At 34.1% G+C, this 72,089-nt stretch overlaps 6 protein-coding genes across 6 annotated transcripts; all 6 read left to right on the top strand.

Moving 5' to 3' along the window:
• The first annotated feature begins 13,904 nt into the window (after positions 1-13,904).
• On the top strand, positions 13,905-16,698 carry LOC132548999 (uncharacterized). Its single transcript, XM_060212911.1, has 4 exons — positions 13,905-14,055; positions 14,308-14,465; positions 15,029-15,137; positions 15,411-16,698. Exons 1-4 carry the CDS (start codon positions 13,905-13,907, stop codon positions 15,731-15,733), a joined length of 741 nt encoding a protein of 246 aa, XP_060068894.1. The 3' UTR covers positions 15,734-16,698.
• A 10,336-nt stretch (positions 16,699-27,034) lies between these two features.
• Positions 27,035-30,388, top strand: LOC132549266 (uncharacterized). Its single transcript, XM_060213187.1, has 4 exons — positions 27,035-27,242; positions 27,690-28,578; positions 28,951-29,053; positions 29,405-30,388. The coding sequence occupies exons 2-4, from the start codon at positions 27,706-27,708 to the stop codon at positions 29,809-29,811; spliced, it is 1,383 nt and encodes a 460-aa protein (XP_060069170.1). The 5' UTR covers positions 27,035-27,242; positions 27,690-27,705; the 3' UTR covers positions 29,812-30,388.
• Positions 30,389-38,486: 8,098 nt separating this feature from the next.
• Positions 38,487-40,023, top strand: LOC132549341 (uncharacterized). The gene is made up of 3 exons (XM_060213274.1): positions 38,487-38,820; positions 39,211-39,291; positions 39,496-40,023. The coding sequence occupies exons 1-3, from the start codon at positions 38,496-38,498 to the stop codon at positions 39,930-39,932; spliced, it is 843 nt and encodes a 280-aa protein (XP_060069257.1). The 5' UTR covers positions 38,487-38,495; the 3' UTR covers positions 39,933-40,023.
• Positions 40,024-45,500: 5,477 nt separating this feature from the next.
• On the top strand, positions 45,501-56,420 carry LOC132549333 (uncharacterized). Its single transcript, XM_060213263.1, has 6 exons — positions 45,501-45,564; positions 45,961-46,247; positions 54,584-54,974; positions 55,099-55,144; positions 55,431-55,511; positions 55,862-56,420. Exons 2-6 carry the CDS (start codon positions 46,135-46,137, stop codon positions 56,293-56,295), a joined length of 1,065 nt encoding a protein of 354 aa, XP_060069246.1. The 5' UTR covers positions 45,501-45,564; positions 45,961-46,134; the 3' UTR covers positions 56,296-56,420.
• Positions 56,421-60,110: 3,690 nt separating this feature from the next.
• Positions 60,111-62,140, top strand: LOC132548992 (uncharacterized). The gene is made up of 4 exons (XM_060212898.1): positions 60,111-60,491; positions 60,991-61,030; positions 61,247-61,327; positions 61,695-62,140. Exons 1-4 carry the CDS (start codon positions 60,111-60,113, stop codon positions 62,126-62,128), a joined length of 936 nt encoding a protein of 311 aa, XP_060068881.1. The 3' UTR covers positions 62,129-62,140.
• Positions 62,141-62,936: 796 nt separating this feature from the next.
• Positions 62,937-66,596, top strand: LOC132548805 (uncharacterized). Its single transcript, XM_060212700.1, has 3 exons — positions 62,937-63,450; positions 65,947-66,001; positions 66,505-66,596. Exons 1-3 carry the CDS (start codon positions 63,130-63,132, stop codon positions 66,594-66,596), a joined length of 468 nt encoding a protein of 155 aa, XP_060068683.1. The 5' UTR covers positions 62,937-63,129.
• Positions 66,597-72,089: the final 5,493 nt, after the last annotated feature.

Here is a 72,089-nt window from a genome sequence, read left to right as displayed (position 1 = left end):
ATTATCTGTTACTAGTGTAATATATTATCCGTTACCTTGTAATATATTATCCGTTACTATGTAATATATTATCCGTTACTGTGTAATATATTATCTGTTACTTGTGTAATATATTATCCGTTACCTTGTAATATATCATCCGTTACCTTGTAATATATTATCCGTTACCTTGTAATATATTATCCGTTACTATGTAATATATTATCCGTTACCTTGTAATATATTATCCGTTACCTTGTAATATATTATCTGTTACTAGTGTAATATATTATCCGTTACTGTGTAATATATTATCCGTTACTGTGTAATATATTATCCGTTACTGTGTAATATATTATCTGTTACTAGTGTAATATATTATCTGTTACTAGTGTAATATATTATCTGTTACTGTGTAATATATTATCCGTTACTGTGTAATATATTATCTGTTACATGTTTTTTTTAAGGTATGTATATGCTTTTTCTGCTACTACTACTACTACTAAACATTTGACGTCCAAATCCTCAATTATTCGACAGTTGGATTTGTCTGGCCACCTAAGCTGTCACTCATTATAACATTTGTCAGTGACAGCTTCTGTTGTCGCATGTAAATTAAACTGCTCGTGCTCAGGTGATTTACTAATCAGGATAAAAAAAATGGGTAGTTCTGCTCTTCTGATGCTTCTTATTCCTCTAATACAATGTAAACAATGTTGTATGGGACATCATTCAATAGTTCTGTCGTATTTTTCAGTAAATAAGTTATATCTATAAGGGAAAGAGTTGAAAACTCCTCGGTTGTTGGACATATTTAGTACACAAAGCTCGTGTACCGTAAACCAAATATCTCTAAGTTTGAATTTTATCATGTAAGAAAACTTGTAGCAGGTTAACTAATTCAGGATGTTATACAATACACTTACAAATGTACCCCATGGTTTAACCCGAGTTATTCATGATGTTTTACGAACATCGTCGGTGTACTGATACATTAGTGGGAATTTATCATGGCGTCCAAGTATTTCATTGTATTTAATTTGTGCATTTTTACACCAAGAAGATTTTACAAGATCCCAACAAAAACCTAGAACATCAGTCATCTTTTTCATTTCAGTTCTGATATCGTTTGCTCACTTCCTCAAAGTGAAAGTGAGTTTATACCGTGGCGTGGCGCTCATCTTTAGCTTTATCCCTGCAGCTACTTCCTCTCAATAACAAAGACTTTGGATACTGAAATTTGATCTGGAGCATGTTGGGTCGATTTTATACAGATTGTTCAAATAACTGACCTTGACCTGTTATGAAAGTCATAGGAGTCAAATATATTTCTTTTTTTCAAGCAACTGCTTCTCAATGACTTAAAGATTCAGGATACTGAAAATGAGCCTGTGAGATCCTTGGCCCACTTTCACGACCACAGGGGATTCCAATCATAAAACGACATCTTCTTAATAACCATCAGGCAAATGGTACCGATATTTGTCTTGAAACATGCTGGGGTACAGGACTATGAGGTTTGGCACAAGATAACAGGGGTCAGTTAAGTGGAAATCTTCAGAGCCAAAAGTCTCTTTGTACATAATTTTGGAGTGTAGCAAGCTGAGATGAAGAGTGACCAAATTATTTAGAAAAGTTATCTTTTCAATGTCACATAAATCAGATTATTCAGAACTATACATTTCTTTTTCTCAGTGTCCAATAGTTAGCCCCTGGTCATGGTATATACAGAATTTGACTTAATGATCTGACAGTGTCTTCCTTGTAAGCTGAAAAAACTAACGCGGATATACTGCTTCCAAAAGAGAGTTGCATGATCACTGACTTATTTTGTAAAAAGAGTGGGCTATTCCGGATGTATAATATCTAACTATTAGCTATTCTGTTATCTTGATGTAAACGAAAAAAAAAAAAACTTTTCTGTTAATAAGAATAGCGAAACACGTTTTTTCCAACTTATATTAATCATGTTTGTTGGCCCGAATGCGAGCGCGCGAGTAGCCTTTCTGTAGGAGGAAACCGGAGTACCCAGGGAAAACCCACGTGATCGGGATGACCCCAGACCTATTTAACTTCAAGTTCAGGGAATCGAAACCCGGATGTCTATGTGAAAAAACAAGTGTTTAACCACTGTGATTAAAACTAAGTAAAACCAGATAGATATAGAATAAACAGACCAAGGGGGAAGGAGACAATGCCAAACCTACGTGTATAAAACTTGTTACATAACGATATCCGATGTTTAAATATATACCTTCTCAATGTCTTGTCGTGTCTTCTGGGTAGTAGAACTACACTTACTAAGATAATATTGAGATATTTATGAATATGAAACATTCCCACAAAATATACCTCGGCTAGATACGTTACATATCAATCAACATTAGGTTTGTATCGTATTGGTCTCCTGCAGTTAACTTGTATTTTTAACTAAATCCTGTTTGTTAAACTGTAGCTGTGCTCTTTTTATAATATAAATTTGAAAACTCGTTTTTAAAAATGAAAGTAAATTGTATGATTAATAAGATAAAATTCTATGAATATTTAAGTATGGGTCATATCTTACCGTTCACACGAAAGTTTTGTTTTCGGGGAATCATTATAACTCATGACAAGTTAATTTTTTTTTTTTAGGTTTATATCGCACAGTACGCCTACAGGTCTTGACTTGGAACAGAAAATATACAGGGCATCGTTACATAACTAGAAATGATTGACGTGGCACTAATTTATTGACATTCTAGACATGATTACAAATAATGAAGGGCACTTGTACTACAGTGATACTTTGAACAGTCGAAACCTGACTCTCAACTTCAGATATTACCACTTAGAATGACACAATTATATGCAAATGTATAAAATTTACGTCGTTAAGGACAGGTCCTTGGGTGCATACTTTTCTATTAATACATCAAAGCCTTTTTCGGTCATCAATTAATGTGTCATATGTAGTGTTATATCCTTTTTCTTTATAAAATACTGAAACAGAAAGTTTGGGTTTCTGTTTAAGTAATTATTTATGCATCTGCTCGTCACCAAGAAATGAGACTAATACTAGAAATTGTTGTTAACAATTTGGCGGGCTTTTCACTTCTTTGGCGAGAAGTTGACCGGAAGTTGACATTTATCCTGATAACGATATATGAGAAAGATTCCTTGTTTGTTAGTCTCTTCAAAATATCCAAAGATGAACTTTGAATCTTGGAACGTTAAGGAGATATAACTACATAATAACGAAAAAATACACTTTTTAAAGGTTCAAACATATTTGATCCCTGTGACCTTGAATGTCGGTCAAAGTTATTCATATTTGCAAGCCATGTAATGTAACATCTGATGATCAATATATCCCCAATATAAGTTCTCTAGACCTTGTGAAACTTGACAAGAAGATTGTTGAACACTGGTACCCTATTTTGTATATTTGAACTTTGACCCCTTTAAGAAACCGGAAGTTGACATTTTGAGGGAAGTTTTCCTTATGACAATCACTAGGAAGTCCGCACAGAAGGTTTATAATCAATTTTCATCATTGTATGCCTTCTAGAAATTGAGAAACTTTCATTTAACGAATTTTAGTTAATTGACATCTGTGACCTTGAAAGTGGGTCAAGGTCATTTATATTATCAAACTTTGTTGTCGGTTACATATTATTCCTGTATATGAAATATCAAGCATCTAGGCCTTCCAGAACTTGAGAAGAAGTTTTTCAAAGATTGGTACCCTAAATAGCTCTTTCCAAGTTTGTGCCCTACCGAAAACCGGAAGTTGTACTTTTAAGAAAGGTTTTTCTTATGACAATCAATAGGAAGTGTCTACAGAAGGTTTATAATCAATTTTCATCATTGTGTGCCTTCTAGAAAGTGAGAAACTGTCATTTAACGATTTTTAGTTAATTGACCCCTTCGACCTTGACAGTTGACCAAGGTCATTCATATAACGACCCTTTATAGCCTGTTGTCTGGACATATTAAATATGAAATATCAAGTCTCTAGACCTGATAGAATTTGAGGAGAAGTTCGTCAAAGTTAGTAACCCGAAATAACAGTTTTCAACTTTGACCCCTACCGGAAACCGGAAGTTGACCTTTTTTGCAATATTGTCTAATGTCTATTGTTAGGAATTGATTACATAATAATGTAGACCAAACATTAAGTTTCAATACTAAGTGGTTAGAGAAAAAATGTCATTTTAAGCTTTTAAGACATTTGACCCCTGTGACCTTGACAGTTGACCAAGGTCATTCATATAACGACCCTTTATAGCCTGTTGTCTGGACATATTAAATATGAAATATCAAGTCTCTAGACCTTATAGAATTTGAGGAGAAGTTCGTCAAATTTAGTAACCCGAAATTGCAGTTTTCAATTTTGACCCCTACCAGAAACCGGAAGTTCACCATTTATCTAATTTTTTTTCTGACGAAATATGTTTGCAGGGTTATGTTTATAAACTGCTTTAAGCTTAAGTCAATAGCTTGAGCCGTTATTGAGTTACAGCCATTTAGGTAAAATCGGATATGAGGTCATGGCGGCCATTTTGTTTTTCTGATAATTTTGTAAATGACACTAAATTGTAGAGGACATCTGGGGAAACCTTCCTGATATAAATTATTCCAAAAAAAGCCCGTTGGTAAAGATCTAGATCGAGTTTTTCCAAATTGTCGGCATTTTTAAAAGATCAAAGTAAATTTTCAAAATGGCATACAACGGAAGTGGTAAACGTTACAGAAAAACTAAAATCACTAAATTCATCGGAAGGACATTCTGCATCGATGTGTTAAAAAATTTTCTAGAAAAATCAAAATTGAAAAAAAAATTTTTCAAATATTGACCCCACAGCGAGCTTTTTTATTAGACATATTTTGTATTATAATGGCTTAGGAAAAGTTAGATAAGGAAATTGTCTACAAATAACATAATTGGACAAACTCTGTACACTCAATGGTTTTCGAGTTACGGCCGTTTTAAAGTTTTTAACTTATGACGTCATAGCGGCCATATTGGATTTTTGACCTACTTAAAAAATCTGCATCGTCACCTTCCAGTATGTATCTATTACATAGTCAATACATATTAGGTGTGGTCTTTACCGTTTAAAAGATTACGAACCCACAAAGTTCGGAAGAAAAATAATAATAATAATAATAAGAATAAGAATAATAAGAAACATAACAAAAACAATAGGGCTTTTCACCAAATGGTGAAAAGCCCTAATTAATAGTGAAAAAAGCAAAATCATCACAGAGAATAACATCATATTCATTAATCGAGAGGTCAAACAAATAGATTTATTTACACCCAAAATACATGTCAAACAATTCTTTATTCTCTCTAAACAGTCTAGACACACGACAACCGTAACGAAATTAAAAGAACAAATCACTAAAGTAATCAGAACAAGGGATGCACTGTATGATAGTAACGTTAAATTCTTAAATGTTGCAACACGAATTAATCTACAGTGTTTAGTCTATACCGGATATACAACAATGTGACTATCACAGTCAGTACCGGATATACAACAATGTGACTATCACAGTCAGTACCGGATATACAACAATGTGACTATCACAGTCAATACCGGATATAAAACAATGTGACTATCACAGTCAGTAGCGGATATACAACAATGTGACTATCACAGTCAGTACCGGATATACAACAATGTGACTATCACAGTCAGTACCGGATATACAACAATGTGACTATCACAGTCTATACCGGATATAAAACAATGTGACTATCACAGTCAGTACCGGATATACAACAATGTGACTATCACAGTCAGTACCGGATATACAACAATGTGACTATCACAGTCTATACCGGATATACAACAATGTGACTATCACAGTCTATACCGGATATAAAACAATGTGACTATCACAGTAAGTACCGGATATACAACAATGTGACTATCACAGTCAGTACCGGATATACAACAATGTGACTATCACAGTCTATACCGGATATAAAACAATGTGACTATCACAGTCAGTACCGGATATACAACAATGTGACTATCACAGTCAGTACCGGATATACAACAATGTGACTATCACAGTCAGTACCGGATATACAACAATGTGACTATCACAGTCTATACCGGATATACAACAATGTGACTATCACAGTCAGTACCGGATATACAACAATATGACTATCACAGTCAGTACCGGATATACAACAATGTGACTATCACAGTCTATACCGGATATACAACAATGTGACTATCACAGTCAGTACTGGATATACAACAATGTGACTATCACAGTCAGTACCGGATATACAATAATGTGACTGTCACAGTCAGTACCGGATATACAACAATGTGACTATCATAGTCACTACCGGATATACAACAATGTGACTATCACAGTCAGTACTGGATATACAATAATGTGACCGTCACAGTCTATACCGGATATACAACAATGTGACTATCACAGTCAGTACCGGATATACAACAATGTGACTGTCACAGTTTATACCGGATATACAACAATGTGACTGTCACAGTCTATACCGGATATACAACAATGTGACTATCACAGTCAGTACCGGATATACAATAATGTGACTGTCAAAGTCTATGCCGGATATACAACAATGTGACTATCACAGTCAGTACCGGATATACAACAATGTGACTATCACAGTCTTTACCGGATATACAACAATGTGACTATCACAGTCTATACCGGATATGAAACAATGCGACTGTCACAGTCTATACCGGATATAAAACAATGTGACTATCACAGTCAGTACCGGATATACAACAATGTGACTGTCACAGTCTATACCGGATATACAACAATGTGACTATCACAGTCAGTACCGGATATACAACAATGTGACTATCACAGTCAGTACCGGATATACAACAATGTGACTATCACAGTCAGTACCGGATATACAACAATGTGACTATCACAGTCTATACCGGATATACAACAATGTGAACACAGTGTACCGGATATACAACAATGTGACTATCACAGTCAGTACCGGATATAAAACAATGTGACTATCACAGTCAGTACCGGATATACAACAATGTGACTATCACAGTCAGTACCGGATATACAACAATGTGACTATCACAGTCAGTATCCGATATACAACAATGTGACTGTCACAGTCAGTACCGGATATAAAACAATGTGACTGTCACAGTCAGTACCGGATATACAACAATGTGACTATCACAGTCAGTACCGGATATACAACAATGTGACTATCACAGTCAGTACCGGATATACAACAATGTGACTATCACAGTCAGTACCGGATATACAACAATGTGACTATCACAGTCAGTACCGGATATACAACAATGTGACTATCACAGTCAGTACCGAATATGAAACAATGTGACTATCACAGTCTATACCGGATATAAAACAATGTGACTGTCACAGTCAGTACCGGATATACAACAATGTGACTATCACAGTCAGTACCGGATATACAACAATGTGACTATCACAGTCAGTATCCGATATACAACAATGTGACTGTCACAGTCAGTACCGGATATAAAACAATGTGACTGTCACAGTCAGTACCGGATATACAACAATGTGACTGTCACAGTCAGTACCGGATATACAATAATGTGACTGTCACAGTCAGTACCGGATATACAACAATGTGACTATCACAGTCAGTACCGGATATACAACAATGTGACTGTCACAGTCTATACGGGATATACAACAATGTGACTATCATAGTCTGTACCGGATATACAACAATGTGAGTATCATTCTATTCGCTGCACCACGATTAATAAAATTACGGTGTAATTTTTAAAACAAATGCTTTGCTATTTTTCTTTTTTTAGATTTTCTTGTAAATTCAGAAAGATTACGTTGAATTAGTTCAGCATAGGTGTTTTAAATCCCAGGAGATTAAGTTCAGCTGCAGTGTTAACTGTGCACGCGTCACCTGTAAGATAAAAATGACTGAAGTGATAAGCACGTTTCAATACAAGTTCAGAACAAAATAGGTAAAGGTAATATAAGATATTTGATATCTGTTTATTGATAAATAAAAATTATGCGTATGACTATAAGTGAAGATAGTAATGTTCCAACCTACACTTTCAGAAGATTTTAATTAAACGTTTGTAAAACGACAAGTGAAAAATAGCTTTCGGTACAGAATTACACATGTTGTATCAAAATAATGTAGACAGAGCTGTTTCGTTTATCTTTGTCTCGTCAATGATTGATATTGTTCTATAAAATCTAAATTTGTCGAAATGGCCTAAAATTAAACAATGGATGATTTCAAAATAAGGTAATTTCCTATAATTGATTAGACCTTGGCTTTCAGACTGCAGCCAATAACGGGTGCAAAAATTCTTAAGCATTATTTACTACATGTAATCACAAACAATACCTATGATTCGCTTTTGTTTGTGTTGAAGAAGTTAAAGTACCGTATTCAATGTGGACCAAATGGCTGGTGATTTTTACTTAAAAATCTTAGAGAAAGTGTTATTTTGGTGTAATCCACAATATTAAAGGAACATGATAACGAACTTCCGTGAACTCAAACAACTCGACCCAAAGACAGACGCTATGGGTTGATAATCTGGTACATATCTTCAGATAACCCACAAACGAGATCAAGCGGAGATCTCTGTAAATTACTAACCAAGACAAATGCCATTTGAATTCCCTGGGTGCTGTGTCTCTGTGATTTCACCAAACTAAAGGGAGAGAGTTTGGTATATGTTGTAAACTTAAGGAGGACAATGCAACGACTGTTACCTGTATCAGTGACCGAGCCTACCTGATTCTTTCTAAGATATAATTGTAATAAGTCCTGGTTTTGGTGTCACCCGCACATTATACAATCTATTTGTCTAGCTTTTTTAAACTGAATTGTTTATAAATGTAAGGTTACATAATACCCAAGACACATAGCCGCTGTACCAAATACCCTTCAGAGATCATGCAAAGGTCAACGGAAGCCTATAAATTGACTATGAATAGTAATAGTTAATCAAAACAACACATTTCCTCTATCATCATGACCAGGCAGATTTTATATAGAATTTTACGTTATATCACACATTTGAATTAGATGATTGGTTTAAAACAATTAAAGTTTAATAAGCACATGCCAGGTCTAATACAAGGTTTAATTAGATTTACATATGGTTTTGTTATGTTTCTTATATCAGTTACAATGCCGTGTCATAAATAACATATTATTGAGATCAAGTTTCAGAATTCCTACCAGACATGATTTCGACAACGACATGTAACATATATAGTGAATTAAAATCAATTCGAGACTGTTCAAACAACTTTGGCCATTACGTCATGTTACCAAGATATTTTTCTTTATTTGTGACATGAAATACTTGGCGAATATTAAGTGTACTTAAAAAAATACCACCAACTAAAGTTTACGGTAATTTTTGTTACTTGAGAACTTTTACTTTAAAAATGTGACAAAAGAACTCTCCTAAATAACCAGATTTGCAGATATTGCGATAGTATAACAGTAGTACAATACCATGTTATTGGGAATCATACTCTATACCGGAATATTTTCGTCCCAGGTTATTTTCACCCTTGTTCCATTATACGGGAATTCGCCCCATGTTCATTTCGCCCTCTCAGGTTTATATAATAGGGTTATATAAGGGTAACAAATTTTCGCTTCCATCTTAAATTCAAGGGCGAACAATTAAACAGAGACCACGATTTCCTGATATATGGTATATGTAATATCAAGGTAATACTAATAATCTTTATTTTCAGAGGATAAATACAGGTTAAGGCTTATCTAACACATGGTCCTCTTTGTAGTGTTAGTTATAATCTACGGACTAGTGCAAGTCTATTTATGAAACGGGCTATAGCGCTGATGTGAAACAGATTATTAGTTTGTGTATTACGTAACATGTTTATGTGAACGCGGAGGAATACACATGGTTCTTTTTCAATGCCTTTATTGTGTTGTGTCTGTATCCAGAACCCGGCCGTAATACAATATGTAACACTCTTGTTAGTAAAAGTACATATCAATGGGTTAGTAAAAACAACATGTATGAGTAAACAATAAACTTCATCTGTTGGATACCTGATAAAAATTACATGATTACATACATTATTGAAAAGTATACAGTGTACAAATAAAAGACTTGGTTGCTCTAAAAAGTAAAAAGCAGCAGTATCTTGCAAAATTGTCTACAAATCAAGTAAAAGTTTGACTAGTAGTCTTTTAAAAGTAGTAAAACGATTGATCCCCTTAAGTTCCAGAGGTAAAAGATTCCAATCTTTGATACTCGATATTAAAAAATGGTTTGAGTAAAAAAAAGTTCTGTGTTTTGGAACTAAAAAGTTGTTATCACAGGCATATCTTGTAGTTCTATTGTGACTATTTCTAACTAATGAGACATTGATAGATAAGTTGTCTGGGACATCTTCATGTAAACATTTAAAAATCATACACAATCTTCTAAACTTAAAGTATCTATCAATAGGTATCCACTGTAGAACTTTAAACATGTCTTTGGAAGGGGTATTTATTGGTACATCGATAATCATTCTGGCAGCTTGTTTCTGAGTTTTCAAAAGCTTGCCCATTAAATTTCCTGAACAACCTGACCACACCGTGCTGCAATACACAAAATGTGAGAAAATACATGAAAAAATTCAGTTTTCCTTCCATGGGTAAATATGGACTGACGCAGCAAGCCTAGCTTTTGCCTTACTTTACCCAATATTGACGAAATGTGATCTGACAATTCCCAAATGGCCTTAACGGACCTGACTTTTGTAACTCAAATATCAATATGATATACATACGCCACAATATCACATTATAATCATAGAAATGGTGATAAGTCTTGCATTTATCAACGTAATGAACATTGAACACAATATCTAAAACAAACTAGGTATATTGAAGTCACTTGTCCGCTGGTATCAGAGACTGACTCACCTGGTGAATCACATTCATCAGTATGACCTGAGATTAACAATTATAGATAAATCTACTGTAAATGACGTTGTTTGACAACAAGTTGAGATTTTCTAGTAAAGTACTTGACATTCATTGTAATCGCTATCAAAATCCCCTCTAGAAGCAGTTTTTAGCCACGTTTTCGTGACTGGTAAGTGTACTTCAATACTCTATCCTGAATCATCAATGATACAAACGTCTTTAAACATCACCAATGCCAAATCTAGAGCAGCAGACTCATTCCTTAACTATGTAAAAGAAGGTCATTTCTTAATTCTCCTCCTTGTTACCCTAATATTCTTATATTTCTATACATATCATTCTATTCATCTTATCGCGTTGTTAAAGAGGAATGAATGGTTATTTAAACATAACAAAAAAAAAAATAGTTATTTTGAGGAATGATGATAAAATGTTTACTGGTGTGTTGTGACATAAATGACACAAAAAAAGAAAGTTTCCTAGGCTATCGACAAGTCATTCTCAGAAAAGGAAGAGGTTACTCCAAAACAGTTGCGAAGGATGACTAATACATAAACACAATAGTGCTTTGTACCTAACTGATACCTTGATGTCACTCTAATCTTTAACACGTCACATCATGTTATCATTACGATTCTAATTTGTTTTTGTCTCTCTGAAACATTCAATACATTATCAACTTCAATACCCGGATGAAAGCTACCTGGCAAAAACTATCGCTGGATGGAGAGTGAAAAACAAGTAAGACCACAAACAATAATTTGCTTTCACTTTTTGAAAAAAAATATGTTAATGTTTTGGTTATAATTGGGTAGTCAGATTAAAGCACAACTCCAAAGTTAACGAATCGATACCTATATATACTTCACTATAAAACAATATATTTTGTGTATGCAATACTTTGAACGCAGATATCTCATTACTATGATCACCGTTAAAGTAAGAACTTTAATGACGATGCTGACCGAATCTGATATGCTTTGACTGTGCCTTACCTCCTCCGGTTGTGCTATGTGTACCAAATCCAATTCAGAACCCAAAAAAGGACGTAAGTGTAAAACACCAATACCTCACGACAGATTAAATACCTCAGAGTGCATTTTCTTAATTAGGTCGCAATGGACTACAATAAGATTTTTATCCAGTATAAGGAGGGTGTTCGACCATTTAGGATATGGTCATGTTGTTGATGTTATTCAAGTGATTTTATGATGCATTATCCAAAATGATTTTGGAAATTGAAAAAAAAAGTGGAAACGAAATGTACCTTTACAATTAAGAATGTGCAGTTCATAAGAAGTGGATACAGAAATAGATTTATCATAACATAATTCAACAATTCACAAAGTTTGTACATTAGAGAAGAGTTTAGGTTAAAAGGACAAATGCACTAATACAAAGAAAGTGGTTATAACTTGAGTCAACCCGTTATTTTTATCTTGTCATTATACACGGTTGTTCTTGGCTTACACACAACTAAAACCTACCTGTGAGTATTTTATTAATACTAAAAAGAACTTTGAACATAATCATTAGCAAAAGTACATGTATATAACGGGTTTTATGTCCACAATGACATCCTTAGTATTTATAGTATTGTGTCTCATTATTACAGAACCGGTAAAGCATATGTCATACATTTAATATGTTCTTGTTCAATATAATTGTAAGCTCATGTTGTAAAGCAGGAAGTCAAACGAATATAGCGTCGGATTTGTTTTTTTAACCTATGTACTACAATTAAAATGTCCTCAAACTTGGTGAAACAGGTCTATATATCACTGTCAGTGAACACTACGTAAACTATCGATAGGATTACGATGTTTCAGTTATAGTACAAAATATCCCGGTATGAGTGGACAAAATTCATTATACTCACCACACGTTCCTAAAACTGTGTTACAATGAGTAAAAAGGCAAAAAAGTACACAAAAGTTACATATATAGAAGGTTTAGAAAACACCAAGAAATAACAACAGGGTAACATAATCATAATTCCAACTCCAATTTCATTAAACTGGGGCAAAACATGAACACGGGGAATCCTGAAAAAGTACAAGTACAATAACGTACACTTAATGTATATTGACATGTAAACGTTTAGAAAATCTACTATCCACTCGTATCTCTTTCATTTTCCTCTTGAAATAATAACGTATTCCCTGGCAATATACAGAGAAATAGAATTGTGAAAGCGTTTTTTATCAAAACCGTTACGTTTACAATGCACTCCGACTACGAGAGAATAGCGTTCACTGAAGTAAGCTATATAAAGTAATAAAATATATGCAGCCATATCAATAGAAAGTTTTAATTTCATTTTGAGGATTGCTAATGCACAGCTGTTAATTATTGTGCTAAAATGAAAGAAGGAATTCCAGGTTTCTTTAAGTCACATGACTACTTATCAATCTCAGACTAAGGTAGAATGTCCGTCAACCCCGGTAAGTTGCTCTTTTAATTTGCATTCATACGATTTTCTTGTATTTTTAGACATGGAAGAGGTTTTAGCATGTAAAAACAATAATTTTTTATATTATATTATTTGAGTATTTAAATGTTTACAAGGTGATGTGTTTGTATAAAGATGTAATACAGGTAGTTTGTCACGTATGTGTGTGTGTGTTAACCTACCACCACGCATTAAAGTTAGATTGCGGTGTTTACACATTGGCTATCTACCTGTGTATAATCCGTAAGTCTCCGGTGTATAAAGTACATTGTATTATCCCATCTATATGTAATTACGCAGTATTTTGTATATCTAGCTCCGACTTTTTGAAATATTTCTATAATGAATTAAGGCGATAGTCAACAGTGTACCTTCAGACAAACCTGGTCATGTTATCCTTGTAGTTCTTTAGGTGTTACCATAACAATTTACCTTTGTTTCCAGATTAACAAGGATATACGATCCTAAAAATGGATGGTATTCTACATGATGGACCAATGGTTTGACTACCGTGGGCAGATAGAGTCTGGCGGAAGGCCATCCAGGGTTCACAAGGATTCTGCCAGTTTTTATATAACACCAGTTGACGTGGACCCAATATATGAGGAAGTGTCCCAAACATCCCCGAAACGTCCTGTAAGTGTGCCCAACTCAAAGAACAGGTTGCTACCGCCAAACCCACATCCTACTGGATATATCACTCCAGTTCACAGCAGCCATATTAGAAAGTGCCACTGTGATACAACTTGTCTTCTACTACGTAACATTGTGATATCAACACTGCTCAATATTTGTTTACTCGTGATATTGGTAATCTTAATAAACTTATTTTTTTTCACGAACAATCGTCCTGAACCTACAGAGCCTTCTCCTGGAAACACTCTATTTATAGATCGGAAACAAACTGGCCTGTGTTTTATCTCTAATGCCTCACGCTGCTATGCTGGAATATTAATAAAACCAAGCGATGTTAGTCTAGGTCAGCCATTTGATGGTCGATCACTATGTTGCTACGATGTCTCTCAGTCCGTCGACAAATTAATAAACCTCGTAAGTATTAATATATATATATATATATGTGTGTGTGTGTGTGTGTGTGTGTGTGTGTGTGTGTGTGTGATTATTTCACCAACACTGGTTGGAATTTCTTCCGTCGCCTTCTAGTTTTAATATCTAGGCTAATCACTGACGAGTCCTACTAAGGACAAAACAGCTGTAAGATGCAGTTTCATTCATTGTTAGGTTATACTGTATTTTATCAAATTTGTGTTTTTGTACAAATTCAAACATGAAAAAAAACTATTGTCCAAATATATACATCCTTTATTGTCAGTTACGTTTATTTAGATATTACATTAAATGTTTAACTGAAAACATGTTATCTTAAAATGGTCTCCAAACAGACACTCGGGAATAAGATTTCTTTCTCTCGATAATAGTAATCCTGGAACTCTTGTCACTATCAGCGTAGAGTTTCGTATATTTTCATGCATATAGGTAATAACGACTCACTTAATTAGTACCGTTTTATGAATAGGGACAAATTATGAAATCAAGAGGGCATTATGGAATTTTGAAAATAATTTTCAATATCTTTTCCTTTTTTTGTTCAGTTGATGTTGGTGAAAATCCATAACGACGTGAAGGAAGTATGCCGTAATTGCAATGACAGATTTTTATTGACCACTGATATCTCAATGACATGCAAAATGGAAGTCTCAGGTGATGAAAAAAACACTATTCTTATATAGATAAATAAAGGCGACCTATATACCAATGTAATCATTATCAATACATTAACCATGCACTGGTATGTTTTAGGTCGTTACTTTACTTAAAACGTATTCACTCATTAGTCTATTGTTTCAGCACGATTTTATGTAATATCATTAATGGCAATGTGGTTCAATTTTTTCCAATGTTTTTTCTTGTCCTTATTTTCCTTTCACAATGGTTGATTCGCATATATGTACATGTAATTTATATTTTTTTCAGATGAAAAACTGCAACTTAAAGGCAAGAATTGCAATGTCGGTTTGAAAATGAAAAGGACTCGCATACACTTACTTTATTTTTATGTGTCCGTAAATTGCAGTGTTTGCGGAAATAATGTCATAACAGCCGGAATCAATTTTACTACGGACGGCAAAATTATTCGAAAAGACTTGCATTGTGATAAACTGTACGGTGAGGTAACTATTTCAGTGTTTTCATTTGTGAGTCTGACCAAAGACTCCAGGCTAGATGCTTTTATATCGGATACAAGATGTGTCGTAAATGACAGTGCAAGCAACAGATTTGGAATTCTTATCTTGTAAATGTTAATCAGATGTAATCACCTAAAATCGCCATGTTCTATTGTAACTTGACATAATTGTTCTGCTACTCACAGTTTACAATAAAAAACAACATTACAAATACAGACATCTCGACAGAACCCGATTTCAAACAAATTCAATCCAGCTAGGGCAAAAAAAAATCATCAAAAATGCAAAAGTTTCAACAAAGGCTTAAATACACTCAGTATGAAAAAAAAATATAGAAAATAAAAATTGAAAATAAAATACTAGGGCACAATGAAAAATGAAAAAACAATTCAAGCTAGGGCAATAAACAACATAGAAAATACATAAGTTTCAACAAAGGCTTAACTCAAATTCAATATAACTAAGGAAAAACAACATAGAAAATAAAAATTAGAAAAAAGAACAACTTAGATTTAAAAAAAAACATTGTTAAGGAGCATTTATCCTCTAATTGAGTTCTTAAGAGTAAACCTCTGCGGTCCAACATCGATAAGTTTGACCATATTCATTATCACTGAAGTTATGAAAGCTTACAGGTTACATGTCGGCTTTCCACGAAGTGAATGTTTTCTCTATATAGGCAGAAATTGAGATGCAAATTTCCCAGGCTTGGTGGCATGAAAACAGACGTTTCACTTCAGCTAATGGAGCCAAAACAGACATGCATCCTTGCCCAATTCATATGAATCTGGTCGCATTCAAGACGATATCGTTAAATCATTACCGTATGAGTTACTCCATGAGCTATATCACATCACAAATTAAAAGGTTTGGTTTTTGCATAGAAGCAGCTTTACAGCATATACGATATGCCAACCACGTATTATTTTTGTCAAAGTGTAAATGCAATGATACCCACAACCATATATATATGAGGTAATATATCATCATTTGCTATGATATCCATATTTCGAAAATAAAACATTATTGTTAAAAGAAAAGTTTTGCAATAACACTTCATAATAACTTTATTTTCGTATCACACATAATACACATTTTTTGTAACCCATATTTCATATCACACATTTTCATATTGTACATGTGTTTCATATTATACACATTTTCCTATTGTACATATGTTTCATATTATACACATTTTCCTATTAAAAACACATTTCGTATTATAAACATTTCTTATTAAACTCCTTTCGTGTTACATAGAATGTCTTTATTTAGTGTCTATTTTTAAGTTATCGCAGCAGCAAAATAACATGCAATGTATAAAAAAAACTATTTGATAGTGGTATTACATGTTATATCTTAAAATGGAAACGACGCCCCAATTGATCACATTTTACGGTCAAGAAGTTCGGCCATCCTTGTTTAATTCGAAATTAAAACCATTGAGGTATTCCCATTAGCATCCAGTTAGACCTGAAGAGTTGTAAAATATTTGTATGTAATAGATTCGTGCCAAAAATGTCGTTTTGTTTTGAGCTTTATGTGATTAAACATTGTACATATCATATCTTAACGTTCGCTTACTTTTGTGCAGATAGAAAAGTAACTGATTAAAAAAGCTTTATGACTAACATAATGGAACATATCTATGATCGTACATCAGTCTTTTTATACATGAATTATACATTGTTGTGATCATGTTTGACTTTTGGTACTTTCTTCCGGTTTCGAACAAATTCTGGGAATTAGAAATAGAAGTGTATTTTTTTCAATGCAAACGCATGCGACTCTGTCAGGTGTATATTGAAAATGGGAACGAGCACGTACAGACGTGTATATAACAGAAGTATGACAAATGGACTTTCTTAGAAGTTGTGACAGAAATAGAAACGTTGTTCCTACTTTCTACTACCTGATTACAGTAATGTTTTGTTTGATTTTTTAAACATTAATAAAAGTATGAGTCATTTTAGAACAATTTTTTTTAGTTTTTACACTATGAGATATAATCTAGAAGTTTAAGCCGAGACACCCGTCAGTTGATGACCGAGAAATGGATACTTTATCGTTTCATTATGCCTACCTTATACGTATGCATGTGCAGGTATAATGTGATCGCTTGATAAAGATTTGGTGAAACCGAGTCACTTTTTACGTGACTTCATCAGGTATATTACGAGTGTTTTATATAAGAACATAATTCAATTTTGTGCTGCAGGTATGAAGGTCAAACTCAAAATTTAAACAGAAAATATGTGAACCAATGTTTAATGTTGAGGCAGTGTTCATTTTAGACATTTAAACATTAATTAGTTGAAGATCTGTACAATCAGCAACATTTGACATTGTGTTGACTTATGTAATGTGAAAGATACTCCCTGATCAATCAAGTCTTCATTTTCATTTTCTATATATTTCATGAAAATTCGATATTATTTTTTTTGGCACAGAACTTTTATAATCTTTGTTCTGTTACCTATCTTCGTCTTCCGGAAGGACGTCCATTCGTGTATAAAGATTCTCAAGGTGTATTCTACAATTCCCTTAGAGTGATTATATGAAACCACAGGGTCAATTGATTATTTGGGACACCACATAAATCATTTAGATTTAATTCATAGCGAAAATAAGAATTGCTGTTATAGAGGTGATTCTTCGGAATCTTACAACAAGCACATGCATCTAATCAATATAAATGAACGCAAGCGAGATTCCGACATCGATAAATATTTTTTCAGCTAACAATGTATAAATGCAAATTAAAACTAGTTTTAATGTTATTTGTACAGGCTGATTGTGATTATATACAAGGATTAAATTATTAGCGGAAGGAGGTAATTTGGGGGTGGAGCAAGGTGGTCCAACTGTCGCCCGTGCGCACTAATTCGTTGGCTATTTTTAGACCGCTATAAATATAAATGACATATTCTATTCAGAAGCTGACAGCAGAATATGGCGGAACAAGGTTCATATGAGCCCCATCTAAGACTTGTTAATTAAATTTAAATGATAAACTTTGAACCAAATAACAAATGTCGTTTACCAAAATAAACGGCCAGATTCAATTCACATCTTGTGTTCTAGTTGTTATTTCTATGACTGTCTTACTAGCTTGCCATGGTGGAGGTCCGGTATAATTATTGGTATCTACATACCCACTAACAGTACGCATTAATAAAATATTTGCGAAAAATGTTATTTAAACTTGAATTGATTACTCTATTTGGTCCGGATGAGATAAGCCTCACTATGAGCAGCTATTCGAGAGGTTATCTGTTTATTTCTCATATGTAGCTACCTTTCTTCCTAGAAACTTGTAATTTTTGATAGTTTTCTTTCATTTATCTATGTCATTACATTTGTTTTTAAAATTTCCGCGAATACCTTCCGTGACTACTTATAAACTAATCCAGCAAATGCGACATCCGTAATAGTATCCGATCACAAATTTTCACGGCTCTCTGGGTTGTTGTGATGTCCCATTCTTACTGTCATTGTATCCCACACAAGATGAAATATTTCGTAAGATTTTAAACACGATGTTTTCAAATGGAAAGTTCCCATATTTTGTTTCACTATGATGACGTATATATTCTATCTATGCATACTCTACACAGAGAAAGCAAACTGGGTATTATGAAATGAAAATTGGCACGACAAGGTAACAAGCTCATCATAACATACAGAGAGTGTGTACTTGTGACAAAATAGATAAATTGAGGTCATTTTGTCGTTAAAGGGATCTAATTGATTGACAGAAGGAAACATTTCTAGAACTCTGTTATAACTAGTGAGAAGGAAAGACGTCAATGACTATTCAATAACTGGAGGTTGTTATCAGGTGCAAAATAATTATGAATTGTAGTTGGGTTAGGATCTGTGTTTGGTGCCAGAGTGTTGACCCGGTCAGTCTGCTAAAGGGAAACAGGATCAGCGTAGCTATCTAAATGCCAAATTGATTTACAGGCATTTTAAAACTAAAAAGATCTGGCCTTCCCCAGAGTTTTACTTTCCTTAGAAGATGGTTTATTAGGTGCTGATCTGACCACAGGTGACCCTAAGTATACAAGACAAGCAATATACGATAAACATTGCAGTATGGAAGTTCTTACAAGGCTCTGAAACAATATCATTTGACCATTAATGTACGAGGCATTGTTTTTTAAAAGCAATGTGTATTTGCACAAGTATGTCTCTTAGATGAATTCGATGAAAAATGTACGGCTTTTGCAATATTCATGAAAGTGTAACCAAACTCTCAGATTAGCTTTTTCTTCTAATATTAATGTTTGTTCTTGGTCAGAGCCTGCAACTTGTTAGCTGTTGCTGCCCTTCATTAAATATTCATTACACATATAGATGAATAAATAAAGAAATTACATATCATAGCGTAGGCTTGTCGAAATGGTCATATTTTCTTTTGTTGACACAAAATGTATCAATTATTTTTCAACGACATACATCTTTGATATTGCATAGCAGCAAAGATGGGTACAGCTATCGTCTATGAGTATATCCAGGGTTAACCTCATGAAGACCTGGTTAAGCGCTATGGAAAATCGGGTGATATTGATTTAATCAGAATTTTTAAAAATGAGAGCGGTTTTATAGCAAAAGCAGGACAAAGCCTTACAAGTTAAGCTTTTACATATTAATTTGCCTGAAAACCGTTATATCTGATCTGGACATCAGATTTTAAGAACAGATATCATGGATTTATACATGGGCGAGATACATGTCCATTGCCCCGTTTTTAGCTAAACTAATCAAAACAAACCAAACAAAATTGGGATTGAGACACACGGATTTGTATTTTAAGCGAACAGGTTGCTGTTTCAATTAAGGATGATCTGGGCGAATGCATTTAATTAAACCAAATATAGAAAATAAGGATAGAAAATATAACAAAACGATGTTTCGATTTTGAATATTGTTGATGAAAACAGCAAAAATTTGGTAGCAGAAGGATAGCTGTATATGAAAAATCTCCAAATAGATACTTTCCGGACAGCCTTCATACATGTATCCTTATATATATATATATATATATAATCTCCACTCCCCAAAGACACTTTCCGGACAGCCTTCATACATGTATCCTTATACATATAAATGTGATAATCTCCCCTCCCCAAAGACACTTTCCGAACAGCCTTCATACATGTATCCTTATACATATATATGTGATAATCTCCCCTCCCCAAAGACACTTTCCGAACGGCCAACATATATGCATCCCTCTGAATTTATGGTAAATCTCCTCCTAGATGATCATTATATACATATCCACATATATGTATATATGAAATATCTCACCCTGGAAACTTTTCAGTTGATCATCATATACGCATCCCCTATATATAGTGATTACACAACGAGTGATTGTTGGATACGGCGTTTTTTCACTCGAGTTAGTTATTTTTTGATAGTTACAAAAGACACGAGCTTTAGCGAATAACTAACGAGAGTGAAATTAACGCCGTATCCAACAACAACTCGTTGTGTAATCTGTTTCTACCAACACATGCATACGTGTGTAAACAATTTGCTGACATGTGCAAATGTGGCGTAGAGATATCAATCGGATTGAAAAGGCTCCAAATAATATTCAAAAACATATATTATGATAAATAATTTATTTCTTTATGATTTTCACAATTTTAAAGTTTACACATAATAACACAATGACGATTAGTTGTCTGATAAACTTGAACTGTCTATATAATCGTAGAAAATCGCGGACTATATTAGGCGCGCTTTTATACACACACATAAAGTGGTGTCATCTGGTTCCCGTCAATCTCGTCATCAGATATAGCATCAGCCCTGTTTTTACGATTCCCTTTGCCCTCATGTTTCAGTTTTTTTGTTTAGACCGGATAGCATCCATAGCTTTAGAAAACTCGGGGCTTATTGAAATTTGTTTCCCGTAATCTTTCAAATTCAGTTATCGATCTAAACTACAGGCTATACTTCTGATAGAGGCAGGTTCATATTCCTGGCCATCTAGATCCCGCACAATCATGAAAAATATACACAGCAATTTGTTTAAATGCGCAGGGGGTATAATTTCAATTGGCCGCACTTCCTTAAGGACGTTTTTAAGGTATTCATTGACTTTCTTGACGTCAGCGTCAGTTTTTTTCTTTGTGTTCTTGTTTACCTCCGATGCTATAAATCCATCTATATCAAAATCGTCAAGGGAATCATCAGACAAACCGGTCTGAGTATCGATATTTGGGGAAATAGTAACGGTTTCAGACAAAGTATGGAACAAAATCATGTCGCGGCCCGGACAAGCCGGTATCACGTCGAAACGATACCTGGCTTCTGTAACAGTCTTTCCGGAATTAAGCTCTATTTGGAAACGATCAAACCCAACATTATTATCTGCTTTTGAAATGGCCCGGATTATACCCTTTCCCCATCACATAGCCTTACTTTGTCACCTACATTCACCTCAAGCCTATCCAGTTCAGCCATGTTGAAGGCACTATGATGTCTTAATCATGTGAAGGATATACCACTAGTGGAATATATGATGCCTTAATGGTGAAGGCAAGAAATATGAATATCTTAATAGTGAAGTAGTCATGATGGTAAGGCATATGATGTCTTAATAGTGAAGGCATATGATGCCTTAATGGTGAAGGCGTATGATGTCTTAATAGTGAAGACATATGATGTCTTAATGGTGAAGGCATATGATGTCTTAATGGTGAAGGCATATGATGCCTTAATAGTGAAGGCATATGATGTCTTAATGGTGAAGGCGTATGATGCCTTAATAGTGAAGGCGTATGATGTCTTAATAGTGAAGACATATGATGTCTTAATAGTGAAGGCATATGATGCATTAATGGTGAAGGCATATGATGTCTTAATAGTGAAGACATATGATGTCTTAATGGTGAAGGCATATGATGCATTAATGGTGAAGGCATATGATGTCTTAATAGTGAAGGCATATGATGCCTTAATGGTGAAGGCGTATGATGTCTTAATAGTGAAGACATATGATGTCTTAATGGTGAAGGCATATGATGTCTTAATGGTGAAGGCATATGATGTCTTAATAGTGAAGGCATATGATGTCTTAATAGTGAAGGCATATGATGCCTTAATAGTGAAGGCGTATGATGTCTTAATAGTGAAGGCATATGATGCCTTAATGGTGAAGGCGTATGATGCCTTAATAGTGAAGACATATGATGTCTTAATAGTGAAGGCATATGATGCATTAATGGTGAAGGCATATGATGTCTTAATAGTGAAGGCATATGATGTCTTAATAGTGAAGGCATATGATGCCTTAATAGTGAAGGCGTATGATGTCTTAATAGTGAAGGCATATGATGCCTTAATGGTGAAGGCTTATGATGCCTTAATAGTGAAGGGATATGATGTCTTAATAGTGAAGGCATATGATGTCTTAATAGTGAAGGCATATGATGTCTTAATAGTGAAGGCATATGATGTCTTAATAGTGAAGGCATATGATGCCTTAATGGTGAAGACATATGATGTCTTAATAGTGAAGACATATGATGTCTTAATAGTGAAGACATATGATGTCTTAATGGTGAAGGCATATGATGCATTAATGGTGAAGGCATATGATGTCTTAATAGTGAAGGCATATGATGTCTTAATAGTGAAGGCATATGATGTCTTAATAGTGAAGGCATATAATGGTGAAGGCATATGATGCCTTAGTGAAGGCATATGATATGATGTCTTAATAGTGAAGACATATGATGCCTTAATAGTGAAGGGATATGATGTCTTAATAGTGAAGGCATATGATGCCTTAATGGTGAAGGCGTATGATGCCTTAATAGTGAAGACATATGATGTCTTAATAGTGAAGGCATATGATGCCTTAATGGTGAAGGCATATGATGTCTTAATAGTGAAGGCATATGATGTCTTAATGGTGAAGGCATATGATGCCTTAATAGTGAAGGCATATGATGTCTTAATGGTGAAGACATATGATGCCTTAATAGTGAAGGCGTATGATGTCTTAATAGTGAAGACATATGATGTCTTAATGTGAAGGCATATGATGCATTAATGGTGAAGGCATATGATGTCTTAATAGTGAAGACATATGATGCCTTAATAGTGAAGGCGTATGATGTCTTAATAGTGAAGACATATGATGTCTTAATGGTGAAGGTATATGATGTCTTAATAGTGAAGGCATATGATGTCTTAATAGTGAAGGCATATGATGCCTTAATGGTGAAGGCATATGATGCCTTAATAGTGAAGGCATATGATGTCTTAATAGTGAAGGCATATGATGCCTTAATAGTGAAGGCGTATGATGTCTTAATAGTGAAGACATATGATGTCTTAATAGTGAAGGCATATGATGTCTTAATAGTGAAGACATATGATGTCTTAATGGTGAAGGTATATGATGTCTTAATAGTGAAGGCATATGATGTCTTAATAGTGAAGGCATATGATGCCTTAATGGTGAAGACATATGATGTCTTAATAGTGAAGACATATGATGTCTTAATGGTGAAGGCATATGATGTCTTAATGGTGAAGGCATATGATGTCTTAATGGTGAAGGCATATGATGCCTTAATAGTGAAGGCGTATGATGTCTTAATGGTGAAGGCATATGATGCATTAATGGTGAAGGCATATGATGTCTTAATAGTGAAGACATATGATGCCTTAATAGTGAAGGCGTATGATGTCTTAATAGTGAAGGCATATGATGCCTTAATGGTGAAGGCGTATGATGCCTTAATAGTGAAGGCATATGATGCCTTAATGGTGAAGGCTTATGATGCCTTAATAGTGAAGGGATATGATGTCTTAATAGTGAAGGCATATGATGCCTTAATGGTGAAGGCGTATGATGTGAAGGCATATGATGTCTTAATAGTGATGGCATATGATGTCTTAATGGTGAAGGCATATGATGCATTAATGGTGAAGGCGTATGATGTCTTAATGGTGAAGGCATATGATGCCTTAATAGTGAAGGCGTATGATGTCTTAATAGTGAAGACATATGATGCATTAATGGTGAAGGCGTATGATGTCTTAATGGTGAAGGCATATGATGCATTAATGGTGAAGGCGTATGATGTCTTAATGGTGAAGGCATATGATGCATTAATGGTGAAGGCATATGATGTCTTAATAGTGAAGGCATATGATGTCTTAATAGTGAAGGCATATGATGTCTTAATAGTGAAGGCATGTGATGCATTAATGGTGAAGGCATATGATGTCTTAATAGTCAAGGCATATGATGTCTTAATAGTGAAGGCATATGATGCCTTAATAGTGAAGGCGTATGATGTCTTAATGGTGAAGACATATGATGCATTAATGGTGAAGGCATATGATGTCTTAATAGTGAAGACATATGATGCCTTAATAGTGAAGGCATATGATGCCTTAATGGTGAAGGCGTATGATGCCTTAATAGTGAAGACATATGATGTCTTAATAGTGAAGGCATATGATGTCTTAATAGTGAAGGCATATGATGCCTTAATAGTGAAGGCATATGATGCATTAATGGTGAAGGCATATGATGCATTAATGGTGAAGGCATATGATGTCTTAATAGTGAAGGCATATGATGCCTTAATGGTGAAGGCGTATGATGCCTTAATAGTGAAGACATATGATGTCTTAATAGTGAAGGCATATGATGCCTTAATAGTGAAGGCGTATGATGTCTTAATGGTGAAGGCATATGATGCCTTAATAGTGAAGGCATATGATGTCTTAATAGTGAAGGCATATGATGCCTTAATGGTGAAGGCGTATGATGCCTTAATAGTGAAGACATATGATGTCTTAATAGTGAAGGCATATGATGCCTTAATAGTGAAGGCGTATGATGTCTTAATGGTGAAGGCATATGATGCATTAATGGTGAAGGCGTATGATGTCTTAATAGTGAAGACATATGATGTCTTAATGGTGAAGGTATATGATGTCTTAATAGTGAAGGCATATGATGTCTTAATAGTGAAGGCATATGATGCCTTAATAGTGAAGGCATATGATGCCTTAATGGTGAAGGGGTATGATGCCTTAATGGTAAAGGCATATGATGCCTTAATAGTGAAGGCATATGATGCCTTAATAGTGAAGGCATATGATGCCTTAATGGTGAAGGCGTATGATGCCTTAATAGTTAAGGAAAATGATATGATGTCTTAATAGTGAAGGCATATGATGCCTTAATAGTGAAGGCGTATGATGCCTTAATAGTGAAGGCATATGATGCCTTAATAGTAAAGGCATATGATGCCTTAATAGTGAGGACATATGATGTCTTAATAGTGAAGGCATATGATGCCTTAATAGTGAAGGCATATGATGCATTAATGGTGAAGGCATATGATGTCTTAATAGTGAAGACATATGATGCCTTAATAGTGAAGGCGTAAGATGTCTTAATAGTGAAGACATATGATGTCTTAATGGTGAAGGCGTATGATGTCTTAATAGTGAAGACATATGATGCCTTAATGGTGAAGGCGTATGATGCCTTAATAGTGAAGGCATATGATGTCTTAATGGTGAAGGCGTATGATGCCTTATCAAGTAGCTAGTGCACCAACTCTTAGTAACGATAACATTCTAAGCTGTCAGTTTATCATTCACTTGTCCCTATAGTCAATGCTTAAAAACTGTTTTGTTTGATATTTATTGCATGACAAATGGGCAAGCATGTGTATGAATATTCATTAACACTCAATTCAGTTATCAAATCTCGTATATTTTTTAGCGGAAAAAGAAAGATAGAATCAAAATATTTTCATTTTAATTTCCATGATATTATTTAAGAAAATATGAGTAAAATGCATAATGATGGTTATAAGCAATAGCGGTTCATTATGTTCGTATTATCATATATTTTTCAAAACTGTTAACATGCTTCATAAATCACAGTAGAAAGCACCTGTTATTGGTTTTTTACTTAACGTACCTCGGTTTTCTTTTGTACTGATATTTAATCTTTTACACTGCTTTACACTTATAAATAGCAAGCTTGAAGTTCACTAAGGTCGCTATACAAACATACAGTCCTCCATATAAGGAAACCCTAATTTACATATGTATAGATATATTATTTAAACTGGACTGTTATGAAGTACGCCATATAACATAGATATTGCAAAATGTTTGCAAAATCATCGTTAACAATTTTATTTCTATGTCTTATATTTGAATGTGAATCGACAAAGAATAAAAATGATTCAATTAAATTGTGGTATCCCTGTCGTAAAATATTTGTTTAGTAAACGACCTTGAGACAACTCATACTACACCGTGTGTTATTTGTATACACACGTAGGAAAGAGATCTGGGTCACCGAGGCGATGGACTGTTGTCAACTATGAAACATCTTCAACTATAACTTATGAATTTATGAACTCTTGAAGATGATGTATGCTTATATGAGTTGGTAATTTCCATGGGGTATTTTAAAATCGTCATTGTACAATCTCACCTCGCTACTATTAAAGAAGGGAATATCTAAGGTTAAGGATTTCCATAATTTTGTTTGTGACGTCAGTATCCTGGCCGGTGCACTCATCAGTCAATCTGGAACATACATATGCTGGTGAGTACTTAATAATGGATTATATTCATCGATACACTTTTTTCTGATTTAATCAGAATGAAAAAGTATACCATCTAACGACTTGAAATTATAAGTATCTGAAAGACAAATTGTTTTACAATGATTACAGAAACCGAAAGTAGATTAAGATTAAGGTGTCATGTTATTGTAAATGTTGCGGCCAATGATGTTCTAGTTTCTTGATATATTTTTCAGTTCAACACAACAACATTTTTCATAAAAGAGGTCAAAATTGAAATAATACATTATTAGATATCCATGTGCTTACCACACCGGAACTTATATTACCGTGCATTTTTATTTCCAAGAATTGCAATTCTAGATTATCTTAGGTTAATCAGGTTGAACCATCATTTGTCTTTCGTTCCATACAAAACTGGAACTACATATGGTATATTGTTCTAACACGATTCCGTGTTATTTCAGTGATTGTAGTACAGAAATGTCACGTCCAGGTCCTTCCTACGCTAATGTTGCTCCACAGCCTCGGGACAGAGAAAGAAATTTGCCTAGCAATGAACCTTGCAAGTGTACAATTTGTCATGATGGAGAATCATGTAGTAGTGATTATCTCAGGGCAATATCAGATGAAAAACCGCCAAGGCCATGTCCGAGATTTACAAACAAATTTTCCCCTGAAAAATCATTCAGTGATTCAGCGGTTCCATGCAAAACACCAAAGCATGATACTAAGACAATGAGGATTCTTGATATTCCGTTACCTTTACCAACGAAACAAAGTAAAAACAATTCTAGTGATTCATCCGCACGTTTGGTGAAGACAGCTCATAATATTCCAACTCATCGCAAACCATCTGACGTCCTACCTGTTCCTAATGACAGGGTGTCTACTCAGCCCCTAATACCCGATCATCGGATCAATCATACGTGTTCGATAGGAAAAGATAAAAATCAAGATGAATTATCAGGATTCGAAATAACGCTACCTCGGAGGAAAAGTGATTTAAGAAAAAAGAAGAAACAAGAGCCAATGAAAGTGCATTTGTGGATGAAAATTGGAACTATAGTTTTATCTTTGTTATTCATTGGATTGTTATATTTAGTAACAAATAGAGTGCGAGAGGTTTTCTTTGTATTACATCAACATGAAAGACAAATACAACATATTTGGAATTTTTCCGAACCAGAAGAATCCAAACTTGATACGACAGTTTGTTTTCCCTGTGATCTGACTCAAGAGTTTAGGAGTGAAACATTGAAACAAAAAGAATTCGAGATGTACGGTTTTAAAACAGCTGAGAAACATCACTGTTGTATGGATCAGCTAGGACACACAAAGTGGATGATTAATATGGTAAGTCTTTGTTCTGATATCTTTAAGTAACAATTGTTTATCACGTACTATTGATGCTATAGAAACTGTTATAATAAGAAGATTTTGTGTACTTGTAATCACCTGACTAAGGGAAATAACTCAATATTAGCTAATGTTTATAGTACAAGCTCTGCATGGCTTTAGGTATGTGTACAGAATATTGAAGAAGATACGATGTACTTAATATTGATTATCGCTTATTGTATAGCGTTATATGTGCCTTGCATTGCTAAATTAATGAATACTCATGCATTTTTCATTCATATTGTTTACATTGATGCATTTCAATAATGCAAAATGGTTCAATACTTGTAAAAGAATGCAGTGGAACTTTCGTAATCTTATTTCTAGATGAGCGCAAATGAGATCTTGGAACATACTTCGAAACAGAACAAGCATGTGTGTTCAGTTAAGTCAACACAAGTAAATATCCAAAGCCAGTGTTCAGTGAATGGTACGTATTTGAAAACCTGTCAACAGTAATGACCAGGCTTTTGGTTTTATTCGTCATATGTAAATCTGTCACGGCCTAGCTTTATAGGCCAGAAGCATCACTGACAAGTCTTAGTAATGTCGTATCTAAGACTCCATTTAGTTCATGAATTGGCTCTTCAATACCCAACCTAATTTTTTATTGAAAGGTGTAAATCACTTTTACAATATTGTATATGATTGAAGCAGGTTTGGTTGTGTATATGTAGTGTGAATATGTTAAGGTGTTATTCTATACTAAGAATGTAGCCTGGAGTTTGATAATGAGAATTTCTATTCAGAATTCATACATCTTTCTATTTCTTCTCATTAGGTACGGCAATTCTACAAATGAACAATACACATTTCAAGAAAAGTTGTAAAGGAGCTGGGATAGAGGTTGCAAAAAACTTTTTACAGGCCAATGAGACGGGACTATATATTGTATATATGACAATGACAGTTACTTTAAACCCTGAAATGAGCACATGTAAAAGCAACAGAAACACCGGAAACAAGGAAATAAAAGCACATCTTCATTGTGCAAAATCTAGAAGACCGAAATGTATCGAAATGGAAACCGTCAGTACAACCAGAATAACTGCAGATTCATATCACGTCTTCAATTTTTTCACGTTGAAACACCTTCAAGCAGGAGAGAAGTTTTTTCCTCAACTGTCCCACCCGTCGTTACTTTACTCGATGAAATACGGAAATTATATCGGAGTTGTACAAGTGTGACGAATGGTCAAATGGACTTACCATGACTGAAAAATATAGGAACACTTTGTGACATTGACGTGGAAAATTACTTATCGAATGATATAAACATAGGAAATAGGTATCATTTCATCCGATATCGTTTAGTAATTTACCTTCTGATGACATTGAGTTAGTAGCCTGCCTAAATAATGTTATTATGGACTATCTGTTCCTTGTTGGTAAGAGAGTAAGATAGGGACGGCCGGAGTACAGAATATGTTGAAAGAAAAGTGCGTATACCTTATATTGCTTGACAAAATTAAGATAGAAATTTCGAAGTGTTACATTCATAAGTGGGCAATAAAACACAGCAAATGTAATAACAGAACAAAATTCGATTTTAAACTATCGTCACGATTTTAAGATTTTAAGCAATAGAAGGTATCTTTATTTTGTGATATATCCATTTTGTGCCAATAACTATATTGCATAGTCGTCAGCTCATTTCTTACAGTTAATGAAATTGTATATAAATTTATATATATATATATATATATGTATAGTAGCATATTATTTTTGTTAAACATATGAAAGCTCGCTTGACCTGATAACTGTATGAACGAAATAAAACATGCTTGATATCATTATTAAATATACCATAATGTTAAATTCCCTTGGTATAAATATATGGATATGAAAATGTAGATAAATACATTAATTGCCAATTAAAAAAGTTTGAAATTTTGAATTTCAAAAATTTCGGTTAGATATAGATCCTGTATTCATTTGAATACTGTTTGGTTATGAAATTCCATATAGTATGAATAACTACTTATCATATATAATACACGACTCAAATGACTTGTTAAAGTGTTAAAAAACTATGCCATGCACAGTGAATTGACCATACAAATGGCAACTGTATTTACACCAAGATGCATCTATATGAAGCTCAATTGCTTCATCGCCTTTCCTTAAATATTGATTAATGCAAATGTAGTAATGTCTTGTCTTTTAACCTTCCATGCTACAATGACAAGTTAGTAATTGATATATGCATATACATGTTATTTCTAGGTATAAAGCAGTCAATAGAAACCGACAATGATTATATTTCATTTTACCTAGCTATGTAGTTGCTATGTAAACGCGTTGACTAGATGAGAGCACGTGCGATGGCAAAGTTTTTAAATGTGCTCACGATCATTGTGTTTTCATGAACAAAATCAAAGATTGAATTCTAGCAGGAATCGCATTGTATGAATAAGATACTTGGCTGTTTTGGTAAAAAGAATAATTGAATGTTAAAAAAGTCCTTGACTAAATGATGGTGGTTTATATGTCGCTTTTTCATTATTTTTCTGAAAATAATAACAAGAGGAAAGTTCGTTTTGTCATGAAATTAACTAGGCCTGTTAAGCAGTCAGATACATATTTCTTAACAATTAACCAGAAATCCCACAACTCAAGCCTGGAGATCACGGCCCTCTGTGATAGTGAAATCTGTGAAGCATCGTAAATCCCACAACTCAAGCCTGGAGATCACGGCCCTCTGTGATAGTGAAATCTGTGAAGCATCGTTTTCCACCAAATACATTAGATGTTCTTGACTTGGTTAAACCTCTTTCTAGTTTTTAACAGCATTAACAGTAATGAAACAAAATGTTTCCTTTAATTTTACTTTTGGATAAGTCGATGATGTCCGATTTGAACGCCAATAAATTATTGGTCGTTATCATCAGATACGCTGATCAGAATTTGAAAAGACACTATAGACTCTTTCACATCATCCGTTCACCTCAACCTTTTTCTACAACGAAACTAACACCAATGACTTTTCATAGAGCTACGCATTACAGTGTAATGATTCTTAATGTTTTATGTTTTAGACAGCATATACACTGCTGTCTTATAATGTTTTGATATTGCAGTTTATTCCATAGCTTAAAAGGTTTTCATGCAAGATATTGACCACTGACAAATAAAGTAATAATAATAAAAATGAAAATATTTCCTTTTATGGTATAAAATTATGAAATTTATTTGATTATGGGGATACTGCGCCTCCTCGTCTAGATTTAAACTTTTCTTTCGCCCACTGTGGAGTTTTATCAATCGCCTCCGAGGCGTCAAATTTAAGGTCCTTAGCATCATCCTTAGCGTCCTAGAAAGACGAAACAGCCGTATAATTTATCATTGGTTGGCTTTACAACCTCCTGCGACCTCTGTGTAAATCCTTTCGTGGTGTGCCCTTGATACATGGAATTAGAATTTTATATTATGTGAAAAGGGCCGTACTTTTTGTTTTATTTTACAGTTGTTTCGTTTCAGCAGATTGTTTAAATGCATCAAAGCATGAAACACATAATTTGAACCACCCCCCCCCAACTCCCCAAATAAAAAAAACACAAACAAAAGAATGGGGCATCATTTCCAGATGTGATAATCGTGCCACAGAGTCAGACGGCTTGGACAAAGTATTTATTTTCCCGGGCTACGTTAGGTGGCCGCTTGCACCTGATAATACATTCCTGTTTTGTGTGCACAAAGAATGACATAATCATTTATATATAGCCATATCTCTCTACTGATAGGGAGCTAGTCGAGGTACTAGGCTTGCGTCGGCCACGGTAATGAGTTCGGAGAAATCTCATGCACTCACTTTCGGTCTCGCTGGATGTGAAGGCGGTATAAGGGATTACATACTAACACCTTGAGAGTTTGGGGTCCTACTTAGCACTTAATGACTCGTCCTGATAGCACAAAACCACATGTATCGCTGCATTGCAAAGACTTCTCACAGAATAATGATGAATTAATACATTAATCAACATGGACAGTTTTCAAACAAGCTGCATGCTAAACGGGATGATTTAAATTTCTCCGTTGTAGATTTTCCATTACTGGATAACTATACACCTGAATACGTGACCTTTTGTGTAAACATAGTTAATATCACGATTTTGTGTTAGATGTCGGCAACCGAAAAATATGCTCAAAACACATGGAAAAATAGTCAACTTCTTTGTGCGATTTATAGGTGGACAAGCTTGATGCTCGTTAGTATACCTGGTGGTTCTGTTTTGCTTACCTTTCTCAATTGGGAACCTGACATTTTTGTACTTGAATTGACAAGTTTACAAGGGAATGGGGTTTGGAGGTTTCAAGATGAAGCAAATGTTGCTTACCCTTCCGCAACACCTGTTTTATTATCATTGTTAAGTTTGCAGATGTCTCCGTGTCAATCGTAGACGGCCTTTACACAGTGAGTCATATTTAAGTTAGTATTTGCTGTTTACTTCATACTTGGACACATCTTAAAGAGATGAATATGAATTATGAGCATAATTCATTTATAAAGTTTTTCTATCAATCATCATACCTTTAACATAAAATAATGTTGTTAAGGACACTTAACCTTTACTTCGTCATTATTTTCTTAAGAAAATTCGTAGAACAATTAGGTAACAGCTTATGCTTAATGAATGTTAAGAGATATGATATTCGCACCAACATATTAGATCATATGAACCTTCACAAAGATATGGCTACAAGTTCGCAAGCAAATAAATTGCTGATTTTATTCTAAATTGAAAAAGGGATATCAATTGCCAAATACAAATACCATTTTTGAGAAGACATCGTTTTAATAACTGATAATATTCCGTTTGCTTACTAAGTATACAAAGGATTTTCAAATTAAAGTTTGTCTTTAAGATGTGACTTTTCTGTCAGCCCGTATATGATATACATACTTTTTTTAATGATAGAATGATCATATGCTTATATCATATTTATTGTTTCATGATTGAAATAAAAGTTTTAGAATAAAATAATTAAAAAAAAGAAAAAATACATAAATAAAAACGATTAAACCATAACATCAACACTATTATCCATCACTCGGATCAATGTAAGTTTTATTTTTCGTCCTACAGTCTTGACTGTATTGTATTTCTAAAGTGAATATTTACATTAAGTCTGTGGTTAGCCACATTAACCACATACCCGTTGTCCCTGCCACGTGTATATTTAAACACACTTACCACATAAAGTGCACCTGCCACGTGTATGCTAACACCTGGCTACTGATCTATTTAGCAACAATAACAAAGAGCGGCAAAGGTTAAGGTATGTTGAAACCCGCTCACAATGCTCGTCATTTGGACAATTATTCTCGACATATAATGATAGAAACTGTTAAAATACCTTCATCTCAAATCAGTTTTTTTACAATTCAGTTGATATCATTTCCCTTTGCGTTCTGCTATACGATCAGTATTATCAGTGTACTATAGGACTACCCGGATTATGTTTGTGTACGTGAGTCATTTCAAGAAAGGTCAAGGCTCTATGCTAAATACAAAACACTGTGTTGTGGGCTGAACATTTCATATTTACATGTAGTTTCACATCTGGATATAGGTAGGAGATCATTACAACCTTGTAGGTTCCGATCGAATAGGTTAGATTTCAGTCTTAGTTTAAAACAATTTCATCTTAAGTACAGGTCTTGATATAAACGATTCCGTGCAATAGAGATATATAAGTAAAAATAAAAAAGAAACAGAAGAAATAGAAAATGTAAGAAATTCATATTTGTTTGGAAATCGGTTTAGTGTGTTGACCAAGTTTACATGTCGGGTGCCATCGTGGAAACAGAAGACGTTTACCCTTCTGGAACACCTGGTCTTATTCTCCTGGTGTACTTTTTTCAGGAATCTACTTTTGAGATTTTCTTTTGTTTATATTTTGTCCTAGTTTTATTTAACTTGAGTTTGGATTATGATATGTTGACATTATTGTTTTTGTTTTTTTTTGTTTTGTTTTTTTTCGGATGAAATGTGGTTAGCCGCTATAAATATTTTTTGTCGCCACTAAGCACCAGTCATTTTCATATATGCTTTTGTAATGCATGGGTGTGTATTGTACAGAAGATTCTCCTTTAAGATTGCAACAAATATATTACGTCATCTCACCGACAAGGTAAGAGGACTTAAAAAGACTCTGAATACTCTATACAAGGGGTCCAACCTAAACCGTAGGTCACGTGTGTTTGATACGTAATATATTTGTCAAATAAGTAGGAAAACCGACCTCGATACCAGTTTTGACTGTCAAAACACTGAGGTTTTTTCACGTTTATTTTTACAGGACTGGGTTATATTGTGAATTCGTTGCACGAATATAAAGATAAATTCCTCTAGATCCGAAACGCAATATTGATGTGATAAGGAACGTTCTCTGTAAGCAGACAAAACACTTATTTTACTCACCGCTGTGTCGTGAAGCGGATGGTCGCCGCCATTTTGGTTGTGACCGGGGATAGTTAGGCCGTGACCTACGGTTTGGGTTGGACCCCTTGCTATAAGAAACCCGAAGTGAGTGTTTGTGTATTATATTATTTCATTGCATAATATTTTAGCAATTATAAGAAGCTCTCAAATTGAAATTACTCCATTTTTATTAAATGACATTAACGACTATGCTATCAATACCCCTTCTGCTCGTCAGGAATATATATATGTATATGTACCGGGTTGTCAACACACACTTCAAACACAACTTCTGCCTTTATTACTCATTCATTTTTGGCTCTATCTTACTCTGAATCATGAAAAGGCGCTATCCACTTATGTGTCTTTTGTACAATCTTTCAGACAGCAGGTTGCAGACACTGCTGGTGGACTTAAAGCACCCGGGGTTTACCCTAACCTGCATGCCACGTTTTACTTCATCAAAGTTGCCGTGTCCTTAATATACACATGTACTTGAAGCTGTTCTAAAATTTTACCGTTTACTGCCTAGTTAATCACAAACTTTTTAACCTTCAGAGAAAAGCAACAAATATTAACAAAGATAATGGCTTCTCTCGAAAATTTCTTGAGTTACCAGTCGCAATCAATGGGCAAAGATACAAGGAATATTTGTACCTGTCCACACTGCTGTGATAAAGACTTAAGTGAAAATTCATTGGAATATCTCGGTTTTACCCCCACAAGACTACCTATTCGATGTCGACAGTTAACGGATGCATTTTCGCCGGAGAATAATTTTATTGAAAAGCCGATAGACGAAGCCGAGTCGGTATTAGACATGGGACAACTTGTCAAGTTTGGGCTAAGACCACCTCTTCCTGAACCATTGACATTAAACAACAATAGCGCAGTAATATTTTCGTCTTCTTCAGCATTACATGCAAAATATACACATTCCCAGTCATCGTCAGTTGATGAAGATGTTTCATATAGAAAATCGTGTAAGACATTTTCACTTCGATGTTGGTGCTATCAGCAGTGTGAGGAATTATCTCAACACGATTACAGCACGAAATGGAAAGATGGGTGTATACAAATAGGAACAGTTGCTCTCATTATTGTCTTGTTCGTGTTGGCGTGTGTTCTCGTAAAATGTCTATCGGACATAATGTGAGACTGTAGTAGAACTACAAGTTTAAAAGAAAATTACCCATAACTGTTTGATTTTCCTATTCTTTCGGCAACCATAGAATTGTTCTTCATAACGATGAATATTAAAAACTGTATTTGTGAAGATCTAAAACAGACACCGAACGCATTCGACATAAATATTAAAGATGTTTACAGTGTTAACCACATCTTAGCTATTGAATATTCCACTGCCGGATTTAGTTGTTTTGTCACTTTCATACATGAATGATTATCCTTTTTTATACATGGTAAAACTTATCTAATATTGTCTATAGTAAAGCTTATTTTTTCGCTTTTGTTTTTGTTTTGTCTATTTCATCAGTGAACACAGATGCGAGCTGTAACGAACTCACTAATACTGAAAGAATGAATTATACATATGACTGAGACTGGGTAATGTTTTATTTTCTTAGGTTTATGTTTTTATGTTCAAATATAGTTAGATAGTTTACGTTGCTTTTGACTCATTGTAAATGTAACAACTGTAACAAAATAGGGTTTAGACATGTTGTTACAAAATATAATTTTGATATAAGTGTATCTCAGATACATAAGTCAGTGATCTTTGACTGATTGGTTGTAGGATTAATTTTGTCAATATGTAACATCTGGTAGACTGGGTGTAATTATGACTGCACAAAGATATTTCGTAACTGTATTTACAGTGGACAGCACTGACATCTACTTCTCCCAGTTAACAAGTATTAGGCAGTTTAATGGCAGTCTAATAAACTGAAGTCCACCCTGGTAAGAAACTCAACCAATGGGGCATTAGATCGTGGCACTTTTATGACGAGCCCTATGGACAGAGCCTTACAGCCAGACAGAGATAGAGAGCGTACATGCCCTATGGACAGACGGGGAGATAACTCACTAACCATATGGACAGACAGGTCACGCCATGATGAAAAGTATGAGGAGTTGGTACTTTAGTGTATACCTTAGAAGTACTGTTTTTATACAGGGACAGTTCTGATACAAGACACAAAGCGAAGTACTGGTATGAGTACATGAACTCTGTATGTTGATGAGATGTTGTTCTTGTACATGTAACATTATTATTATTCAACATGTAATAGACATGGTTATTACCAACAAGTACGTGTGTTTACGCCTACTGTGTTAACCAGCTCGCGAATTCAGACAAAAGACAAAATTATTTCATGGTTGCTTGTCGTGTCATATGGGTACATATATCTGTAGGAAAGCAATTTCTAGATATACTTCGTAATTATTTCAAAATTTTACATTGCTTGTTTTTAATTCCGATTTAATGACGAGCGTTTTAATTGACTTATCATACAGTAATCATTCACGTAATTTGAACACGCCCTCTGTTCTATATCCCTACAGATTGCAAAGTAACAGTGTGAAAATTAATCACAATAGGAGGAACATTAGAATGTCAGTACCAATATTTATATATATACAGAGGTTGAAAGGTCACTGCGGCGTATGAATTTAGACCAGTCGTCCGACAGAGCATCCAAGAAGATAAACAAAAGTTGTTAAAGCAGCAGGATTTGAAATACATTGCGACATGTAGACTACCTTCTAAGCAAAACCATACAAACATGTTGCCATGGTTTACAAAGTTGATTAACGGAAATTTTGAGAGATTATAAAAAAGTTTTCATTTTGTACTTTTGACAGTCGGCTTACAAAAGATTTAAGTATTTAAAACAAACAAAACAGAAAAATTGAATGATTAGCATGACTCACAGTCTATATATATATTGAAAAACACGTTTCTTTCTTGCAGAACATATTCTGCAATGTGATATTAAAATTAAACTTCTCTATGTTTTTAGGAAAATTCGCGGGTTTTTTTTCTAGTTATATTAAAATACAATCTACAAGGAAGAGCACTTCTTACAATTGTTTGTAGTATATACAATGAAATGACCACAAATTCTCTAGAAAAAGTGACTGAATTAAAATACTGCTTATCTCCCTTTATATGTACTTAAAATTTTATGTGTATTTATAGCTTAATGGGGTACTTATAACTTTACGCGCTACAGTAATTCTTCCATATCCTAAATGTATATGTCCAGTCAAATTATGTATGCCACCAAGAAAATCTAAAAAAGCCCTTTTTCTTCCAGTTGCTTTCGGTTAGCTAATCATGTGTAAGTAGTAATTCCCAACGCTTTATTTATACCCTTACCAGGAAACAGTTATGTTTCTCGATATAAACGTTTGGGTCCCTGTGAGATAAGCAGACGGCGAAGTTTTGTTAAATAATTATCTTCCTTGTTGATAAAATATAGAATGAGTACCACAAATGTGTGCTACGACCGACTGAAATGTCTGTTTTGGACGAGTTTTGTGATCAACTTTATATTAGTAGCTGCCTTACTGATCCTCTTTATCATTCATCAACAACTACAAAACGGTAGTGTCACTGAGAATGTAACCTCAACATTAACAACAGGTGCCCTGCGGGACAGCACTGGTGAACTCTGTCTCCCCTGTGACTATCAAGGACAAACCCTTGACAACACTTTGTATGAAACTATATTGAAGACAGAAAATAACGATACTGTTTGCTGTCTGGCACGCGACGAAGACCTCCAAAATCTTATTCTTGAGGTGAGCATTCCTCTCTTGAATATCTGAAAAGCGAAGTTTTGTATTTTACATTTGTATACATATATCAGTTACATATAGCCAGTTATTGTCTGATGAATAATACACTTCTGTATTTTAGATCGTGCACACAAACAGGTACGACTGGCATCCAAGCAGAAGGACTTGTAAGTAATATCATTGTGATAATGAGATACAAGTTTTGATGTTTAAGTCAATAATCACTGCTCATTTGGGACAAATAGGTGACAAAGATAAGTATTAATTGATATTGAACATTGAAAGTAAAATATTAGAAGATCAAACATTCTTTTTATGTATTATCTGTATTACAGTGTTAAGACTTCAACAAAATAAAATATCAATTATTATAATATAATGTTTTTTATGTTTTTAGCCAATAAAGGAAACCTAAGGTGGTGGACAGAAAGAAATTACGCTGCACACCTGTACCGCAATGACCTCTACTTCGGTGAAGGTGATCAGTAGTATTATATTAATTTTTTTTTTTTTGCTTGTATGTTTATTTGTTTGGTAATTTTGTTTTTGGTTGTTGATTTTTTTCTGTTTTTGTTTATTCATTTGTTTTTGTAATAAAATAGAGCCATATTTCACAATTTAAATTTAAATAGGAAGAAAACAAAGTAAAAGCAACATGTAATGATCTTTTCTATATCACAAGGCGTATCATGGACACAAGAAGGCAAGAAAACGTCATTGTTACGAAATCTAACCTTAACTGATGAAGGAAGGCAGCTTGCTGTTCCCACAATGCCAGGCGCAGGAACTTACTTTGTTTATGCGCTGTACACGTTTGACTTTAGCAAGGCATCGCCCAACAGACCTGATCCCATTGGAGTCCATAGTATCTTCAAACACCGATCGGGGTTCATCAATGGTAAAAGGCAGCGGTTGTGGACAGCAAAGACTGGGGGCGCAAACACAGCGAAGAGGCAGACGAGTTTCTTGTGTGGTATTGTTAACATGAACATGCGTGATACATTAGAATCCGAGGCGTTTTCGTATATAGCAGGGGAAAAACAACTGACGTTAAATTACATTGACAGATCGCCATATTCCAACTATTTTGGAATGTTCAAACTCATCGAGTTTGCCTGACTAATTGTGTGTCATGAAAACAAATGTTTAGCAGAACTATTATTATTTTTTTGTGAAATGTATATTAACATAAATGTATGTTTTTTTGTATCTACTTACTCAACAATCAAGAAAAAAATAAAAAAAATAAATTCACATTTACTTATTAAGTTATCATTCATCATCAATCGTTTATGAGGTAGTGTAGTTTTAAACATCAACTCAGTTATAAACAATTCGTACGTGATCGTATGCTGTCATATCGTGTAATACACGTTTCTAATGATAGAATTCATTAAATAAGATAATAGTAATAATATCCTGGACGCAGGTTTATTAAGCCTATACATCCAGATCAGAGTTAAAAAGATTTATCATCCCGAATATGGATCAGTGTGTTATTGTATAGTTCATGATTATAAACACATTCAGTTTGCCTCCAATGATTCTCCAATCGGGATTCGAAAGTTTGGATTGTTGGTGACGTTACATCGGCATTAGGAAGTGAATTCCAGTTGTTTACCACTGTTTACCACTGTTTACCACCCGTTCACTGAAAGAATACTTCCTCAGATTTAGTCTGCTCCTTCTTTTTAAAAGTGGAAAACTGTGCCCTCTTGTTATCTTGTTATTGCTTTGTATCAGGAAATCCCCCGCGATAGCCCTATCATATTCTCCATGTGTTAAATTGTATACCTGAATCATATCTCCTCTCAATATTCTGTGCTTCAATGTCGCATATTTTCCAACTCATCTATGTCTTTTTGCAGATAGGGATTCCACACACAGGCCCCATATTCAAGGTGCAGTCGTACAAGCGCTTTATATAAAAGACAGAATTACTTTTTGTCTAAGTACGTGTATGTTCTTCGGATGACTCCCAATATTCTATTGGCTTTAACCTGTAACTGTTCTAAATGTAACCTGTAACTGTTCTATATGTTACCTGTAATTGTTCTGTATGTTACCTGTAATTGTTCTGTATGTTACCTGTAACTGTCCTGTATGTTACCTGAAACTGTTCTATATGTTATCTGTACCAGTACTTTATGTTACCTATAACTGTTCTATATGTTACCTGTAACTGTCCTATATGTTACCTGTAACTGCTTCATATGTTACCTGTATTTGTTCTATATGTTACCTGTAACCTATTTACATGTTACCTGTATTTGTTCTATATGTTACTTGTAACTGTTCTATATGTTACATTCTATATGTTACTAATATCATTCTAAATGCTTCCTGTCACTGTTCTGTATGTTACCTGTAACTGTTGTACTAGTTACCTGTAACTGTTCTATATGTTATCTGTAACTGTTCTTAAAGTTACCTGTAACTGTTCTATATGTTACCTGTAACTGCCTATATGTTACATATAACTGTCCTATATGTTACCTGTAACTGTCCTATATGTTACCTGTAACTGCTTCATATGTTACCTGTAACTGTTCTATATGTTATCTGTACCAGTACTATATGTTACCTATAACTGTCCTATATGTTACCTGTAACTGTCCTATATGTTACTTGTAACTGCTTCATATGTTACCTGTAACTGTTCTATATGTTACCTGTAACTGTTCTATATGTTACCTGTAACTGTTCTCTATGTTACCTGTTACTGTTCGATATGTTACCTGTAACTGTTCTATATGTTACCTCTATTTGTTTTATATGTTACCTGTAACTGTTCTATATGTTACCTGTAATTGTTCTATATGTTACTAATATCATTCTAAATGTTTCTTGTCACTGTTCTGTATGTTACCTGTAACTGTTGTACTAGTTACCTGTAACTGTTCTATATGTTACCTGTAACTGTCTTATATGTTATCTGTAACTGTTCTTAATGTTACCTGTAACTGTTCTATATGTTACCTGTAACTGCCTATATGTTACATACAACTGTCCTATATGTTACCTGTAACTGTCCTATATTTTACCTGTAACTGTTTCATATGTTACCTGTAACTGTTCTATATGTTACCTGTAACTGTTCGATATGTTACCTGTAACTGTTCTATATGTTACCTGTAACTGTTCGATATGTTACCTGTAACTGTTCTATGTGTTACCTGTATTTGTTCTATATGTTACCTGTAACCTATCTATATGTTACCTGTATTTGTTCTATATGTTACCTGTAACTGTTCTATATGTTACCTGTATATGTTCTATATGTTACTGAGATCATTCTGAATGTTTCCTGTCACTGTTCTGTATGTTACCTGTAACTGTTCTACAAGTTACCTGTAACTGTCCTATATGTTACCTGTAACTGTCCTATATGTTACCTGTAGCTGCTTCATATGTTACCTGTAACTGTTCTATATGTTACCTGTAACTGTTCGATATGTTACCTGTAACTTTTTGATATGTTACCTGTAACTGTTCTATATGTTACCTGTTTTTGTTCTATATGTTACCTGTAACCTATCTATATGTTACCTGTATTTGTTCTATATGTTACCTGTAACTGTTCTATATGTTACCTGTATTTGTTCTATATGTTACTTATATCATTCTGAATGTTTCCTGTCACTGTTCTGTATGTTACCTGTAACTGTTGTACAAGTTACCTGTAACTGTCCTATATGTTACCTGTAACTGTCCTATATGTTACCTGTAACTGCTTCATATGTTACCTGTAACTGCTCTATATGTTACCTGTAACTGTTCGATATGCTACCTGTAACTGTTCTATATGTTACCTGTATTTGGTCTATATGTTACCTGTAACCTATCTATATGTTACCTGTATTTGTTCTATATGTTACCTGTAACTGTTCGATATGTTCTATATGTTACCTGTATTTGTTCTGTATGTTACCTGTAACCTATCTATATGTTACCTGTATTTGTTCTATATGTTACCTGTAACTGTTCTATATGTTACCTGTATTTGTTCTATATGTTACTTATATCATTCTGAATGTTTCCTGTCACTGTTCTGTATGTTACCTGTAACTGTTGTACAAGTTACCTGTAGCTGTTCTATATGTTATCTGTAACTGTCTTATATGGTATCTGTAACTGTTCTTAATGTTACCTGTAACTGTTCTATATGTTACCCTGGGCTGTCTAATAAGTGACACACGTATTGGAAGCAACTTATAAGACCACTGAAGGTAAGCCAATTTTGTCTGGTCTCTGTTAACCTAACTTATATACAAATGAACAATGTAAAACAAGTATATTAGTAGACAGTGATGTTTTGAAATTGCAGGCTTCATTAAAACGGAAACATAGATAAATGAATATCTTAATATAGTTGATTGCTAGAACAGAAAAAAGTGTATAATGACAGTTTCCATAATCGATAAGAAAAGGTCATACTTCAGGTATTCATTAAAACTTAAGCAATGCTAATAAAAAAAACTTTTTGTTCATGAAACATTAAGCGCACTTCCATGCATGGATGATGATCGATCGGAACATGTCCCATCAGAAATAGTTTTTAATCACACATTTATATAATCCAATGACAGAAACTATTGTTTCTTTGTCAATGACATTCTGTACTGTAGTTAAATTCTTCTTTTTGAGAATTTACGTCAAATAGGTTATCATAGTAACCAATTTCTTTAGTTCAATTGATTTAAGAACACCTTTCAATGTATAAATACATTTGTGTTAGCATGGTAACCCAGCTCAGAGACTGCCGCTTGTTATTTGTTGTACATATCTTATAAACAAAAAACAACAGGGAAAAGAAATGTTATCAAATGGTCATTTATTAAATGACAGGAACATTTCAAATACAACCATAATATCAATCACTGTTGTTATATAATATATAGATCTGAATGACATTAACTTCAGTCTATATGTACAACAAAAAGATGGGGTACAAATTATCGGCATACAAACATAAGTTTGAATTAAAAAAAAAAAAACATGGATATATAAGCTGGCTCAAAATAAAATGTGGGAGTGTGGTATGGGTGGGACTTCGAAAGATATTAAACGTAATCACAGCAGCAGAAAAATTATGAGGAGTGATGAAGATATGACGCGGTCAAAATCACGAAGAGGTGCGCGCCTCGCTGATTGGTCAATCCAGGCCCTGACCGCCTAGCATCACGGCTACTGCCGCTGGTCACGTGAACAGCCCCTCTGACTGGTCAAGCTAAAACCGTGACCACTTAGCGAGTTGCCCTACACGGCCCTCTTAGCTAACACGTGCGCACACATAACATCCAAATAACAAGAGATACAAACTACATAGGGTAACAGATGGTCACCAGGTGGTCAGAGTTCAAGATCTTATTCCAAATAACAAAATCATGCAAGAGCCAACTTACATAACATTATAATGTGAAGAACATCTGTAGGATTATGACAATTATACATATATATATATACATGAATATATAAAGTAACCATCTAACACAAATGTATTTATTTCATGAAATGAATTTTATTCATTTTGGCACATCTAGATCACATCGTAATTTGTTGTTTCGTTGAAAATTTGTTGTTGTTTCACTGTCAGAGGACACAGTGAAAATACATTCACAAAAGGTGAACTAAGAGGATACAACGCATGCTCTGTGTGCTTCAACTCACTTCCGGTATTATAATTACCTTTGTCGGTGTTATATGATAACGTTGGTTTGATTGAATGCACGGAGGCAGAGCCGTCGCAAAAGTTTAAAAAGGGGGACATTGGTAAATTGCCCCATTTAAGCCTATTCTATGAGACAAAGGTTTTGGAACTGATTTTAATGAAAGGCAAAAGTGTTCAATAATAATACAGAGAGAGTCCATGTTTTAAGTAGGAGATAAACCTCAAACTGTATAACACGTGTGAGAAAGCAAAGATGTCGGCCCTGACGTATGTATGTTCGAAACCGTGCCTCTATTCGAATCAGTTCAAACATGACACTACAGATAATAATAATAATGATAATAATAATATACTTAATTGATATAGCGCCATATCTAATTCGTTAGGATTACACTAAAGCGCTTTACATAAAATAACATAAAAAATTAAGCATAAAAGTATATCGTTCATTATCCATCAATGTAAAATGTCCATCACAAAAAACCTAAAACATTAAAACTATGTCATACACTGTCTATCAATAGAAATCCTATCACAATTTAAAGGCTGTTTTAAAAAGATGTGTTTTCAGTGCGGATTTAAAAGCAGACAGAGATTCTATGTTCCTCATGGAAAATGGAAGATTATTCCACAAGTGTGCTGCTGCTGTATCAAAGCAGCGGTGTCCATATGTGGCAGCCCTTGCTTTGGGGGAAATAAGCAATGCACCAGACTGTGACCTCAGTGTCCGAGTTGGTTTATAGGGACGTACAAGTTCCTTGAGGTACTCTGGTGAGTTCCCATGTGTCACAGTCTCAACCATACTTTTGTATATTTTACATTTTTGTATATATCAAACAATGTCTGAACTATTTGTACATGTATTCGATGAAAGAAATCGGGTATTATCTGGTCTAAATATTGTACTTTTATTTTCTTAATTATTTGCTGTAAATTCTATAAATGCGGATTCTCCGGATCCGAGTTCGAATATTTGAAATTAGTCTCGCCGGAAGGAAAATATACATGTAAGCGAGAACAGCGGTGTAAATTTTGGCAGTCAGCTTATATGGGGTTAGCCAACGCAAAATACAGTTTGCGGTAAGTTTGTAAACATTTCTTGTGCCTTTATATTGCAATTATATGCCCGAAATCGGTTGTGTTTGATATTTGAGGCGAATATTTATCGATAAATGTATATGCTTATAACGCTATATGAGTACAGTTCAATATATCTCTATTATAGCTATAAGATATCAACTGTTATATGAATTTAGTTTATATTTAATAAATATAAGCGAAACTTGTCAATATGTCAATGAATTACATGGAATTCAGAGTAGAATTAGTGAATAGATTCATATCAATTACTGTATGTAGGCAGATGAATGTATATACACAAATAGTTCAAATAGAAGAAATACTGTGTATAAATATCTATGAATCATTATAGACTATATAGTCAGCATAGTCAGACGTAGTCTTGTGTTATTGCAGTTCTATCCATGTTGATGGCGGGAACGAATGTGACACAGTCAGAGTACATACATATATAGAATACAGAGTCATATGTGGGCCAGGACAGCCGCCAGTTACAGTCCTGTGTGAGCAGATGCTATGATGTCCTATATGGTCGTGCAGATGTTCTAATATCCTGTGTGGACAGATGCTATGATGTCCTGTGTTAGCAGATGCTATGATGTCCTGCCAGGTTACACCATGGAGAGCCTTAAACACAGTTATGAGCAGCTTACACTGACAGCGATATTCAAACGGAAGCCAATGTAAGGACTCCAGCACAGGTGTTATATGGTCCCTTTTTATGCTAAGAGCATTTTCAATGCTCTTCAGCATGTTGCTGTCGCCCCCGGCCCTGAGTATCAGTACTTCGTTTTCATTGGTTCATAAATCGAAAGTTTACTCCTACTCCATCTGCCGGACATTACCGTAATCATTGGATTATCGCCCCTACAAGTTGCTGATCCTAGTCATTAAATGAAACAACCTTATCGACATTTTCTTCGTTACTTGTACATCAAGAAAACGTTTTGTGTTGTGTATTAATGATAATCAGACATCGAAATTTGTAAATACAGTGACGAAGACTCACGTTTTATGGTGGTAAATTTTGCGAGGCGATGCCAATATGGCGGCTTAACTTTCTTTTCCGCGCGATGCATTGTGGGTGTCATATATATCTTTCTTTTTTTTTTCTTTTTTGAAAATTTTCATCCCGTTTAATACTGTTGAAAGCTTTTGAAAATACTGAAATATGTAGTTGAAAATAAGAATGAAACTAAAATAAGAATGATTTAGAGTAGCATAAAATTTTGACGGAAACAGCCGGGGTGCTCTTTGCTGCTGGACCCTGAAAGAAGACGGCGGCAGAAAGAAGATGGCGGGTATTTGATGTAAGTAAGTATCACTCTATATATATATATATATATAAGCTGAATTTAAAGTCAATACTTATACTGAACTAGCAATTGCATTTTTTGCAAAATACTCATTTGAAATGAGCTATCGCATGTATTGGATTTAGGCTCAACGGCGACGCGCAAGCTGGGCACTGCCGCCATGGCACTTTTTTCAAAATATTTTCAAGACTTTTCCTTTGAAGCAGTATGCATTTGAAAAATGTTATGTAAGCATCTAGCACATTTTTGTTGCTTCCGTAAAGTATTTCAGTGTTTTGAAATAAATTTATTTTTGAATGATCGTGAGTGGCCCAACAGATCGGAAATTAAACAGAAAAAAAATCTATCCGTAATATTGTACTGTACTACTTACGTTACCGTGAATAGATCTAGGAATCTATCTGTGTAATCACGGACTTATATACAAGTCCGTGGTGTAATATATCGATTTTACTTTAAAATATCGGTCACTGTCCGTGCTATTGTAGATCTAGCTCTTTCAAATTTCTGATCGGAGATAATTTATAAGTACCCCAAGTCCAGGGTATGAAATCGTAAGGGAACTCTACAGCTATGCCAATTGAAGTTTATATATATAGTTTTAGCTTAAATTTAGTTTTTGTCTTTCTGACATGATGTCTCGTTGATTCTGTTGAAGAGTGATGCAGGTGATTGATTACAATATGAAGATTGGGAATAATGAAGATATCAATTAACATCTGAATCCCGGAAAGTGTTTTAATGAAGATTAGGATAAACCTAGCAAAGTGTTAGGTCCCATTGGTACAATTCTTATTATGCCTGAACTTTTAATATATGTACTGTATTTGTTCATCTCAGAAGTTTCGGTATTATGTCAACTGCGTCAACTTTCAGTTCAACACTTGATTCATCAAATTTACACAGCCCTGGGCTCAATATTTGTCATTAATTGTCGACTGTTTATAAGCATTTTAGAGTTTTGTTTCCATGGTGAGTGGAATGAAATGGGATAAATAGTCTAACCAATACCCCTCGAGAGCTTATTAAGACATTGCAGTATTATCACATTGGGCCTTATTAAAAGTCAAATTGAAACTTTAAGAAACTCAAGTGACCGAAAGTACAACAATAAGATGCTTTGTAGTGGTTTGTTCAGAACTGTAGTTCTGGTTAAGTAACCATTAATTATGTCCTTTCAGCTACAATTACGTACATTTTTGAAATACCTCTACTGTAGCTAAATGTGGCATTTGTGATAGACATAGCCAAAGTTAATTTTGTGATAGATGTAGCCAAAGTTAATTTTAAGATCAGTTAGGACAGCTACTGTTTGTAACAGGCATGGGTTCAATTACATGATGATGTAATTAATTAAATTACAATTACATTATGAAAATGGCATTGCCACTACAGGTATTTTCAAAATAATTAAATAACCATTACATGACGGTCCAATGTAATTAATTAAATTACACATTACTTTTCAAGTCAAAATGATTTTTTTTGAAATACAAACGTCAAAATAAATTATCATACTGCACAGATTTATCACACAAATTAAATTTTATGATTCAATCTCTGTATGACCATGGTCAAGATATTATCATTTTGCCAGCTGTCCATCGCTTAATAATTTTACAGTCCTGAACGTCAAAGTAATTAATTACAGTATATTTAATATAGGCTCCTAATGGGAAGACTATAAGCTTATACAGAAGTGTATATTTCTTGCACATAATCATAGCAATAATGAAATATAGTTATTTATTTCCCTTACTCTCTTTCAGCAAGTGGATGTCCCTGAAGAAATGAAATCTGGAATGGTAGAAGGTATCTCTATTGATTCTTCTAACTTGGAATTGGCCATGGTGACCAACAATGAATGGATGTGAGGACCTTATGGTGGAGAAAAACGTCCTTCTTTTCGGCCTCCAATTAGATGTTGAATATGATTAATCACTTGAGGAGATGCTAACAACCATGTTGCCTTTTAAGGTCACAGTACTCTCTAAAGGCAGCAATATATTTACCATCAGAAAAGAAGAATCAACAAATCGCAGAAACTAAAATAATTTGGAAAAGATCTTTGTATACTGCATTTGTAGTAAATTTGTATACAATCTTCAATTTACTTGTGTTTACCATCAGAAAAGAAGAATCAACAAATCGCAGAAAATAAAATAATGTGGAAAAGATCTTTGTATACTGCATTTGTAGTAAATTTGTATACAATCTTCAATTTACTTGTGTAGAAAGATTCACTAGTTATACCAAGTTTGTGTAGAAAGGATCACTGTATACTGAGTTTGTAGTGTACATAGAAAGGTTTACTTATTTATTTTTTTTTCTGAGTTTAGTGTATATAATATATCAAAAAAACTTTTTGTAGAAAATATCACTGCATACCTGAGTTTGTTGTTTACAAATGTGTAGAAAAGATCGCTGTATACAGAGTTTATAGTTTACAATTGTCTAGAAAAATCACTGTATACTGAACATAATACGACTTCTGTTTAAAACCTTCATTTAAACTTAGGCATGTATTTTTTATGTATCTTAAAAGTCTACCTACAACAATTTTGTGTATGCAATCTTGTACTAGGATATTGACATGACAAGATTACATTGCTGATCAAAGCATGGAAAGAATACTGTATCTAAAAACTGAATAAAACAAGATATAAGCATCTGTATCATGTTTTTATTATTATTATTATTATTTTTCCATAATGTCTGTCCACATGGAATTTGTAAGCACTCTTGTGCATTCTTATACCACCAAAAGGGTGGGTAAACTGGAATCAGGTTGTCTATCAGTCCATCCATCTGTTTGTCTGTCTGAAGACACATCTTGTCTGGACAACTCCAATGAAACTTTTCAGTAATATTCAGGACAATGTGTAGATGTGCATGCACCATTTTCCCTCAAAATATTGATTGCCATGGCAACTGGTCAATATAGACGGGTTTTGCTCGTCTGTCAACTTCTAAACCTGTGGACCAATTTCAACAAAACTTTGCAGGAATGTTGGGGAACGTGCACATGCCGCTAAGCTAAGGCTGTGGGTGTTGGGGGGTATTAGTTATCATTTGGATTACAGTTTCAGTTATCCCTGGGCAATGTGGAGAGGATATAGTAATGATTTTGAGGATTGAATGTAGAGGTCACAGTACTTGCATAAGTACTATATGATTACCTTGTAAACGCATTGAGACTAAGACAGTATACCTTAATCAAATTTGGAACATGTATCCCTTATGAGAAGTCGGTTTCTTTAGAAATTCAGGGTCAGATGTCAAAGATCAAGGTCACAGTCAAAAAACGGATAGATGCATGGGGGTGTTCTTTGCATTACCCTCATTTTTCTATCAAATTTCACAACCTAAAAGATATTCACATCTTGCAAATTTCAAGGTCACTGTTAGGATGTTAAAAAATGATAATACAAGAGGAATAAAATATCTTGTGACAAGTTTTAGAGAACAAAGAATATATAAACATGTCAACAGAATTGTAGAACCAGCAAAACAAGTGTAAAATTGAAACAAAGACAATATCTACTCGAAGATTCCCTGAAAAAGTACAAGGAGAATAAGACCAGGTGTTCCGAAAGAATAGGCATCTTTTATTTTAAGTTATGGTGACATACCATGTTTGTTTTAGAAAATTGGCACTCTTATGCAGTCATTTACAGACAATCTGGAAAATGAAGCTGCCCAATATTTGTATGTAGCATGTTATTTGCATGATGGTCTAACTAATGGTCTTAAACCAATGAGATACGCAGTCTTTAAAGTGATAATATGGTGTCCAAGATCAACATTTCCTATAATGTATCCAAAAAAATGGACAACTTCCCTATCATTGCATCTTGGAGCCTACTTGGGACATGTATTACATAAGTAATACTACTATGCTTGTTATTTCTGATATCTGCTGGTCATTTTTTATGGGCTGCAATGATTTACTGCTTGCATATAGTTGGTTTCAGTATATAGCAAGCTAATAACTAAGAATTTATTTTTTTAATGGTCTTAGCATACCAGTACTTTCAGTACTTTGATTTTTATTTATCTTAAAAGTCTACCTACAACAATTTTGTGTATGCAATCTTGTACTAGGATATTGACATGACACGATTACATTGCTGATCAAAGCATGGAAAGTATACTGAATAAAGAAAACAAGATATAAGCATCTTTATCATGTTTTTATTTTTATTATTATCATTATTATTTTTCCATGATGTCTGTCCACATGGAATTTGTAAGCATTCTTGTGCATTCTTATACCACCAAAAGGGTGGGTAAATCAAATCAAGTTGTCTATCTGTCCATCCATCTGTTTGTCTGTCTGGAGACACATCTTGTCTAGACAACTCCAATGAAACTACAGTAATATTCGGGACAATGTGTAGATGTGCATGCACCATTTTCCCCTGGAAATATTGATTGCCATGGCATCTGGTCAATATAGACAGGTTTTGCATGTCGGTCAACTTCTAAACCTGTGGACCAATTTCAACAAAACTTCGCAGGAATATTAGGGAACATGTGCACATGCCGCTGTGTTTCAGAGGATGTTTTTTTGCAAAAAGTCACCATGGGGAGATAACTAAGGCTGTGGGTGATGGGGGTATTAGTTATCATTTGGATTACAGTTCAGTTATCCCTGGGCAATGTGGAGAGGATATAGTAATGATTTTGAGGATTGAATGTAGAGGTCACAGTACTTGCATAAGTACTATATGATTACCTTGTAAACGCATTGAGACCAAGACAGTTAGTATACCTTAATCAAATTTGGAACATGTATCCCTTGTGAGGAGAAGTCGGTTTCTTTAGAAATTCAGGGTCAGATATCAAAGATCAAGGTCACAGTCAAAAAACAGATAGTTGCATGGGGGTGTTTTTCCATTGTATTACCCTCGTTTTTCTATCAAATTTCACAACCTAAAAGATATTCACATCTTGTAAATTTCAAGGTTCAAGGTCACTGTAAGGATGTTAAAAAAATGATAATACAAGAGGAATAAAATATCTTGTGACAAGTTTTAGAGAACAAAGAATATATAAACATGAAAAATTGGAACAAAGTCAATATCTACTTGAAGATTCCCAGAAAAAGTACAAGGAGAATAAGACAAGGTTTTCTGGAAGAATAGGCATCTTCTATTTTAAGTTATGGTGACAAGTCATGTTTGTTTTAGAAAATTGGCACTCTTATGCAGTCATTTACAAACAATCTAGAAAATGAAGCTGTCCAATATTTGTATGTAGCATGTTATTTGCATGATGGTCTAACTAATGGTCTTAAACCAATAGGATACACAGTCTTTAAAGTGATAATATGGTGTCCATGATCAACATTCCCTACAATGTATCCAAAGAAATGGACAACTTCCCTATCATTGCATCTTGGAGCCTACTTGGGACATGTATTACATAAGTAATACTACTATGCTTGTTATTTCTGATATCTGCTGGTCATTTTTTATGGGCTGCAATGATTTACTGATTGCATATAGTTGGTTTCAGTATATAGCAAGCTAATAACAAAGAATTTATTTTTTAATGGTCTTAGCATACCAGTACTTTCAGTACTTTGATTTTAGTTCGTATAATGAGTCGCGCCGCAGTATTTTGAACTCTCTGGAGACGCTTAGCCAACGTACCTGGAATGCCATATAACAAAGCGTTCCCATAGTCCAGTCTGGATGTTACGAAATACAATTACTACATGTACTTAGCGTTTAGAGCGGTAGAGGGGCATTAAATTTGAAAGGAAACATGGCAGTTCCAGTTCCTAGGAATAGAATAACTCGATTTAACGAGCGGAAAATCATCATTATTCTTGTTGTAATCATTCTTGTAATGCTTTATATGTTGCTGACCTGTAAAGCACGGATACCCATGTTCTAGAGATATATTTATCCAGGAATACGGAGTCTGAAAAGGTAATTCTTATTTCATTTAATTTGATACTGACATGATACATTTTACAGCGGTTAGTGTCAATTTTATCATCACAAATTTATGTAATAAATTAAGTATATTGTAAATAACTTAACGACAAGTGTTTCTATGCTTAGTTGTCATATTGAATCATAAGTAAACACTAGCGTGTGATTCAAAGTTGAGGTACCATTTGTTTGCTGTTTAAGTTCTCAAAAACTATACATCAGTTTGGAAATGACAGATATTGCAAATGGTCTTGTACATTTGTGCAATTTTGCAATATTGTCAAATTCTATTTTAAGAATACCAAACTTTACATGTTAGTCAAATGCATATGATAAACTGTGTATCTTAATCGAAACTAGATTTTATTTTGAAAAGACATATTAAAATTAATTCATTCAACCAATTGGGTAAGTCTGCTAATTGTTAAAACATATCGCCCATTCGGTGAACTTCGTATTAAAAAGTTAAAAACGTCCTAGAAAATCCGGTTGTATGTAATCGGAACAATAAAACTACAAGTTACATTCTAAACAAAACTATAGTGTAAAACAAGAAAATTGCTTCATTATCTAACACACTGAAGTCTAAAGAGAAACAAACGTGATAGACGAACGAACGTCTTTGTATGAATTGCACAATTGTATTTCTGATCGCACATGATTTTATTTCTTTTTTAATTTATTGCTATATGTTTAGATAGGTCAGTTACCCGCAGGAGACCTGTGGAATTGAACTTTGTAACGGGGATATCTTGTTATCATTTCTTAATAAAAACATACCTTTTCTGCATTACTGATGTACATATTCTAGTGTGTATATAAGATAATGACCAATGGTTTATAGTTATAGCCTGGTATACAACGAAACACTATGTTTCTACAGTGTCTTTGTTTTTCTTATGAATAATACCCGTCGAATTTTAAAATATGTACTATATGTATGTACACTTACTTGTGTACTCTAAACCGCCGTCATACTCGGGTTAAATATCATGTCCTTGACGGGAGCGTGTTACCTGATACACCTCATACGTAGTATATGTAATGTTGCATGACGTGTTTGCATTTGCAAAGCAAGTTAGGAAAACCCCTGTTTACCCGACTTGTCACTAGATAAGCGTTGCCCAATCGTCGCCATATAATGACTCATTGTGTCCTATTTCAGTGAGTGAAACGTTACCTTGTAAATGGTGAAGAGTTCACATCTCAAATATCTTGGCCGAAATTATCAGTATTATTTCATAAAAGATAAAAAATTAAAAAAAACATGAATTAATGTATTCACTGTTGGAAGCTTTATGAAATAGAATAAACTTGATTACCGATGTCTGCATTGAATTGAAATGATTGTTTGTAAATAAAGTAAGTAAAGATAAATCATAGAAACAAAACAATATTTATAAGCATTGATAAACGAACGTATTTTTATTAGTGCGGAAATAATATAATTATATCATTTAAATGTCCTATATGTCACGATTAACCATGTTTGTTACCTGGAAAACAGCCAGATGACTGCAATTTCTGTATATAGCAATGGAAATACCATCGTGCTTTTCATACGTGTGTCTATGTTTAAAGTAATAGAAAAGGTGATTTACACAAACATGCACTCGGTACCTAGAAACACCGACTGCCTTCATGCCAAACGATATTGTATTACGTTAATCCAGGTCAGTAGTCTCTGATTGGTTGATATTTTTTAAATGATATCTTTGTTTACCCTGTCTTTTCTGTTGTTTCTGTTGTATATGCCAGGTACCGCTCGAGATTTCAACAATATGTACTTTGCTCTGACGATGTAAACATCACAATGGGAAAGCGATTGTGTACAACAAACGATACAAGTTATCATACTGTCTTAAAACGTGCATTTAATATCAGCGTTGTTGGGAACATTCTCCTAGTAGTCTGTTTATTGGTAGTCTTTGTCATTCGACAGCACTTACGAAATCAGGGCCATGAAACATTACCAACCCAAACAACTAGAACAGCGCATCAAGTCAAAGCAGGACAAATTTGTTTACCCTGTGCATTCCAGGGACAGGCAACAGGCCACACTCTTTATGAATCCAGATTGAAGACAGAAAACAACATTACACTTTGTTGCTTGGAGCGCGATGGAGAACTCCATAACCTGATACGAGAGGTAAGTCGATTTACTGAAATAGATATAACTAACATAGGCATTAAAGAATTGTATACATTTGTATATTATTAGAACGTTTCTGTTTTTTCATTATCGATTTACATATAAATCACTTTCTTTCTAGTTAAAGGATGAAAACAGAGGTATTTTGAATCCAGACCGACAACTCGGTAAGTTATAAATATCTTGTTAAATATGAATATCTTAAAACATTATCTTACAACGTTTCTTCCAGTGCACATTAACACCATTGTGCAGTATTGTACACGAAATACTAAATACTGTGTAGTTGTTTGCTCTAATCCAAATTTGAAAAAATAACAGAACTAAAAGAAAACAAACATATCATATGCATAGAAATCAATAACCTTTTGTAATAATAATGTTTTGTAGTAATGTTTTAATTAAGGTTACCTGCAATTCAGATAAATCAAATGCAGTTATTTTTGTTGTCAGTTGAACCTGAGAAACTGCGATGGTGGCGAGAGAGGCATCATGCTGCTCATGTGTACGCCAATCCTTTTGCTGTTGGCCCAGGTAAAAAATAGTCTTAATGTTTGGCAGAGAATGGCAGGAAAGCATTTATTCTGTATTTACGAACATTTTGATTTAAGAGACGGAAAAAAAATTACCAGATCTTTAGCATATGGAAAAAAGGACTCGCGACCCTATATCTGAAACAAAATGTTAAAAGAAACATATTGAGTGTATTTGTTTTTTCCTTGCATTTAACTTCTTGCGTTTTAGGCTTTTACGATTTATAGAAATGAGTCAAAAGAGCGAAAGTGTCCATATATACCGCGCTTAATGCCTTGTGCATGTCTTGTGTGAATTATATGTATGTATGTGTCATTGATACTTAATATGTTTAATAACTTTTTATTTAGATTTAGTGTGGAGTGAGCCCGCCTGCAAAACATCCGTTTTACGAAATCTGTCATTGACAGGAAACGGGAGACAATTGACCGTTCCACAGTTTTCAGGCTCGGGACTGTACTTTGTGTATTCCATGTACACATTCGACTTTAGCAACACAGATGCCAACGAACCGGCGCCTCTAGGAGTCCATACTATCTACAAACACCGATCAGCTGTAATCAACGGAAACAAAGTTAAGCTATGGACAGCAAAAGTCGGAGGTGTACCCACTGTGAAAAGACAAACGAGCTTCCTTTGTGGTGTTGTCCGTATGAATATGCGGGACAAAATAGAATCTCAGGCTATTTCATATGTTGGCAGAGAAATCTACACCAGTAAGCATATCGACAAGTCACACTACTCCAACTTTTTTGGCATGTTCAAACTTATAGACTTCGTTTGACTTGTTTCCGTGCATTGGTATATGACTTGTTTCCGTGCATTGGTATATGACTTGTTTCCGTTTGAATTATATTCGTGCTTGAAAGTGAAAATGAAACCTTTGCAATAAATGATTACAAAAATAAATTTTATATATTTATGTATTCCATACCTACGTTTGTTTCAAAACTGACTTATCATGTGATCAACTTCAAAGATTGTTCAATCCTCCAACGATTCTGAATAGTTAACTTTGAAGTTTGACCTCGCACTACTTTACAAGCGCGTTTTTCAGTCTGTAAAAAAACCCCATCAACATGGCCACCGATCATCTGCTTATAGCGACCTAGATGATCCATCCTACAATTACCAAACACCAAAAATCTGACAAACTGTCGTTATTTATGTCTTTAAGGGCAGAGAAAACAGATTAATGTCATGTTTACGTGTACCAGTAATGGGAAGTCGTCTCTTTTTGTCCGCGTTCAGATCTGCATGAGATATTAATTTCAATTTGCTTCCCAATCATATTTTTTAAATGCACGAAAGCTGATTATTCAGATTATTCTCTAGCATAGGCCTCTAAGCCAATTGAGAAACTGAAGGGCTATTGACTAACCAATTAGATGAAAAGTTATAAACAGATTACTTCCTGTTTGCCTAATCTTTCTAGACCAAGTGTATGGTCGCCAATAGAACATGATAATAAACACTATCTAATCAGTTTCCTTTAATGCAAAATATCCCAAAGATGTATTACATGTATGACATAATGCCATTTTGGAACTCGTGTGTCTCGTGTCAATAAAATGGTCTAATGTAAACAAAACATGACAAGTTGGGTACACCCACGCACGCTGATGGCAACATCGTGATTTTTTTAAACAGCACATTTCAAGACACGAAAAAGTTTGCATAGTATCAATGCATTTCAACGTTAAACTACCATCAACCACAATTCCCACTAGTTTCTCGAAAATCTTTTGAAACACGCCTGCCTTCTGATGTCTTTAAAGAAAAAACTCTTCATGTTATCTTTGGACATCATCATAACAATATAAGGCCATACGTATATATCTACAATGTCTTGGAAACGACTGATAACTGAATATGACAGTAATAAAGTAATAAGATGCTAATAGATCGTAATATCATGAAATTTTACATTAACATCCTGAAAGTTTATACAGTATTGACGATGCACTGCAAAAAAGATAGCCTCGTCAGATCGTCCTTCATCTCAAAAATATGTTACGATGTGACAAAGAATCGAAAAAAAACGCCCCAAACATTCTTAGACCGTAAACATTATGTATTCAAACAGTTTTATGATAGCAGAAGACAATTGGTCTTCCGGAACACCTGCTAATTTTTCTCCTTGTTCTTCTCCCTTTGCAGAAAGGGGTTCGTGTAAGTCTTTCTTTTGGTGATATTTTGCCCTAGTTTTATTGAATTTGAGTTTGGATCATGAATATGTTAACATGTTGGTAATTTCTTGGGGTTTTTCTCGGAATATTGTGCGTGTAATCATACGCACTTAAAGACGAAATAATGACTAACGAAACACACACAATATTACACAGAAAATAACAGATTTCGTTGGGACAGTTTTTACTATAGAATCTTTTCATCAGTAATTAAGACGCCGGTGAGACACATACATGCAAATATGCATATATAGAAAAAGTATTTAGCATTACATCCGTGTTCACTGTAGTGATGTACATTTCGGTAGTATAACACTATCATTTTGATATAGAATATTGATACTCTTTTTTCATGTGACAAGCACGAAGGTTTTGCAAAATACATGATTTCAATAATCATGCTGATATTGTCTAATAGCTGCAGAACTGTTTTGTTGTGAAACTTAAGAGCTAAACATTGTACATAAGGGCAGAACAAAGAACAAATGTTGAATGAGAGCAATTCATCCTTATAAGACTCGTCAGTGATGAAACACTTTTACAATAAGGGTACTGAAGCTGAACTTACCCAAAAATGAAATCAATTTTGGATAATGCCATTATTGTTTTATTTTTAAAGATAGTCAAATACATTTAAATCGTGTCAGTATTCATACCAAGTGAAAGGTTGTCGTTACAGCAAAATGCGGGGACTAGATTCACGTTATGCTGTTTCTTTATGGGACATTAACTGTGCAAATTTAGAAGTTTGGAAGATTGCAGTCTGCAAAACAAACATTGACAATAGATACTTTCCTAACATTTCAATGATAAAGGATATCTAAAGTGACTTTCTAAATTGAATCTCTTCCTGGTTTAACATAGTGATTGGATTAGCTCTGATTGTTTATATATGTAGTATGTATAACAAGGGACATATCCCGACAAGCAACCATGTTCATTTCCTTTCCTGTTTGATAATTTTACCTGAGATTTTGTTTTTTGTTGTTTGGTTGAGAGGAGATGGTGAAAAGCAACCGAAACAAAAAGTAGAATCTCTTAGCAATGATCAAATTAGCAAATTTAGGCATCACTGATGAATGATAAAAGGACTAAATTACTGTATGATGCTGTTTAATTAATAGCTTGGTTCTACTCTAACTGTAACGTTGCATTAACGTGTGCTATTCACGTGTGTGTCTTTTGTACAATCTCTGATAATGATTCTTATGTCTTCACACGTCTAGTAAATTCCAAAGGATGTCAATATAATCTATTAGAGGGCGATCCAGCATCACAATTGTACTAAACATTTCTGGTGTTCTACTCTGATGCTTTATAACCAAGAAACAGTTTCGCTATTCGCTATTTGAAAGTTAACCTCCTCCAACTATAATAACGGTGGTAAACATTTTAAGGCAAAACACTACACTCACCTGAAAACATTACTGGTAGGCAACATTTTTACTCTTAAGTAAATATTGAAAAAAATGAAATTAAGAATGTGGGGATTTATATAGATATAAAATCTAATAGAGAGAAAATAACCACTCTAAAGTTTCCCTTGTTGTATTTATTGTTTTCATTTCTGTGTAGGTGAAACTACTCCGGTTGACGCCGCTTCACATGGCTGGGGTCGCCGTCAAAGCAGAAGCCATGTACTCCTTCGGAACACATGGTCGGGTGGCGGAGTGGTAACGCACTCGCCTTTCACCTAGCCGACCATGGTTCGATTCCCGGAACGGACGTGAAAAGGTAAGGGGTCACCTGCTCGACCACGTGGGTTTTCCCCGGTACTCCGGTTTCCTCCCACAATAAGACCCCTCGCGCGCTTACATCCGGGCCAACAAGAGTGATTAGTATAAGTTGACATAACTTGATTCGCAACTGTTGTAAAATAAATAAAGTTGATAGTTTACACACTTGGTCTCATTCTCCGTGTGCTTTTTCAGGAGTCTTTCCTTTGTTCATATTTTGTACAATTTTTTCTGAATTGAATTTTATCATGATAATGTTTATATACTGATATTTTTTTTTGTTTCTTTAAGGGTTTTCCATAACATGCTACAGCAATATAAGATATATAGTCGTCATCGTTCTTAATATAAACTTTATGTTATTCCCTTTCACATGCATAACAATACAGATAAAGTCCCCTGGAATAGGATTCGGAATTATTACTAAAATGTGCATTTGATTATACGTTAGACACACTGGTTAATACCATAACATCACATATTTTAGCATCGGCTACATACAGACAACATAGGAGATGTTAAAGTCAGAACAAGTTGTCTCCCTTATGCTGGTTATATAATCATCTAAAAATAGAATGAATTAGAATTACCCCACAAGTGCAATACAAAGAAATAGTGCTGGGTATTTACAGATTTAAATAGAAACAGCAGATTGTACATGCTCACTAGGAGTAATGGAGGGTAATGCCCTCGGTCATCGTCGCGATTCTGTAGTTTATAAACGATTGATAAACATTCTGAAAGTAAATGTTGCTGGAAATATTTTGTTTATACTTATCGCATTATGTGCATGGGTCCTTCAGAAATCCGGGTTACTCTGGACTAACGCAATTCTACCACCTTCAACAACAAACAGAAACTCACAAGTCCAACATATTAGCTTTAGGAGTAAGGCTACTTCTGACGACATTGGAAGTGAGACAGTTTGTATAACGTGTAGTGTCTATGGAAAAGACGTTTTGACCAGTCTCTATGATTACACTATCACTACAAGCTATGGTGTTTCTCTGTGTTGTGTGAATAATGACACAGATACACAGGATATCATATTACAGGTATGTGTTCAATAAAACATCCTTAGGTAGTATTGCTTGTATCAATATGCTATATTACAATATGTTTCAGATAACATTCCGCTGTATGTTCACAATAAAATAATATTTGATAGCACAATTATTGTTTTACTTATAACAAAAAGACAAGCAAACACGTGTTTCGGGTTCCAAACTGAAGTTCTTGCTCTTTTTCAATGTGTCATTTATGTGATGATTTCCGTTCGATTTTAAATCGATAAAATAACTGACATACATCGTAAGATTAACTTTGATAGATAAAGCCGAAAAGGTTTTAAAAAAATACCTTACCTTTCAGAAAATATTCTTCATCAATCCTGGAATTGAAATTTTTGCTTTATTTATGAAGACGCAATTTTTTCACAATTTATATCCGTTTTATAGAGAAGTGGGTGTGTCTTTCTATATTATGATATTTCACTTTAATTTTATATTGATATAAAGTAAAATCGTTGTATGATTTTGTCTATCTCTCCATCAGTTGCTGGCATTACCTGAGCATCAGTACATCTATGAAGGACGTAAGTTATCAGTTCTGTTCCAAATCTATAAATCAATTTTCTTCTAAAACGAAATTGTTAATTTCATTTTCATTCAGGAAACAAACTCCAGCCAATGGGTTAGATGTAAATTTCTACATATACACAATATCTAATAGAACTATAATATAAGGTATTGTTTTCGTTATAAAACTATGTAATGTTTCATTAAAATTTGAATCCCGATTCTAATTATAGCTTCCAACCAGAAACTAAAGTGGTGGACCGAACGTGACTATGCCGCACATTTGTACGCTGATCATGTTTCCAATGCCAGATGTAAATAAATACGTAGTTTGTAATACTAATATATCATATTATTAAAGTTGTATCTTGATAGAGTGATTAAATGACACTTTATTGGCAAATTAAGGTTCAGATCAAATGCGTTTAAGAACAACACATTTTATTTGTTTAACACTATTTTTTATGATTTATCTTTTTTTTCTTATTTTTTATTGGAAATGAGATATGTTAATATATCTGGCATTTATATCAAAGAGGCACTTAATTTCTGTATCAATGGGTTTCGATAAATTAGTAGACGTATCCCCTCCCTCCATGAATACTTATTAGTATTGAAGTTACATGTAGTCTTTCTCTTTTAATCTCATTACATCGGGGTTTTTTTTATTATTATTAATAGCATTGTCGTGGACTGCCAGTAGACACAGTACTTCATTTGTGCGGAATCTGACGCTGTGTGCTGACAGTAGGAACAAACTCACTGTCCCTGACGCTGCTGGTGCTGGACAATACTTCGTTTATTCGATGTTTACATTTGATTTTCATAATCAGCCAACTAGTAAACATAAGCCAGAAATCAATCATTGTATAATAAAAAACAAAGATTACCCGCCAAACTGTTTCGATAAAAACAGGCTGTGGTGGTCCTCTCGTGGTAATATATATATGTCAACTCGGCAGACATCATACCTGAGTGGGGTGGTTAGTTTGAAGCAATCAGACACCATAACTGTTAAAGCGTATTCATTTTATGGAACAGGTTATACAACTGAAAAATATATCGATTATTCCTCACTTTACTTTAATTTCTTCGGAATGTTTAAATTAGATTAATCTAAATCGTTGAAAAGCATTGCATTCATATATTTGTATATATCATATACATATATATTCTTTTCAGATAGCACGTGCATGACATATCTTCACAAATCTATTCACGTGTAATCAATAATCAATCAATTTCAGAATCGATTTATTTGATTCCTTTTGATAAATAAACAATAAGAAACAAAAGAGTTCTGTTCAAAATTTGGAAGCACATATGATTGAAGGCAAAATATCTTATATATATTATATATATACATTCTTGATAAAACAGACATAAAAAATATATTTAGACACCATGGCTCACTTTTGTTTCTTCTTTTAAACACGGACTGGTGTGTTATCGTGGATTGTAGCAAACACAAAGTAAATAGTAACTTTGTATCCATGTTTTTATCTGAAACGGATTTGTTTGTTGAATCAAGTATGATATTGTGTACTGTATCAAAAATAAGATAACAGATTGTTTTATATCCTCTTTTGTAAATATTATCAGCGTAATATAGATTATTACCTAACACATGAAGATGTATGTAACATCAGAAATTTTGGTCCATTCCGGTAGTAAATGGTAACGCTACTTATTTCCAGGTGTCTTCTATGCAATTTCCAACGTAAAAATGAATATGCATCAGTTTAAAATTAGATATATAAACTAAGATATGTTTACATTTAAAATACATGTATTTGGTTATTCAAATTTGTGTCTTTATTATTCCTTCACACGAACCGTCGATCGTGGAGTTGTCGTATACTCATATATGCATTTAAACTTCACCTGTGTGTACAGTTCACCGACGACACATTTCTTTTACCAGCTATTGACAAGGAATTCCACGAATTAAACACTCCTGTGGTTCGGTTTTCCCATGTTCTGTAACTATTTTTAGCATGGTGTTAAACACATTGAGGACAGTCGTAATACCCTGTGTTACTCATGATAATTTCGACTGTGTGGAGTGTATTGTTATGCCTAACTGTTTCAACTATTCCGAAGTCTGTGTGTAGTGATGGAGGACGTTACCAAAACTAAATGTTACATTAGGTTAAAACTGGCGATGAAGGTGTCTTTTATGATGAATGTGGTGTTAGTTGTAGCTCTAACATGTCTTTATATAGCACGGAAAGCAACGTACAGCGATCTCGCGGACATTACACCAAACACATTGTCACAATCACATGCAGAGAAATTACTAGATCGAATATGTCTGTCCTGCTCCTACCTCGATAATGCGGGAAAAGATACTTTATATGACAACGTTTTAGCGACAAGTGGAGGCCAACTGTGTTGCGTTAACGATGAACATGGATTTCAGGATGTACTTTTAAAGGTAGGACTGTTACCTAGATCATATGAAATCATTTGTTTTAACTTAAAAATCAAATTCATTCGGACTATCCATTTAATTATTGTGTTGCACGGTAGTTATTTTTAGATAACTGTGGTATACTATCTCAAGATAACAATTCATATATAGCAAAATAGATGTAGTTTATGAATATGATTACAAAGAATTTACAAAACAGTGTCTGATTTCAAAGCGTTACAAAATATAATTATCCTATATTAAAGATTACATACAGCGTTACTGTTTATACATAATGTATCTATATAATTAACTGATATATCCAATGTTAGTGACTTTTCCCACTCTATATAATCGACTTCAGCACCCCATGTTAGTGTCTTTTCCCACTCTATATAATCGACTTAAGCACCCTATGTTAGTGACTTTTACCACTCTATATAATTGACTTAAGCACCCCACATTATTGACTTTTCCCACTCTATGTAATTGACTTCAGCACCCCACATTATTGACTTTTCCCACTCTATATAATCGACTTAAGCACCCCATGTTAGTGACTTTTCCCACTCTATATAATCCCAGCACCCCATGTTAGTGTCTTTTCCCACTCTATATAATCGACTTAAGCACCCCATGTTAGTGACTTTTCCCACTCTATATAATTGACTTAAGCACCCCACATTATTGACTTTTCCCACTCTATATAATCGACTTAAGCACCCCATGTTAGTGTCTTTTCCCACTCTATATTATCGACTTAAGCACCCCATGTTAGTGACTTTTCCCACTCTATATTATCGACTTAAGCACCCCATGTTAGTGACTTTTCCCACTCTATATAATCGACTTCAGCACCCCATGTTAGTGACTTTTCCCACTCTATATAATCGACTTCAGCACCCCATGTTAGTGTCTTTTCCCACTCTATATAATCGACTTCAGCACCCCATGTTAGTGACTTTTCCCACTCTATATAATCGACTTCAGCACCCCATGTTAGTGTCTTTTCCCACTCTATATAATCGACTTCAGCACCCCATGTTAGTGACTTTTCCCACTCTATATAATTGACTTAAGCACCCCATGTTAGTGACTTTTCCCACTCTATATAATTGACATAAGCACCCCATGTTAGTGACTTTTCCCACTCTATATGATTGACTTAAGCACCCCATGTTAGTGACTTTTCCCACTCTATATAATTGACTTAAGCACCCCATGTTAGTGACTTTTCTCACTCTATATAATTGACTTCAGCACCCCATTTATTGACTTTTCCCACTCTATATAATCGACTTAAGCACCCCATGTTAGTGACTTTTCCCACTCTATATAATCGACTTAAGCACCCCATGTTAGTGACTTTTCCCACTCTATATAATTGACTTAAGCACCCCATGTTAGTGACTTTTCCCACTCTATATAATTGACTTAAGCACCCCATGTTAGTGACTTTTCCCACTCTATATAATTGACTTAAGCACCCCATGTTAGTGACTTTTCTCACTCTATATAATTGACTTCAGCACCCCACATTATTGACTTTTCCCACTCTATATAATCGACTTAAGCACCCCATGTTAGTGACTTTTCCCACTCTATATTATCGACTTAAGCACCCCATGTTAGTGACTTTTCCCCACTCTATATAATTGACATAAGCACCCCATGTTAGTGACTTTTCCCACTCTATATGATTGACTTAAGCACCCCATGTTAGTGACTTTTCCCACTCTATATAATTGACTTAAGCACCCCATGTTAGTGACTTTTCCCACTCTATATAATTGACTTAAGCACCCCATGTTAGTGACCTTTCCCCACTCTATATAATTGACTTAAGCACCCCATGTTAGTGACTTTTCCCACTCTATATTATTGACATAAGTACCCCATGTTAGTGACTTTTCCCACTCTATATTATTGACATAAGTACCCCATGTTAGTGACTTTTCCCACTCTATATAATTGACTTAAGCACCCCATGTTAGTGACTTTTCCCACTCTATATAATTGACTTAAGCACCCCATGTTAGTGACTTTTCCCACTCTATATAATTGACTTAAGCACCCCACATTAGTGACTTTTCCCACTCTATATGATTGACTTAAGCACCCCACATTAGTGACTTTTCCCACTCTATATAATTGACTTAAGCACCCCATGTTAGTGACTTTTCCCACTCTATATTATTGACATAAGTACCCCATGTTAGTGACTTTTCCCACTCTATATAATTGACTTAAGCACCCCATGTTAGTGACTTTTCCCACTCTATATAATTGACTTAAGCACCCCACATTAGTGACTTTTCCCACTCTATATAATTGACATAAGTGCCCTATGATAGTGTCTTTCTCTCACCTGCATTATTTACTTTATTTGGTTTAGTGTTTCCATGCTACAAAGATTATTTATCCAGATGTTTTACGCATCAAACAAATATTTCCTATTCATACATTACTTTCACATATTTAACTTTAAATATTTTTTACTTTCTTCAAATATGGCTTTAGATGCTGAATGAACACCCGGGTGACTTAATCAAACATGCAGCATCAGATGTTGAAGGTATGGTTCTTGCTTATTAAGGATCAAACGCTTCTCTTTTGTTCCATTTCTTGTTTCGTATGAGTTAAGAGGTGAATTGATGATTGATAATCTTAATATGAACATAATGTTCAAATTGAATTATAAATTTGAATTAAGTAGTGGCAAAAGTAATAATGGAAAAAAGTGTACAACATTTCTGAATCCTAAGAAACACAATATATCTATACATCTAAATATATTTCCTTGAGTATTTCTTATTCATTTTTTTTTTAAGTTTTGACGGAATTAATGACTCTTGAAATTGTTGTGCTGACAGATCAAAACGCTGTAAGATCAGAAAAGTATTTCAAGCTGTAAACGATATATCACAATTCACAATGTTCAAGGAAGGTCAAGTACAAAGATGAATCAACACTTTAATAACATTACCGTACGGATATTTTTTTATCACAACTGGTAGTTATCACATCAAATGTCGACTGTAGTTTTACATACTCATTTTCTTTTTTCATTTCCTTTAGAAACTATTCGAAAATTGCAATGGTGGCGAGAAAGAGACTTTTCTGCTCACCTGTACGCAGACTACCACGACGTACAAAGCAAGTATTTCTAAGGATTCCGCGAATATTTACAGTATATTCTTATATTTACGTTAATATAAAATTTTCAAATATTTATTGTATTTCGGCCTGTAACATGAACATAACTTGATGTTTTTGCAATATACAAATTTTCAAACAGAAATTAACATAATCCATTTTGATAACACCGCGTGACAGCATTAGTGGGATAGCGGGGTACAATTGATGTTGTAATTTGGATCATTATCGTGGGTAAAACCAGCACACCAGTAGTCACAAAATTGTAACAGTTTTTTTTAATACATTCCATACTCCAATACACATATGAAATTAACATAGTGATACATCAACAGCTAGTTGGAATTCTTACTACAGAACATAAATTAACATAACAGTAAACATAAATACTCAGAAATTTTATATTAACACTTGAAATACACAAAAGTTTGTTTAAATGGATAACATAATCCATTACTCCAATACACAGACACATTAACCTACTATTAATACCACACTCCAATACACAAAAATTAACATAACCCTCAAACATCATCCATACTCCCATACACAGAAATTAACATAATCCACACTCCAATAAACAGAAATTAACATAATCCATACTCCAATTCACAGAAATTAACATCATCCATACTCCAATACACAAAAATTAACATAATCCACACTCCAATACACAAAAATTAACATAATCCACACTCCAATACACAAAACTTAACATAATCCATATTCCCATACACAGAAATTAACATAATCCACACTCCAATACACATAAATTAGCATAATTCACACTCCAACTAACAGACATTAACATAATCCACACTCCAATACACAAAAAATTAACATAATCCACACTCCAATACACAGAAATTAACATAATCCATACTCCAATACACAGAAATTAACATAATCCACACTCCAATACACAGAAATTAACATAATCCACACTCCAATACACAAAAATTAACATAATCCAAACTCCAATACACAAAAATTAACATAATCCACACTGCAATACACAGAAATTAACATAATCCACACTCCAATACACAAAAATTAACATATTCCACACTACAATACACAAAAAATTAACATAATCCACACTCCAATACACAAAAATTAACATAATCCACACTCCAATACACAGAAATTAACATACTCAACACTCCAATACACAGAAATTAACATAATCCACACTGCAATACACAGAAATTAACATTATCCACACTGCAATACACAGAAATTAACATATTCCACACTTCAATACACAAAAATTAACATAATCCATACACAAAAATTAACATACTCCACACAATACATAATCACAAATTTAACATAATCCACACTCCAATACACATATATTAGCATAATCCACACTCCAATTAACAGAAATTAACATACTCCACACCCCAATACACAAAAAATTAACATAATCCACACTCCAATACACAAAAATTAACATAATCCACACTCCAATACACAGAAATTAACATAATCCACACTCCAATACACAGAAATTAACATAATCCACACTCCAATACACAGAAATTAACATAATCCACACTCCAATACACAGAAATTAACATAATCCACACTCAAAAACACAGAAGTTAACATAATCCACACTTCAATACACAGAAATTAACATTCTCCACACTTCAATACACAGAAATTAACATAATCCACACACAGAAATTAACATAATCCACACCAACATCCACAAAAATTAACATAATCCATACTCCCATGCACAGAAATTTACATAATCCACACTGCAATACACAGAAATTAACATACTCAAAACTCCAATACACAGAAATTAACATAATCCATATTCCCATACATAGAAATTAACATAATCCACACTCCAATACACAGAAATTAACATACTCCACACTGCAATACACAGAAATTAACATATCAACACTGCAATACACACTCCAATATACAGAAATAAACCTAATCCATACACCAATCAACAGAAATTAACATAATCCACACTCCAATACACAAAACTTAACATAATCCATATTCCCATACACAGAAATTAACATAATCCACACTCCAATATTAACACCCCAATACACAGAAATTAACATAATCCACACTCCAATACACAGAAGTTAACATAATCCACACTCCAATACACAGAAGTTAACATAATCCACACTCCAATACACAAAAATTAACATAATCCACATTCCAATACACAAAAATTAACATAATCCTTACTCCAATACATGGAAATTAACATAATCCAGACTCCAAAACACAGAAATTAACATACTCCATACTCCAATACACAGAAATTAACATAATCCACACTCCAATACACAAAACTTAACATAATCCATATTCCCATACACAGAAATTAACATAATCCACACTCCAATACACATAAATTAGCATACTCCACATCCCAATACACAAAAAATTAACATAATCCATACTCCAATACACGGAAATTAACATAATCCACACTCAAAAACACAGAAGTTAACATAATCCACACTTCAATACACAGAAATTAACATACTCCACACTTCAATTAACAGAAATTAACAAACTCCAGACTCCAAAACACAGAAATTAACATACTCCATACTCCAATACACGGAAATTAACATAATCCACACTCCAAAACACAGAAGTTAACATAATCCCACTCCACACATAATCCACACTCCAATACACAGAAATTAACATAATCCACACTTCAATACACAAAAATTAACATAATCCATACCCCAATACACGGAAATTAACATAATCCACACTCAAAAACACAGAAGTTAACATTCTCCACACTTCAATACACAGAAATTAACATACTCCACACTGCAATACACAGAAATTAACATATCAACACTGCAATACACAGAAATTAACATACTCCACACTGCAATACACAGAAATTAACATACTCCACACTTCTATACACAGAAGTTAACATAATCCACACTTCAATAAACAGCAATTAACATAATCCATACTCCCATACACAAAAATTAACATACTCCACACTGCAATACACAGAAATTAACATAATCCACACTTCAATACACAGAAAATAACATTCTTCACACTTCAATAAACAAAACTTAACATATTTCACACTACAATACACAAAAATTAACATAATCCACACTCCAATACACAAAACATTAACATAATCCACAATCCATTACACAAAATTTAACATAATCCACACTCCAATACAACAGTAATTAACATAATTCACACTCCAATACACAAAAATTAACATAATCCACACTCCAATACACAGAAATTAACATAATCCACACTCCAATACACAGAAATTAACATAATCCACACTCCAATAAACAGAAATTAACATAATCCATACTCCAATTCACAGAAATTAACATCATCCATACTCCAATACACAAAAATTAACATACTCCACACTTCAATAAACAGAAATTAACAAACTCCAGACTCCAAAACACAGAAATTAACATACTCCATACTCTAATAAAAAGGAATTAACATAATCCACACTTCAATACACAAATATTAACATAATCCATACTCCAATACACGGAAATTAACATAATCCACACTCCAATACACAAAAATTAACATAATCCACACTCCAATACACAAAAATTATTATAATACATACTTCAATACACAAAAATTAACATACTCAAAACTCCTATACACAAAAATTAACATACTCAAAACTCCAATACACAAAAATTAACATAATCCACACTCCAATACACAGAAATTAACATAATCCACACTCCAATACACAAAAATTAACATAATCCATACTCCAATACACAAAAATTAACATACTCAAAACTCCAATACACAAAAATTAACATAATCCATACTCCAATACACAAAAATTAACATAATCCACACTCCAATAAACAGTAATTAACATAATCCATAATCCCATACACAGAAATTTCATAATCCACACTGCAATACACAGAAATTAACATAATCCACACTCCAATACACAGAAATTAACATAATCCACACTCCAATACACAGAAATTAACATAATCCACACTCCAATACACAGAAATTAACATATCAACACTGCAATACACAGAAATTAACATAATCCACACTCCAATACACAGAAATTAACATAATCCATACTCCAATACACAAAAATTAACATATTTCACACTACTATACACAAAAATTAACATACTCAAAACTACAATACACAAAAAATTAACATAATCCACACTCCAATACCCAAAAATTAACATAATCCATACTCCAATACACAAAAATTAACATAATTCACACTTAACATAATCCATCCAATACACGGAAATTAACATAATCCACACTGCTGCAATACACAGAAATTAACATAATCCACACTCCAAAACACAGAAGTTAACATAATCCATACTCCCATACACAGAAATTTTCATAATCCACACTGCAATACACAGAAATTAACATACTCCACACTCCAATACACAGAAATTAACATACTCCACACTCCAAAACACAGAAATTAACATACTCCACACTTCAATACACAGAAATTAACATAATCCACACTCCAATACACAGAAATTAACATAATCCACACTCCAATACACAGAAATTAACATAATCCACACTCCAATTACACAGAAAATTAACATAATCCACACTCCAATACACAAAAATTAACATACACAGAAATTAACAACTCCACACTCACAAAAATACACAAAAATTAACATAATCCAAAAATTAACACTCCAATACACAAAAATTAACACACTCTACACTCCACATACTCTACACTCCACAAACTCTACACTCCACAATCTCTACACTCAACATCCTCTACACTCCAAACTCTACACTTCACAATCTCTACACTCCACAATCTCTACACTCCACATACTCTACACTCCACAATCTCTACACTCCACAATCTCTATACTCCACATACTCTACACTCCACAATCTCTACACTCCACAATCTCTACACTCCAATCTCTACACTCCACAATCTCTACACTCCACAATCTCTACAATCAACATCCTCTACACTCCACATACTCTACACTTAACATACTCTACACTCCACAATCTCTAAACTTCATATCCTCTTTACTCCACATACTCTACACTCCATAATCTCTACACTCCACAATCTCTACACTTAACACTCCACAATCTCTACACTCCACAATCTCTACACTCCACAATCTCTACACTCAACAAACTCTACACTCCACAATCTCTACACTCCACAATCTCTACACTCCACATACTCTACACTCCACATCCTCTACACTCCACAATCTCTACACTCCACACACTCTACACTCCACAATCTCTACACTCCACAATCTCTACACTCCACAATCTCTACACTCCACAATCACTCCAACTGTACTCCCACAATCTCTACACTCCACATACTCTACACTCCACAATCTCTACACTGCACAATCTCTACAATCCACATCCTCTACACTCCACAATCTCTACACTCCACATACTCCACAATCTCT

The sequence above is a fragment of the Ylistrum balloti genome, unplaced genomic scaffold, assembly GCF_031769215.1.
Source record: "Ylistrum balloti isolate Yb309-2 unplaced genomic scaffold, AGI_CSIRO_Ybal_v1 Utg369618, whole genome shotgun sequence".
NCBI lineage: Eukaryota > Metazoa > Mollusca > Bivalvia > Pectinida > Pectinidae > Ylistrum > Ylistrum balloti.
Note: the sequence above shows the minus strand (reverse complement) of the source record. Positions and strands in the feature narration are given on the sequence as shown.

Excerpts from the sequence above, each read along its gene's own strand:
- LOC132549266 (XM_060213187.1), top strand. The coding sequence starts at position 27,706 with ATGTCACGTCCAGGTCCTTCCTACGCTAATGTTGCTCCACAGCCTCGG. Across the intron at positions 28,579-28,950 it reads CAAAGTGGATGATTAATATG|ATGAGCGCAAATGAGATCTT; the intron begins GTAAGTCTTTGT and ends TCTTATTTCTAG. Across the intron at positions 29,054-29,404 it reads AAGCCAGTGTTCAGTGAATG|GTACGGCAATTCTACAAATG; the intron begins GTACGTATTTGA and ends TCTTCTCATTAG.
- LOC132548992 (XM_060212898.1), top strand. The coding sequence starts at position 60,111 with ATGGAGGGTAATGCCCTCGGTCATCGTCGCGATTCTGTAGTTTATAAA. Across the intron at positions 60,492-60,990 it reads CACAGGATATCATATTACAG|TTGCTGGCATTACCTGAGCA; the intron begins GTATGTGTTCAA and ends TCTCTCCATCAG. Across the intron at positions 61,328-61,694 it reads TCATGTTTCCAATGCCAGAT|CATTGTCGTGGACTGCCAGT; the intron begins GTAAATAAATAC and ends TATTATTAATAG.
- LOC132548805 (XM_060212700.1), top strand. The coding sequence starts at position 63,130 with ATGGAGGACGTTACCAAAACTAAATGTTACATTAGGTTAAAACTGGCG. Across the intron at positions 63,451-65,946 it reads TTCAGGATGTACTTTTAAAG|ATGCTGAATGAACACCCGGG; the intron begins GTAGGACTGTTA and ends ATATGGCTTTAG. Across the intron at positions 66,002-66,504 it reads TGCAGCATCAGATGTTGAAG|AAACTATTCGAAAATTGCAA; the intron begins GTATGGTTCTTG and ends CATTTCCTTTAG.
- LOC132548999 (XM_060212911.1), top strand. The coding sequence starts at position 13,905 with ATGGACCAATGGTTTGACTACCGTGGGCAGATAGAGTCTGGCGGAAGG. Across the intron at positions 14,056-14,307 it reads ATCCCCGAAACGTCCTGTAA|ATCGGAAACAAACTGGCCTG; the intron begins GTGTGCCCAACT and ends CTCTATTTATAG. Across the intron at positions 15,138-15,410 it reads ATGCAAAATGGAAGTCTCAG|ATGAAAAACTGCAACTTAAA; the intron begins GTGATGAAAAAA and ends TATTTTTTTCAG.
- LOC132549333 (XM_060213263.1), top strand. The coding sequence starts at position 46,135 with ATGATGTCCTGTGTTAGCAGATGCTATGATGTCCTGCCAGGTTACACC. Across the intron at positions 46,248-54,583 it reads ATATTCAAACGGAAGCCAAT|GTACCGCTCGAGATTTCAAC; the intron begins GTAAGGACTCCA and ends TGTATATGCCAG. Across the intron at positions 54,975-55,098 it reads TCCATAACCTGATACGAGAG|TTAAAGGATGAAAACAGAGG; the intron begins GTAAGTCGATTT and ends CTTTCTTTCTAG.
- LOC132549341 (XM_060213274.1), top strand. The coding sequence starts at position 38,496 with ATGAGTACCACAAATGTGTGCTACGACCGACTGAAATGTCTGTTTTGG. Across the intron at positions 38,821-39,210 it reads AAATCTTATTCTTGAGGTGA|CCAATAAAGGAAACCTAAGG; the intron begins GCATTCCTCTCT and ends TTATGTTTTTAG. Across the intron at positions 39,292-39,495 it reads TGACCTCTACTTCGGTGAAG|GCGTATCATGGACACAAGAA; the intron begins GTGATCAGTAGT and ends CTATATCACAAG.